This window comes from Leuresthes tenuis, unplaced genomic scaffold, assembly GCF_036924035.1.
Source record: "Leuresthes tenuis unplaced genomic scaffold, fLeuTen1.0.hap1 SCAF_12, whole genome shotgun sequence".
NCBI classification, from domain to species: domain Eukaryota; kingdom Metazoa; phylum Chordata; class Actinopteri; order Atheriniformes; family Atherinopsidae; genus Leuresthes; species Leuresthes tenuis.
The window spans coordinates 13,842,604-13,903,551 of record NW_027325366.1 but is presented as its reverse complement, the minus strand read 5'-3'; the positions used below and the strand labels follow the sequence as shown (position 1 = coordinate 13,903,551).

General features: G+C 39.8%; 2 protein-coding genes across 2 annotated transcripts; one reads left to right on the top strand and one right to left on the bottom strand.

The window, feature by feature from the left end:
• Positions 1–763: 763 nt before the first annotated feature.
• Positions 764–32,424, bottom strand: fhip1b (FHF complex subunit HOOK interacting protein 1B). Its single transcript, XM_072396553.1, has 12 exons — positions 32,092–32,424; positions 25,119–25,626; positions 19,015–19,419; positions 17,814–18,044; positions 16,027–16,272; positions 15,058–15,225; positions 14,532–14,611; positions 14,196–14,365; positions 12,163–13,554; positions 6,365–6,543; positions 5,257–5,419; positions 764–4,548 (listed from the first exon to the last, which is right to left on the bottom strand). The coding sequence occupies exons 2-12, from the start codon at positions 25,245–25,247 to the stop codon at positions 4,244–4,246; spliced, it is 3,468 nt and encodes a 1,155-aa protein (XP_072252654.1). The 5' UTR covers positions 25,248–25,626; positions 32,092–32,424; the 3' UTR covers positions 764–4,243.
• Positions 32,425–34,852: 2,428 nt separating this feature from the next.
• Positions 34,853–40,361, top strand: hpxa (hemopexin a). The gene is given in 13 exon segments (XM_072397682.1): positions 34,853–34,908; positions 35,322–35,338; positions 35,437–35,514; positions 35,727–35,797; positions 35,799–35,878; positions 35,911–36,053; positions 36,417–36,536; positions 36,539–36,616; positions 36,984–37,079; positions 38,065–38,215; positions 38,667–38,818; positions 40,133–40,234; positions 40,237–40,361. Coding segments are annotated over 13 exon segments (1,269 nt in total).
• Positions 40,362–60,948: the final 20,587 nt, after the last annotated feature.

Below are 60,948 nucleotides of genomic sequence, written 5' to 3'. Positions count from 1 at the left end.
CTATCACCTCTGGGCTTCTTCAAGATTCTGAAGCCAAGCCTATAAAAGGGACACTCCGAAAACCTTGCTAGTGTGCAGTTCCTGTTCAAAAACTGATTATTAATAAATCAAGGCTGACTTTATTCCTTCAATCAGCATCCCTACAAACTTATACAGTGGACACATCCCCCTTTATTTGTCCCTTTCTTGGCTTTTTCGTTTCTGGTGTTTACTCAATACTTTAAAATGAATGATTTGTAAGCGAAGTCCCATTTAGTCTAAGTGGTCAAAATTCAACACACGGAGGCATACATGACCTGTTAAGAGCACTCACAAGAAGACATAACATATTCCACAAAATGCCCCCCGGGGGAGGTAGATTTTCTTCTTTTTTTTTTTTAAATAGTTTTTTTGTAATTGTCAGACTACATACTGATGTATAGCTACATTCCCAGACATAAAATTTGACTTGATTAGAACTCTAATTTCAGTTGGTGTTTTAGCCTGATATAGTCGTCTATTCCTTACCTCTCGTCTTTGTAACAAGGTGGACAGTGCAAATTTAACCTATGATCGATAGAGCAACAATGGCACGATTTGAGTGAAACATGCCTGTTTGAATTCAAGTCCAATTCAGTTATTTTAGAAGAGAACAAAAAGGACACCAAGACAAATATAATATTGCTAAGCAAAGAATTTATAAATTAATAAAAACATTCCCTTTGTAGTGTTCTGACAGCTTTTCTCTCACTGTATTTTTGTGGGGGATGGGGGGGGGGGGGGGTTCTAATGATTTCAAAATATAGAAAAATATTTTTGACAACATTCATTGTTACATCATTTTAACAGGATGTTCACTCTATTCTGTTGGTTATTTCCTACACCTCTGCATTCTGACCCATTGATCTTTATTATTTTTTACAGTATTTACACAATAAATCAATTCACATCATCCTTCTACTTCAAAGCGGGAACATTGGAGCATGTTTTGCATAGATCACAGGGGAGAAATGTCAGAGGTGAAAAGTGAAACCTTTTGAAAGAAAGGATATTACAAACACTGAACAACCCTGGATGAGTGTTGCAAATAAACACATGGAAAACCAATGTCAAAACATGACACAATATAAACATGTTAAAATAAGCATGACATTTCAGATGCAATAGTCAACCATCAAACTCCATCAGAAATGAACCATCTAACCATATGTGCAATGGTAATCAAAGTGTCTCTGAAAATGGAGGCCTCAGCTGCTGTGGTGTGTTTGTAGGTACCCTTTGATATACACAGAAAAGAAAATGATATAAAAAAAGTTTATATCTCAGTCAAATTCAGTCCGTTGTAGTGTTTAAGTGGGTGTGATAAATAGGCAACAAAAAACAAACAAACTATGTTACACATAATGTACTGAGGCTTAGCTTTGGGTTTACAACTAATCACTATTTTTTGTCAGTTAAAATCAACATTTGATCAAATAAGACAGCTGCTGAGATGCCCAAGACACAATTAATCAGCAAAGACATTCACTACATAAAAATTCAAACAGCTTTTTAAATGTTTTAAGACCTAATTAGAAACTGTCTGTACAGTAACCACAAATAGCTAATTAAATTTATTAAATTTTTTTTTAACCACTGTGGGGAGGTTCTGTTTTCCCACACATTTTGCACAGGCTCTGCACTAAATTAAGCTCTGCTTACAATCTGGGAAGATGTCAGTCACTTTTGGAGGACAATCCCTCATTAAATGCCTCTTTCTAAATCTTTTCACGTCCGTCTCTTTGTATCTGTATAAATAAAATACAAGGTAGAATTTTGAAACAGCATACAGGTGTAAATTAGCTAAAAATCCCAAACCAAATAAACCAATTCAATACCAACTATTTAGTTCTTACTGTGCATTTCCCTTTTTAAAACTTAGGCCATAATAATAAAACTGGCACTTTAAAATGGAGTTATAAAAATACATTCTCCCAAAGACATGCAGCATGGACAAGCCTTCTTACAGTGATCCTATGATGTACCATTTACCTGCAATTGCTAGAAAAAACATGCATGTTTCAGGAGATGGTATTTAGTGTCCATGAATATATCACAGACAAACAAGAACACACACCAACTGCTGTGCCAACAATGAGTCCGATTCAGTGATACTACTGAGAAGCTCAACATTTATCATCCATCTGCAAAACAACGATTTATGAAAAGTCAATATTGACTGTAAAAGTGTTCAAATCTGGTGAGCACTAAGAATGAGGCCACCACAAAGACAGAGGACTGGGACAGATGGTAGAAGTTAAAATACTGGAGCAATTTCTCTACTAATTTAATCAGACGAGAGCAAACACTAACTATGAAACCTGCTCGTTGCCACACCTTTCTCCTATAGCATGAAAGCTAATTCAAGCTCAACACTACTGCAAAAACTGAATATTATCCAACTGTTATTTTATTATAAACTTTGCCTTAAATGGCATGCAGAGACATCTAATTGTCAGTATTTGGAAAAAGCAAAAACGGAGTTGATACGAAATGTGTCTAAAAGTTCTGTAGAAAACTGACATGAAGACGTACCACATGTATAAATGGAACAACAGTGGCTATGGCTTTGACAGGCTAAAGATTTTACCAGATGTCAGGCAGTCTCTCTGCTAATAAGAATCACGGGAGAATGGCTAGTATGTGCACACAAAAAAGAAAAAGAAGAAAAAAAAAAGTTATTTGTCAAAAGATGGGTCACAGGTTTTATGTTCTTTAAAAGCTCTCAATTCCCTGACAAATCAACAGAAAATATTAGAAATGTTTTAAGAAATTACAAAAGTAAAATTAAGAATGAACATTTCTTTCTTTTTTTTTTTTTTTTAAACAAATTGAAACGGTGAACATTTTGTCTTGGCAAAGAGCTTTTAACACTATGTGGTTACAGCTTCATTGAGTTTCAGAAGATACAAAACAATAAAATCAAATGCTGATCACAACTGACATCGTAGCCTCCACATCCTTGTGTGCAAATTTATACCTGGTACCAAACAATGAAATAAAATGGATGTTAGTATTAAGAAAATAGCAGCATGTTAACTTCTAAAATAAAATACTTTGTTCAGTTTGGCCAGTCTTACCCAGTGGAAACTAAAATCGAAAAATTTAACTTTTTAGCTCAAAAACTAAATTCTGAAATAAAAAGAAGACAGTGAATGCCTCAAGAGATTATTTTATAACAAAATCAAATTATTGGAAATAATTTCAATGCTTATTATTACCAATTTTTGGAGACTCTCCAGTCTTTAATAAAGACCAAAAGACACACACACAAAAGGTAAGAATTATACAGTACTGCCTTCAGTAATTTTCTATGGCCATAGGTATTCCTTATGGCCTTTAGAATTGGCATCAACTTTTGGAAAGGAGTCATTCATTACAAAAAACTCACATACACAATGACACACGTGCCGACTCCCACATGCTGCTGATATGTCAAGAAAATGGTGCAAATTCAAAAACCAAACATTTAAAACGTTAAAACAGCATTAACTACTCAATAGCAAATCTGCGGTGATAACTCCCACATTTGTTTACCAGTTTTTCCTTATTTGCAGATTAAATCAACTGTTGCAATATTCCAATGTTACTGAGAACATGTTTTTCCTCTGAACTTTCTCTATTGATTAACAGATGACAAGACACTCAGATGAAAGCTGTGTGTAGGTTGTTTTACAGAGATAGCCAAGGTAATTGGAACATTTTGGATATTATTGACTCTCCCATACTTTCAAGGTTTTCTGCTAAACCCCATTTGTTTGTCCTAATTTTGTTGAGGAAGCAACTTCTGTCACACCTTAAAGCATCCCCATCAATGAGGACAAAGAGAATCATGTAGAACCAACAGGTGCACCAACTTATTTTATGTGTGACTTTTACTGTCAAATTATACCATGACATAGTATGTATGTGTATATACAAGCTACCGAATCTCAAATGTTAACTGAGATTTTCTGTGTATAGAATGTAAATATAATACATGATATGCTCAATATCTTAAGTTTACAGATAAGGAAAATTCTTCCAGTTCTTTAAGTAAGTTTGGTACAAAAAAATGCAATTGTTTCCCCCCCCAATTATAATTTTCTGCATTATTGCAGACGATCAATTTCAGTGACAGAAGAGTCTCAGTGCTGTTTGTCTACTGCTGAAATCCAAAAATTTACAGTTTGAACAAAAAGAGATGGAGGCTTACAAATAAGTTTGAAGAGTCTGTATTTACTGTCTACTCTTCTGCCTCCTGGCTCAGAGGGAAGGGCAGAGTGACAGCGTGCTCTTGAGCCAGGGCAGCCAGCTCCTTGAGGAACTCACAGAAGATAACAGCACAGTAGACAGCATTCTTCACCCGCAGTGCCTCCGCTTGTTTCTCAATGCCATGCGTGCCGCTGCTGCTCCGAAACAGAGCACTGTGCAGTGACTGACCGCCATCCCGTACGTGTGCGAGTGCCAGCTGAGCTGCATGTCGAGCCCGGGTGGGACTGTTGGTGTGACGAAGGATCAGGTCCCCAAGAGAGGGCTTACGACTCTTCACTGGAAATTAAAAATATCAAAGATACGAAACTGGAGATTAATCTGAAGAAAATAACTTTTTTCTGGAATTTGATAAAAGGTGCTGAGTGAGTTCAGTTTTGAGAGATGAATTTTAGCATCTTTAAACATAGTGAGGAAATTAGTTCAAATAGAATAAATCATAAAGAATTTTGTTCAAGTTCCCAAGAGATGGCTAAAGTACAGTTACTTGCTCCCAGATATCCAAGTATCTCACATAAACCAAGATGCTAGGAATGATGTTATCTAAGACAAACTGATCTTCTGATTGGTGAATTCAACTGGCCTGAATAGGCAACGCCCAATTCTGTGCCCATTTCACCCAGTACAAGTACACACCCTGTGCGGGATGGGTCAACATCTGTCATTTCAGTAGAAATGATCAACTAAAATACCAATTCCAATACCTACAAAATGACCCTTTGATCACTGTTAGATCAGCTAAATTAAATTAATTCTTAAAATCTTTAAATAATCTTGCTAAAGTGTCATGCCAAATATTTATTTAATAGCTCTATAAGGAATTTTAGAACAAGATGTTAAACCAAAAAAACTAAAACATATCTTTAAGGTAGAATTCAAATAAAAACAGTATTAAACAATTGCATAATTTAACCTGATAACCAAAGAAACAAATGTCAAGAGAAAAGTAACGTCATAACATGGCTCTCATCTGCTTTTGATACCCACCAAGTGAATCTGAGCGCCTCAGTGTAGGAACTGCAGCAGGCGAGTCCGTCCAGTCCACTTTTCCTCGAGCCACCAGGTACTGCTGGGCTTTCTTCAGCATTGCAGGGAAGTCCTCGTGAGAGGCTGCAAATGCCTCGATGCGGTTCTTCACAGAACCTAAAACCTAAATTAGAATCAGGGAAAGAGGTATTTGGATTTTGATTAATCTTCAAAGTAAAAAAATATTGATAATCTAAAAAAGCCTTTTAAATTGATTATTTGGTCAGTGAATTTTATTTCTCTAAAACAGTCTGAAGCAATCCCATGAGGCAGCCAACTTTATGACACAATATTCAAGTACTGATGAGACTGCTGAGATTGTACTATTTTGCTTCTTATATGTTGCTATGATAGTTTCTATAACAACAGCACATCAACATCACATCTCTGCTTAAACTGCACTTTTATAAGTACATGAGTACCAAACACAGAGTGCTTGTCCATATATTTCCTGCGTATAGCTGTGTGTAATGCAGAAATAGTCAGTGTATGAGACCTGAACAAAACCCAGTCACGACGAGACCAATGTCTTTCTGAAAAGCTCTGGGATTTCTAGCTTCTTGTGCTTAGAGCAGCCGCATAAAATAGGCAAAATCTTTTTAAAAATAATTTTTTTTAAAAAGACACTAGATCCAGAGCTTTTTGTCAAGGCTCTCTCCTAATGGTGAACAATTAAAAACAAGGGGCTTGCACTCAGAAAATGCGCATTGAGGGCATGGGTCCCCACCTTCTTGTGGATGCATTTACTGTTTTAGCACTTGACTTAAGTCAAAGTGTTATTTTCCACTGTCCAGTTATCCATTTAAAGTGCCTTAAAATATGACTGAAATTGGAAACGCAGACCAATAATCATTGAGAGCCCGATGCTTTCAGAATTCAAGCTTGTACAAAAGCAAAGTGGGCCTAATGGAGACACTAAGCCCAAGAATGGGAACCTAAAATCTGTTTCAAGAATATATATAGAAACATCTTGCACCTCTTACAGAACAGTAGTGGACTGCAGTGCAAAGAAAAGCTTAGAGGGCCTTAATGAGCCATTATATATCAGGTTTTGTAGGATGCAGTGTACCTGGATGAGTGACTTCACACTGGGCTGGAAGACCATGTTGGTGTTGAGCAGGAAGGAGCGAAGGAGGGGCTGAGGATAACAGGCCAACTGGGCTACGATGCCAGTGAGCAGGATGTTGACGTACAGCGAGTTTTGGAGCATGTTCTCCAGTTTGGCAAACAGAACTACTATGAATGGACCTGCACAGAGTAGAACTGACAGATTACCAAACAGAAACATGAAATGTGTAACTTTAAAAACAAACTTAAGTCTGTTAACCTGAATAACCGAGTTTACATGTCGACTGTCTCACAGAGGACAAAACACTGTGCCTTGTAAACTTGGAAATAAATGGATTTTACAAATGCTGCTATTTTAGTATTGTTGCCACAGTGTAAAATGTGAAAAGAAACGAAAACATCTTAGCTAGCTAATTTATCTGAGGAGCATGGATCTATTTGTGGTACGCAAGGTGAGAGAAAAGAGTGAATCTGGAAAAAGAAAACGGAGGAAGTATGACAGTGATTATCTACAGTTTGGATTTTCATGGATTGGTACCGCAGCCACAGTGTGTTATTTGCAAAGAGGTACTCCTAATGACAGCATGAGACCATGCAAACTCCGGCGCCACATTGAAACAAAGCACCCAACTTTGGTGACCAAACCACTGGAGTTTTTTGACAGGAAGCTAAGTGAATTGAAGTCACAAAAGAAAGCAGTTGCGACATTAAGCACTGTGAATACCAGCGCAACCGAAGCATCATATCGGGTGGCGTTACGTATAGCGAAGGCAGGTAAACCCCACAACATTGGAGAGACCTTACTCCTCCCTGCAGCTAAAGATATGTGTGTTGCAATGATAGGAGAATCTGCGGCTGCCAAGCTAAATGCCATTCCCATGTCTGACAATACCATCTCAGACATGGCCTCTGATGTGAAAGAGCAGGTGCTGGATAATATGCGCAAGAGCCCTTTTTTCTCCATTCAGTTGGATGAGTCCACCGACGTGGCTAGTTGCGCTCAGTTAATGGTTTATGTGCGCTACATTAAAGAGCTCAGCGTCCAGGAAGAGTTTCTGTTTTGTCATCCTCCGCCAGCTCGCACTACAGCAGGAGAAATATTCAAGGCTTTGAATGATTTTGTTCAGGACAGTCACATTGATTGGGGCCGCTGTTGTGGAATATGTACTGACGGTGCGAGGGCAATGACAGGCCGTCACAGTGGTCTGGTGAAACAGGTGCAGGGGGTTGCCCCCGCCGCTGTTTGGAAGCACTGTATCGCTCATCGTCAGGCCTTGGCAGCCAAAAAGATGCCGCAGGAGCTGCGCAACGTCCTGGATGAGGCAGTAAAAATTGTGAACCAAATTAAATTGCGCGCCATGAATGCCCGTCTCTTCTCCATCCTCTGTACTGAGATGGGTGCTCACTTCTAGCAAGTGCTGCTGCACTCTGAGGTCAGGTGGCTGTCCTGCGGCAAGATCCTCACCTGTCTGTGGGATTTGCGTGAGGAAGTGCTCCTCTTCCTCGCTGAAATTCATTCCCCAGTAGTGAAACACATGGAGGACATGAACTGGGTTGCAAAGTTGGCCTATCTTTCTCACATGTTAGACCGCATAAACACGCTGAACACCTCTCTTCAGGGCAAAGAGTGCAATGCGTTTACGGCTCAGGATCAAGTTGCTGCATTTGGAAAAAAGCTAGATCTGTGGTGTGCTCGGATCGAACGGGGCTCGGTGGAAATGTTCCCGACACTGGAAGATGTTGTGGGGAGAGCAGGGCTGCAGTTGGACTCTACACAGCCGTTGATCGTTGCGCATTTGAGAGGCTTGAGTGAGCAGTTTGGAGATTATTTTGGAGAGGAGAGCTTGACAAATCAGTGGGTGAGAAATCCATTCTCTTTCCCAGTGACACCCCGGGATGGACTGAGCGTGCAAGAAGAGGAGGCTCTCATCAATCTGAACTCCAACATGGACTTGAAAACAAAGATGAGCGAAGTCTCACTTGTGCACTTCTGGCTGTCTGTGGAATCCGAGTTCCCGCACCTCTCCAAAATGGCTGTCAAAGTTCTCATTCCTTTCACCTCCACCTACCTGTGTGAGTGTGGATTTTCCACACTGACCATGATTAAAAGCAAGTACCGCTCAAGGCTGCAAGTGGAGGATGATTTACGTTTATTCCTCTCTGAAGTGCGTCTCCGCATCAACCGTCTTTGAGCATCAAAAAAACAGACCCATTGTTCCCACTGACGGAGGAGCAAAAGTTTGCCGTCAACATACAGAAAATGATACTGTTCAAAAGTGTGCTCCAAATGTTAGGAACAGATAGACATGTTTAAAATGTTTGAAAATATGTTAATAAGCTCCCGGAATATGGTCGCTGCAGGCCCCGAGCCTGGTGGACATCAGGCCCTCCTGCCCTGTGTTGGGTCCCAGGTAGCGGGGGTGCCTATTGCAGCCAGTCCATGGCTGCCCTCTCCGGGGGAGAATAGCTCCCCCGGTGTATATCCCCATACCCCTCTCCCTTTTGGCTCCTGTACACAGCACACACTCACACATGAAGGGCTTTGGGGGCGTGTGTGTTCTGTGGGGTGTAGTGGATGGGGCCACATAGGTGGTCCCCTTGGCTGCACTCTGCAGTTCCCCGACCCTGTTTTAATTACACCTTAGACATCACTACTTATCAAACACACACACACACATTAGGTCTTGGGGGGTGGTTGCACTGAGTGGCATCTGGTGGGCGGGGCTCTTTGGGTATGTAGGCTGCCCAGAGGGCCGCGCTCCTACAAGGTTCTACAAGGTTGGCTGCCCCTCAATTTTAATCGCTCACTATTAGATAATATTGAAGAGCCAGAAGGGTGAGCGGAGGGGTCTTCTCACACCCCTGCTTCCTGGTTGCTGCTCGGGCAGGAGGGGCCAGGAGGAATTAATTATTCTGCTGGTTCGGGGTCTGTGGTGGCTGGGGGGCTGCTGGCCCCCCCTGGTGTGCGTGCTGCGCTACACCCCAGCGGAGTCGAGGAAGGGAGGACGTGTGGATGTGTGGATGTATGGGACGTGAAAGTGTGTGTGGTGATGATTGGGCCTGGGTCTGGGACTTGCTGTCGCCTGGCCTGCCTGTGCTTCTCCCGATGGGGGGGTGGCGTTGCCTCTCCCTGCTGCTCGCGACTTCACCCACCTGTGGGCACGTCTTGACTCCCAGGGCACTTGGCCAGGGGCGCTGGGGCAGGCGCTTACCCACTGTGTGGCTGTCTGGGGCGCTTGGCCCTCCCGGGTATTGGGTGGGGCCTCTGCCGGGGGGTTTGGGGGCGCTCGGGCTTCTGGGGCCCGGGTCCGGTGCACGGCCCATGTCTGGGCGGCTGGGGCCTGGCGGGGTCGGTGGGCTGTTGCCCCTGGCTCCCGGGGGGCCTCTGCCCTATGCTTATGGGGGCTCTGTCCGGGGGCTTCCTCTGCAGTCTTCTGGGTGGATGCGTGGTTGTCCCTGCGGTGGGCTTCCTGCGTTCTGTGCTCCGTGGGGGCTGCTGGTGGCCTGGGTCTTGTGGCCCTCTCTGCCTGCTTCTGATTGCTTGGGGGGGCTGTGGATTGTGGCCCTGTACACGTATACACTCATAACTAAGCACGGTTATCATGTAGGTCCCACACACACACACACACACACATACATGCTCCTGGTGGCTCTAAGGCTGGATTCGCAACAGAGACCATGGATTGTTGTCTGTTTTGTTTTTTTACAGGTGTAGCAGCTGGTTGTCTGGTTTTTGTTTCTATTTTTGTTAAAAAAAAAAAAGAAAATATGTTAGTAATTTTTAAAAATCTTTTAAAGAATGTGATGGTAAGAACACACGTTTTTAGGTATCGATGAGACACATTTGAATAATTTTTTTGAAAGAATTGAACAGTTGAATGTTTCAAAAGATTAAAAATGATAAAATGTCAAAAATGATAAGATGGTAAGCATAGATGGAAATGTTAAAATGTTCCAAAAATGTTAAAATGAGTTTAAAATGTTAAAAAAAGGTGTTAACAGACAGATTAAAAAGAGATTTCTGTTATTTGTTTTAATATGAGAGATGTTTTCTCATTTATTGTTTAAATCTGTTTTATGCTCGAGTGAAACATGATAAAAAATAAAGAGGAGGGGCGGTGGGGGTGGCTTTATATACTCTCTATATAACAGACTTTAAAACCCCTGCTTTAAGGCATAAGGCATGCTTTAAGGCATTCTCACTATTGTTTTCCTGTTTCTCTTTATTATTGTGAGAATGCTTTAAGGCATTCTCAGTATTGTTTTCCTGTTTCTCTTTATTGTGAGAATGCTTTAAGGCATTCTCACTATTGTTTTTCTGTTTCTCATTATTATTTATTCTTTTCTTAAGACTAATTTAGGAATGCCAGACATTTTCAAGGGAAACCCAGATAACATTGGCCACTGATTTACATTTATTCGTTTTGGCTTTATGCCTTAGCCACCAAAATCCTACAAAGACACCCAAAGGAAATGTACACATCAATACTGCAACCATAACAGAAATCATACTGTCGACAATCTTTTTCCGATTTCTATCATTTTGGTATCAAAACATTCAGTTCTTTCAGGAGATTACGGCTTTTACTTTTGGTGTTTCTAATTTTTATACTTTTTTAAATATTTAACATTTTATTCAAATTCTATTGAAATTTCAGCTATTTCTCCGCTTTTCAACCTGACACTTACACCGAGTTCACCTATTTTGGTCTCAAATCGTTCAGCTCTTTCAGGAGATTACGGCTTTCACTTTTGGTGTTTCTAACTTTTATACTTTTTAAAAATAGTCAACATTTTATTCAAATTTTAGGCAAATTTCAACTCTTTCTCCTCTTATCAATCTAACTACTTCTACATACTTTCAGCTAAAAACACCATTCCAATTTTAAACGGGTCACAAGACATTCAGCTATTACCAAATGGTGCAGCTTTTTCAAATATTAAGCCAGTTTTGAAATATGACTGTTTCAAAAATATGAAAAAAAATTCTCCATTTTTTCGGCCCTTTCATCAAATCTTGTTTTTCCAATAGGTTTAAATCATTCCACTATTGTTATTTCAACTTCAAATTCCTTCAACCTAGACTTCAGCAACTAGTTTTTCAGCAATTGAAAGATTTTTTCACTTTTTTAGCATTGTCAGCTAGCCCCATTCAGCTGATCAGCATTCTCACTGCCATTTCACTGCCGTTGTATCATTTGGCACCTTCTCAGCCTTTTCTCCCTTTCCTTTCCTTGGGAATGGTTCCTTGACAGCCTCCCTTCCAATAAGACCATTTCTGATGAGACTTCAGTGGACAGTAGATGCATTAACTGAAGGACCAGATGCATCTCTCAAGTTCTGTGTCAGGTCTTTGCTGACACAGAACCTGACACAGGTTTTTCCTGTTTTTAAAGGACACTACTTTCAGATAATTTTTTTTAACCTGCCACTTCTACTTTTGTCTTCCACCCGTTCTGTTTTTTTTTTTTTTTAACGGTCACAATACTGAAATATGCCAGGTCAATTTAAATATTGAAAATGCAGCCAATGTCTAAAGACAAATTTTGAATGACTTTCAGGAAGCCTGTAGAATTATTGCTTAAAACCTCTTTAAAAGGTTAGTTTGGCTGCTTGGAAGCACAATAAAAACTCTTGGGATTACAGTCCAAGAATTGTAAAATATTCTAGGATTACTAATTCAGAAAAATCACTGAATAATAAATGCAAACACAACCCAAGTATAATCCTTAAAAAACAGTGCTTATCATCAAATATAAAATACAAGTTGGAAACACTCCAAAAACATGACACTCTCACCTGTGTATGGCTGGGAGACAGGCTGGTTAAGCAGCCTTGCAGGACTGCAGATGCCCATGAAAACTCCATCCCCCTTGACTTCACCTGTCAGTTTCACTTCAAGAGCTGTGGAGAGGTGTTTTTCTTCCTGGTGCTCAGTGGACAGAGGGTCTATGGCAGTTTTCTCCTGCTGACAGGCAGCTCTCCTGTGCTCCTTCACCCGGTCCTCCAGCTCACTCAGCTCCTGAGTGAAGGCCTCAATGCTGATGCCCTGACCATTGGTGTCTCCAGGCAGCTGCGGTTCCCCTGGTGCCTGTTCCAGCAGCTCTTCAATGAGACTTTCCACAGATTGCTGCATTTGGTTTGTTTCAGGAAGATCTGAGGCTGTGCTGTGTGGCTTTGAGGTGTCACTGGTCAGCAGTTTGGTATCATGAGCTGGCTGAGTGACGGAGCTCTGAGAGGGAATCTGGTTAGAGCAAAGAGATCTTGCATCACTGATGTCACTGCTACTGAAAACAGATTGTGGAACAGTGGCACAGCTTTGGGAGGGGCAGGAGACAAGAGATCCATTTTGATTTGCATTCTCATCCAAATACTGCTGCTCTCCCAAGTCTCTCTTAACCTTTTTAACCTCCAGTCCTCTGTCTCGACTGTCTGAGCACCTGTCCCCCTGCCCGATTGTGCCATTATACGTGGCCTGGTAGCTCATAGTGATGGCAGAGGTGGGGATGTGTGGACCTGGGGATGAGGTGGAGTGTGAAATTGATAAAGAGGTGGCTGACGAAGAGGAGGGGATGAGAGGAGGCACAGGTTTGGGGAAGAGCTCCTCGCTTTGCAGGCTGCGTTTCTTGGAGCGTGGTGTGAGGCTGATACAGTTATTTTTGCCAATTGTAACGTCCCACTCTCCGCTGTCCCGCTCAGAGCTGCTCCATTCAGACCTTGCTGCCGCCACGATGGCCACCCTCTGCTTGCCTTGAGGGGTGTTACTGCTACCTCCCGATTGGAAAGAGAAGTGCTCAGGGAACATAACCATGGAGGCATTGGAAGCAGGGGGAGGTGGTGGTGGAGGGGATGTGTTTGGGGAGGGGTTTTCTCCATCATATGGCGCCGACCAATCACGGCAGGCCCAGGAACACAGCTCAATGCCCCAACGGGCATCCTTGAGGTACTCCAGGTAACCTGTATCCCAGTCGAGACAATCTGAGTGGGTCTGATGCTGGTGCATTGGGCTGTCAGGGGTCAGAGGGTGGGAGCTGGATGGACCTGAATGAAGCTGCTCCATGCTAGTGGGGGTAGAGGCCCCACCTCCGCCTGATCCACCTCCACTGCTCTGTTGACGGATGAAGAAAGACAAGCGGGACGGGGTGCTGGGTCGGGGCGGAGCTGGAGACTCAGTGCTAGGACTGTTCAGTACTTTTAGATGACCATATAAAGACACAAATGGTAAAACCACTAGTTAATTAACATTAAACAAAATCTACTATCCTATAAACAGTAAAAGACACAGAACACAATTAACTTTAAAGGTCCTGTATGGTAAAAAATGTTTGTATAGTGTTTCGACACTGATGTAAAACACAAGCTATGAAAGTGGAATTTTTTTAGGCTATTGTTTTCCGTCAACTTCTTTACAAACCGACGGGAATCAACAGGCAAATCAACTGCGTAATCAACAGCGAAATGACTAAAGAATTCACAATCCCTGCCCCTCAGTGACAGGCAAAATGAGCCAATGTAAAATTCTCATCAGCAGTTCACTTAAGCAACATTAAAATGAGAGGATAATGTTCTGTCAGGTCAATATAATAAGGCCAAAAGTAGCTCATACAAGCATTATTTTGTTAACATTAGCCCCTAAAAACACAAAACACAGATCTTTTTCCTCAAAAATTTCTTTAAACTGTACAGGCAATTATCATTATTATTTTTCAAATAAATTTAGATCCAACCAGCCAATACAGTTGAAACAATGCAAAATGTATTACTGTTCATGTACAATTATTGTTTACAACCACAATATGAGGTTCCCCTTTTCTATAGTTATCTGTGCTCACCTTTTCCCCAGAACGGACTGTCATCATCCCGTTCAGCAGAAACCGCCATGCTCAGCCGGCAACACTCTGGGATCAGTGACAGGAACTTGTCTGCCGACTTTCCGTACAGGTCAGTCTCCCTGATAGCTCGACGCTGACTCAGCATTACATGAGTACAAGGCAGCAGATACCTGGGAACCAAATCACAAATGAGCTCATCTATATACACACATAGACTCATGGAAATCTTTTAGTTTTGTTGAAGTCAATATAACTTCAGATATTTCCATTTTTTGCACAGTTAATGAGCCAATTAGAAATGTAAAAAAAGCATTTGGAGAAACATTGCCGACATACCTGAGAATGAGCTGCAGCATGACATCTTCACAATTCAGGGACAGGAGAGTCCTGAACAGACTCAATGACACCATGCACAGCTGCAGCACACAAAGAGAAGGAAGTTAATCATGCCAATTTGCACAAAATATCACCATGGTCCTCGTTTTTTCCAACAAGCCACAAATGATCTAAATCTATACATTTAATGTGTTCTGCTTTTTCAGGTGTCTCGCAGTAAAGGAATAAACTTTTCCAGAGGACCAAAACGCTGTAATTAGTTACACACCTGTGTTAAATTATCTTGAGACAGCTACAATTACACAAACAAAAACACAGTAGTCAACAATTTCCTATTACACTAAAATCTTTAAAAGACATTGTCACTTTTTACAGAGAATGTATTACTGGCTTTATGCAGGTTTTCATGTTTTTTTCCAATAAGCCAAAGACTTCTGTATTCTGCTCTCACTTCCCACACAGCTGAGTTATAATATGAGGCCCTCAAGGCACTTTTGCAAACCCAAACATATACATATACACAGACCCTTGAATTGCTGCTGATGCGTGTGAGCAGGGTGTCCAGGATGGTGTCATTGTCATGGCGATGCAGCAGGATGAAGCGCAGGAAGGTTTTGAGGAGGGAGGTTTCCGTTACATAGCGCAAGAAAAGATCTAGGTAGGCAGTGCTGGCGATCATCTCGTCTACTGACGACTACAAATATACACAGACACGCACACACAAAGAAATAAGTATAAAATTTGCCAAAATAAACAACATGACAAATAGGACCTCAGTTAAAATCAAGATGAAGAGCAACATAGAGAAATAATTTTGATTATGAGAATTCTATAAAAAAAAGAAAAAAAAAAAAAAAGAAAAAAAAAGAAAAATGAATCCTCAATGTTCCATGTCTTAGCTTGAACTCAAGAAAGAATGCCATCACTTAACCCAAGGATGAGCTTGAACTAACTGGTGAAAAATGCCAGTTCTGTTGTAGGCAGAAGGCAAGACCCTCAGTGCTGTGGTGGAGCAACGGATGAGGAGGAAATTATATTCTGTTTTGGAGAATAATAAACATCCTCTCCACAGCATCCTGGCAGGACAGAGGAGCAGCTACAGTGAGAGGCTCATCTCACTGCGCCGCAGGACTAAGAGGTCCAGGAGGTCTTTTTAACAGTGACTGCTGACATGTTCTTCTCAAATGTATTTATTTAGTTATCGATTATCATTATTATTATTATTATTAGTAGTAGTGTTGTTGTTGTCTAATATACAATCTTTGTAAATATTTATATATATATTTTTTTAATATAATTTTTTGAGCTACTTGACAAATTTGAATGTCCCCCACTGGGGGATGAATAAAGTATTTTTCTATTCTATTCTATTGTTAACATTATGCTCCTATGTCAACAATTTGTGGTAATTTTATAACAGAACCCTGTGAGCCATTTCCAACAAAAAGTAGTTTCAGGTTAAAATTTGTCTGTCTGCGACTCATCCTGTTTCTACCTTGTGCAGGGCGGGACCCATGACTGGTACGAGGAAACCATTGTGAAGGTAGTCCAACAGCTGAGAGCGGACCATAGGATGCGCCACCTGAACCACAGCGTTGCAGAACTCAAGCGAGTTCATGAAGAGCACAAGTGAAGACACGCCCATCCAATCCTCACGCCGCAGGGCATGCCAGTCATCTCCTCGAACTTCAATCTTCCTGGGCAGAGAGGAGTAGAGGGCGCTGAGGCCTGTTGCCAGCACCTGAGGAGAGACACAGAGGCTTCAGAGACTGAACATCTCTAACTGGTCAGCAGTTGATTCACATATGACAGCTCTCGTGGACAACTGTGCATAAATCTAAGAATTTTTAATCATTTTCAACAGGTACAAAAAACATTTTGATATATTTGAGTTTTTTCATCAATAATTTTAGATAGAAAATATAGTCATTCATCCAACCAGGGATGAATATCATATCTTGGAAGTATATAATTCAAGATATATATATAAAATCCCTTACATACACACATGTATACAATATACACATATAAAGTTAGTATTTTTTTCTTTTGTTTGGTCTTTTTATACACAGAATAATGCAACAATTTTCATGAGAACAGTTGCCATGCCAACAAAAATCTTGATCCTTTCATCCTAATTTTTAAATAATACAATCCAACAATTCCAACATACATGTAATCACAATACCCCTTCTTTCTAACAGCTCACTTATCTATTGCTATCTTAAGAAGAGGTTTGTACAAGCAAAAAGGACTTTTCAACCAGTGGAAATGGAAAATGGAAAATGGAAAAACAATGATCCGTTAAACCCATAGAAGAAATACGAAAGATTCAAAGTTTATAAGAAATTTAGGGACAGGAGAAAAGAGATGTGAAAGATATACACTGCTTACACACAGAGAGGCTACAATCTACAACAGTCCAAAAACATCAGGCAAAACTGTGCACCTGTCGAGGTTCTGGACTACATGGGTAGGTTTCTGAAACAAGGAAGTTACATCAAAATCCCTGGCACAGACAAGCATGTTATTGTAAATGCACCCACAGATTGATGTCAAATAGGACACTTATTTTCTTAACTTTTACAGCATGTCTGGCATTGATCATTTAAAGGAGACTCCTTGACCCCCACCTTATTCTTTATTAAACATGACAACGTTTTCTTGGGTGAAGTGGTTCTTTTTTAGAAATATTCTTAAGGAGCCTTGAGTTGTGACAGATCTGATCAGATGTACATAAGGACAAATAGTCTGTCAGAGTGTGCAATTTCCTTCCCTTTTTGCTATCACACAGCATCACTAATGCATTAGAACTAGACAGAATGCACGTACACATCCTCTTTCTTAAGAGAAGGTTCCCTTTTCACATTAAATATATATCACATTGATTTAAGACCCAAAACTGGCTATAAGTTAAATAGGGAAACTATTCATTTTAAAAGGAAGCTAAGTAGTATTTACCCTAAGGATGGAAACATGAAAAAGACACCAATGATGTGAAACAGCCAAATTCAAATGACTGCGTCTTCAGTTTAACATCCTTGTGGCTTTTCTTTAGGACTGGTCAAAATTACGACTTTTGATTATGAAGTTTTCTCAGTAGTTTTGAACAGAATTAAGTTTTTGATTGGTTATGATTGAAATTACCCCTCAAAAAAACAAACAAAATAAATCATAACATAACAACTGGCTTGAAAGTCAAACTTTTTGTTTGTTTGGTTTTTTTTGGCTTAATACATTCATTAATTCAAGTCTATCATCTTCCCTAGCTGCACCACTCACTGGGCAGAAGTAAGAGTTCTCCGCGATGTATCGTGCCACAGCTTCATGGCTGGCTGATGCTGCCATTACAAGCAGCAGCGCGTCTCGGGCCTGCTGTCCTATGGCTCCATCCCGGTGGATGAATGGCACGAGGAGCGAGAAGATCAGCAGGTTGGTGGAGCCCTGTTGGGCCGGTGCGGCCCGGAACAACATCTCCAAAACCACAGGCTGCCGAGCCATGGACACACACACCTGATGGGAATTTAAAGGGTCTCAATAAAAGATAAAATACAACAGTAAAGACCAACAAACTGTAGACACGGGGATAAAAAATAAAAATAAATGATCCGCCATCAATACAAGGTACTACTTCAACTTGAAAATCTAAACATAATGGTAAACTGTCAAATACTACACTCCAAATGACATAAAAGACATTACATCAATTTTAAACAACAAATCAAAAATAAATAAGAATCAAAATTGGCAAATCATGGCCCATATTTCAGAGCTCAAGAGATCAATTTTCTACAAATTTTCCATAATATTTTTTTCAATTAATTTTTTTTAATTTGATTTTGATCTTAGGAGGTAAAAAGCACGAGTTGAAATGAGTGGAGTGAGTGGAGTGGAGTGACTCCGACCATCTTCTAAGTGGAAATGCTGCTATTTGGTCCGTCTGAAACACTAAGCCACTAAATGTGCTCGCATTTCACAAGCACTTACCCAATGCTTTCAACAGCCATATTGCTAAAGATAATCCCATTTTATCACTGACTAAATCAAATTTCTGTGGATACACTGTTGGCACTTTGAGGGAAAGCCATACACATGGGAAAGTCATATGTGCAAATGCAACATCATGAACTTAATCATAAAAAGAATGTAAGCTTCATGTCAAAATTCACTTTGGGTCAGTTGATGTTTTAGTTTGAGAGTTTGTTAAACCTTCTCATTTGCTTGTTGCAGGGAATTCTCATACAATGATATCAAAACAAGGTTTCTAGGACAGGAAATGGTAAACTGATTAAAACTGATATAAAGTTATTCTGTCACATTTCAGTAGAGAGCAGCAGCTTACTCTTCAATCTGAAGAAGCTCTGTCATTTATACTCCCCGTTTTCATTCAATATTTATTCCTTTTCAACCATCGAAAAAACAAAATTAAAAATATCAAAGTTAAAAAACAATTATGTGCAGAGAGCTGTTGGATTTTGTGTACCTGGTTGAGCAGCAGCACTAGGCTGTTCTCCAGGGCCGAGGGACAGCCAAGTTCTGGGTCGGCGCACGCTCCTAATAGCCTCAGCAGGGGATGGAGGATAGCTGTGTGCTGAAGCAAAGGCTGCTGGGATTGGCCAATGAGCATCTCAAACAGCTTGAGCAGAGCCCCCTGACTGTCTGGGTCCAGGCCACGATGGAGGTGCCACTGAACCAGCCGCTCCAGAATGTTCTCTGTGACCACCAGCTCCAGAATGGGGCCCATGGGTGCCACACCAGAGTCACCCTCTGGGTTTTCTGCAGGGCGCTCTTCAGCCAGTAGGCATAACATTTGGTCAGTGTTGTTTCTCACTGCTGTCAGGTCATCACTGGAGGATGAAGTCTCATGCTGCTCCAACACCCAAGAGACCTGAGTAAAGAAGCACAAGGGAGGGGAGGATTTAATGTGATGCTTCTTATGAGACACTAAAAGAACACAAATGTGACTGAGATTTATCATGACCTGCCACCAGTCAGGTGATGATAGCCCCAGTCTTCACCCCACACACCCAACAGGTGATGAAAGCGCAAAGCTCAGGAGAGGCAGCTAAGAAGAACGGTTGGCAGTATGGCGAGTAGGGCTGTAATCAACCAAATAAATTCTTGGTCGACTGAAACCCTGAAATTTCGACTAAAAATCTACTCATCAGGAGGCGGAGGGCAAATTCGAGTCTGACGGCTCTGACAGTGTTTTGTATCACGTGCATCTGCGCAATATAATAGCCCATGATTGTCGACAATACACTGACATCAGCACAAGAAGCCAGTTAAACACAAAAGGCAATTCAGGGAAAATTATCTTTATCAAACATCCCAGATCAAGACATGGGCAAACGTAATAAAGCTGTGCATTACAACATCCAGCGTGGTCTGGATCCTGCGGGCGGGTGCGGACGGGTGCCCCTGCAGTTATAAAACGAATAAACGATTATTAGACTAAAATATTGAAATATGTTTAATATGATATTAATAGCCTACAATATTGAAATATTACCATTTTTAGATGATACACCATTCGACTTTTTTCCTGTGCTGCAGCCATGCGTGTCGATTAAGTCGTCCCAGTAGAGGTGTGTGTAGAAATCCCTCCCTTAGCTCTCCTATAGCTGCAAGTAGCTACATAACAGTAGCTATGTGCTAACAGAGCAATAGTACGCGTTCGTTCATTCATTCATTCGTCTTAAAGTATTGTTGAAATAAAGACAGATAATGCCTTATTTAGAGGCTGCATCATCTTTGCCCTGTTCCCTCCGTAATATGGATCGCGAGTTATCTAAATAGCTTTCGAACTGTTCTCGGTGAGTAGATAAACGTATTTCATGCCAGAAATAAGGTCTAGGTTTAAAAATACCGGAGTTCCCCTTTAATGTGTGCGCACCTTTTTCAACACAGGACTGGCAACAAAACTCTTCTTAAAAGAGGGCTTGATACTGACGATCCCTGGGGAAAGGACAGACGATGGAAATGTAAGTGTGCTTTGTGTTTCTTTTGTCCGATTAGCACGAGCTAACTCTAACCTCTAGTTAGCATTACGTTGCATGTAGCTGTGTTGTCTCTATAAACGGTGCAGGAACAATAAAATGTTTTCTTACAGACCGACTTACAAACTACTTCTTCTGGGGCCTCTTCATTCTAAGGGTCTGACTCTGGCTCAAACATATGGTTGCAACGGTGTATGGGCAGCCATGACCAGCGCTCGTGCTCAACTGTTGTCATAGCAGCCTGACACCAAAGCGAGGTCGGTACATTGGGTGGAAGTCGGGCGGAAGAGGGGGGCGGAGTGAGCAGCAGCCGGCAGCAGCTCATTTTCATTTAAAGGGACAGACACGAAAACCGACCGCCTGAGCGCAGAGTGCTACAGACAGGGTACAGAGAGGGCTTGCTTTGCTTGATCCTTGAGGAATTTGACCAAATGATTTCACAAACATGTCATTAAGGTGCCTGGGACCTGTGTGAACTGGTGGAAAAGGGGTATAATTGTTCTCCATTAAAACAATTATATCTGTCCTCCTAAAACAGAGGACCTACATATTTAAGAAACCTCAAATTAAAGCAGAGAGACTGCACTTTAGGCCAACATTCAGTACATAGGTTGAACACATTTTTCTATGCAGCAAAATTACACAATGGCGTCAGTGTTCCAATACTTCCATACTTCATATTCCAAAGAATCATGATCAAATACAAATTTCTAAAAGCTGTTGACAGATATTATAAATGCAATCGGCACTTCAACACAATTATTCTTTATGATACATCTTAATAAAGCAACAGAGCTGTATGAAAAGAATAAAATCTATCATAAGAGAAAAAGTTTCACATCTTTTAAGAAGTCTACAAGTCAACACAATGATGAGTTTGCAGTTGTGCCAGCAGATTGAAGAGAAAGAGTTTGGTGACTAAAAATCAGTGGGTTTACATGATGAGATTAAGTCGATTATAGCTATAGTTGGATAATGCTCCTTATCTGAGCAAGGGGAATTATCCTTTGTTACATGGTGATGAATGTATCGAATCACTAGCACAAAGCATGCAATAACCACAGCAGATAAGTGGCGCTGTACCCATTTCAACTATCGCTAATAGAGCCACTTCCGGTTGACGTCTTCACCACCAACAACAACAAAACTAAGGCATTCGAGAAAGACGGCGAACGAAGGGCAAGATGCAGCTACGTCCCTCTACATTTGTGATGAGCATGGTTATGGCACAAATGCAATGCACAACAGCGTGTTCTCCATCACGTTGTTTGTTTCTTTCTGACGGCGACGACAACAACAGTAATATGGTCTCCTTCGACTTCCGTGTGACGATTACGGGAAAAAATCTTGAGCATGCGCAGAACGCTTGATCGTAACTACTTTCGTATCCAGGCACATTAAGTGGGCAATTGGATTGAGTTATCCCAGGGTCTTAATTCGGTCACAAGTAACCCGATCCGATTCAGTTTATTGTCGGATTAAGCTTGTTACATGAGCTGAATAACTCAATCTTGTTGTAATTTAGCCATTAATCCAATCCGATTGCCCGCATGTAACCGCACTGACTGAGAGGTAAATGTGAAATGTGAGCCGGCTTACACCCAATAACAACACCACCACAGGAACCAATTTGGTGAACGTTTCGCATGTAGCTGACACATGTTGCTGACACACGTAGCTGACACACGTAGCATGATGTGAGAAGATATAAGGATTTATCCGAAAGTTCTCACTATCAGAATAAGCCTTATTTCACATAATTTTTGGCACCACCTTCAATCGAAGGAAAAAGATAGAATCTTACAATTCTGGTATGTTAAATTAATAATCAATTATTAATTAATAATTAATAGTTAATAAATTCCAGTCTCATATTCGGTACTCGTTAATTCTCATTTTGTTGGACTCACAAATAAGTAAAGAACACATACATAAAAAACGGTTGATTTTATATATGAATCATTTCTTAAAATGACATGACCAAAGATATGAACCTTAAGACAACAGTAGAAATGCTTTGAATATGGATGATTATTTGAGAAACCTTAGTGAATTGAAAAGAACTAACAGCTTGGATTCATTTATCATTTTAAAAGTGAATTCTCCCGACACCCACCGCATACCGTCTGAAATGTAAGAACAGGGCAGATCTTACTGTTAAGTCAGCTCCGAACCACAGGTAATCGCCAGCGGGTCCAACTGGGTCTCTCTCTCTATTCCGCGTCTCGCGGCCTTCGTTGTGGGTGACCTTCGAGGACTTTAATTAAAGTGGCCTGGACCGGTCACTCTCCTGCGCCGGAGGTGCTTCTGGTGGCTCAGAAGACGAACGGGGTGGTATACAGGAATTCACCGCAAATAATGACAAAATTGTCCAAGGGTCAAGTTGGTTTTGGTTACTGACCAACTCTGATGAGGTGAACTTAAATTCACAAGATTGGCAAAAAGGTTGACAACCTTAAAGCTGGCTCTCTTGGTGATCAAAACTAGGTGAGGATGCGTGCAGCAGCAGAGTTTAAAAACGTGCTATAAAAAAGAGACAGGATGACGGCTGAACAAAAAAAGCAAAACGTATCTTTCTATTACATTCTTCTCTTTCTTTCTGTCTTTGTTCGGACCTTTTTCTTCCATCTCATCTTCCTCTCCTGACATTTTCAAAGACTCCCCGCAAGACTCTCATTCCCTCAATGTTAAAACTCTCTATTCTTCATGATTCAATCTTGATTCAATCTCTCTACTGACTTCATCTTCTTCTGTTCTACTCTGACTTTGCATTGCAGTTTCCGGAGTTTGATTTGGGAGGTGGGGCGTGACGTAGGCTTACGTTACCCTTTCAGCCAATGGTATGCCTGAAACGGTTGTGACGACTGCCTGGGCGTGTTTTGTAAGACCATCTATTCTGAGTTACGTTAAAGTTAAGTTATGACGTATGAATAACGAACCACACAATGTTATCTTCCTGTGTTAAACATGGAATACAAGAAGAAACAGCAGGAACATTGTTTAACAGTTGCATTACTTCATAGAAATGTCAAATGTCATATAAACGTTTATAAACGGACAGTGGCAGTGCAGATGTAAGGCAGAAAAAAGGTTGCACTTTTCAAGCTAGCTGGAAAGGTAAATACACATGGACTACTAAGTATTTTGTTTGGTTTGCACTGTTGGATTGTGGATTTTGTGTCCGGGATGGATTTTTGCATCACAAACTGTATGTGTTTGCGAAAGTGAGCATGTGCGGGCACGCGTGTCAAAATAGCAACGAGTCATGCAAGCACGGTGAGCAGAAACATAAATCGGTGCCCCTGCCCGACAGGGCTTGTTAACCGAAATGTTGGAAAGCGTGACTACATATGAAACTTCGTCGAAACGGCACGGAAAATTTGACTGCAGAGCTGAAAACAGTTGAGTTTGTCTGCTATAACAGAAATATCCATCCATTTTCTATACCGTCAATCCGTTAATCGGGTAGCGGGTGGGCTGGAGCCTATCCCAGCAGTCATCGGGCGAAAGGCGGGGTATAACAGAAATATATAATCCCTATATTGGTTGAAAAATACAAAAGACAAGGAACCTAGAAAAAATAATCGCTTCTTACATCGCAATATTTTAGAAAAAAAAAAATCAAAATTAGATTATTTTTCCAAATCATTCAACCCTACTGCATTGCGAAAGAACGTGAAGACAAAATAAATAATAGTTAATTTTGTTCTTTCATAGAAATGCACACCAAGCTCACAATATTCCTTTATTAGTCCCTCAGCAAGAACATTATCGTATTTCTATTAACTGCTTTTGAATAAATTATGTTGTGTCATTAGCATGTCCCACTGACTATGCTGCACAAAGCTGTAGTAAACAACTTACTGTAGCAGTGATGACCTGCTAAGAGCAGAAACCCTGTTACATTCATTTGATCAGTCCTGTGAGTAACAGGTTTATTAATTTAACAATATGTACATTAACTCATCTTCAAAAAAGTCAACATCAAGCAAGAATCTTTTCTTTATTTTTATAAATCTTGTTTCTTATATCAAATTAGTCTCAGCTGTCACAACCGCAGCTTCGACTGCTGACTCTCCACGCCAAGCAGCTGAGCCTTCAGCTTACACAGCAACTCTGCCTCACTTTCAAACCTCTAAAAGTGAGCTTTACTGTCACTCATTTTATCTATAGGTCTAAGAGACTTCATTTGACAAAATATTTCAGACATATAGAAATTAGTGCAGTCTTTGAATGTATGACTATAGAATTACAACAAAACAGGTATGTAATACAAATAGGATTTCTAAACAAGTTATTTAAAACTCATTTAACTATATGACAACAATATATCTTGAAGTAAAACACAGGTGATCATTCCATGTTTCATACATGCATACTAATTTCAAATAAGAAATTCTGTTAACTGTTCAAGAAATGTCCACCCACTGCCTGTGTGGCTATCCTGCACACTTTACAATAAGCTATGTATTGCAAAAAACATTATCCAGCAAAGCTTACATTCAGGTTGTGAAAAAATAAGAAAAAAAAAGGGTAAAGGTGTACACTGTGCGTCAAACCTCACTGAGCATGTGTGTCTCCAGCTCACCTGTCTCCAGTGGTTCTCAAACACCATGAGGCAGGTCTCTGGGTCAGCAGTGCATGGGCTGGAGGGGGCGGCACTCCGACTAGACCGACTCCCTGGACCCCGCGGGTTCAGCCTGCTCAACCAACTCATACTGAACCCAGTGGGAGGCAGGTGACAGGTCTCACAAACTCAAAGACCAAAGGAGGAAGACTAAGTACGTCTGAGTAGACAGGTTAACAGATGGGGAAAAAAAAAGAGAGAAATTAAAAAGGAAAAAGTAAAAGGTGTGGAATGGAAGTGGAGAGGATTGGGAGAACAGGGGAGGGAAAGTGTATGTAAATGGAAAAGAGGATAAGGAAAAGAAGGTTGGATGGAGAGGGTGTCAATGCCAGTCAGAATATGTTGGGGAGAAGTGCACGACTGATTTAGAAACTGTGTGACCCCCTCCTCCCTGTGGACCCTGTCATCCAGTCTGAAGCCAACACCACTCCATAGCCAGTGGGGACCCAGTGTGGACAGGCACTCTGCTCTGTGAAGACAAACAGGACATAAACATTAAAATGAAAACAAAATTAGAAGTCATTTGTGCTGAAGAAGTCCAGTGTTCTTCCACTCAACAAATATAAATAAGACTCCACAGTAACAGGGAAACCCTTCAGTCCTGTGGAAAACTACACACAGTCCACTTTTCTTTAACAATTTTATTTAGGTAGGTAGGTTAATCCCTTAATCCCTCACGCTCAGCACTGTTATATACAGAAATGTACAGAATAAACAAAAGTGGAAAACACCCAAAACCAGCACCCGTATAGAGATAAAGATAATAATATAATACTATACTAGTAATAGTAATGAAAATGGTAGTAATAATGATGATAATAGTGATGCTAATGAATAATATTACGTATATAAATTTAAGTATACAGTAAGAAGTAAGATTATTGCACACCACAGAGATTATTGCACGTTTTGACTGACTGCCACTTGTCCTACAGTCTCTCTGTCCTACTGTTACCCTTCCGGGTGTGTTCTGACCCCTATCATTACCCCAGTTTAGACTCCGTTTCTGATGATGACATTATGTAAATGTTTTTTTTGTTTTTTGTGTTGTTTTTTATCATTATTATTATTTTTTCCTCTAAGGCAAGGCAAGGCAAGTTTATTTGTATAGCACAATTCAACAACAAGGTGATTCAAAGTGCTTCACAGAGACATTAAAACAGAAGAAATAAAAAGCATGATTTAAAATTTAAACAAAAGAAGGAAATAAGAACAATAGATAAAATCAGAAAAAATTATATATATGAAAGATAAAATCAATAGTTAAAACATGATTCTGTTTTGAAACTCAAGCTTATTCAAATGCAGCTGAAAATAGGTGTGTCTTCAACCTGGACTTAAATACACTGAGTGTTTCAGCTGATCTGAGGCTTTCTGGGAGTTTGTTCCAGACATGTGGAGCATAGAAGCTGAATGCAGCTTCTCCATGTCTGGTTTTGACTCTGGGAACTGATAAAAAACCGGATCCAGATGACCTGAGGGGTCTGGAAGGTTCATAGTGGGTCAGGAGGTCACTGATGTATTTTGGTCCTTGACCATTCAGAGCTTTATAGACCAGCATCAGAACTTTAAAGTCTATCCTCTGATGGACAGGCAGCCAGTGTAAAGACTTCAGAGCTGGACTGATGTGCTCCACTTTTTTGGTCTTAGTGAGGACTCGAGCAGCTGAGTTCTGGATGAGCTGCAGTTGTCTAACTGACTTTTTAGGCAGACCTGTAAAGATGCTATTACAATAATCAAGCCTACTAAAGATGAATGCATGGACTAGTTTTTCCAGGTCCTGCTGAGACATCAGATCTTTTAGCCTTGATATAGTCTTAAGGTGATAGTAGGCTGACTTTGTTATTGCCTTAATGTGTTTGTCCAAATTTAGGTCTGAGTCCATCACTACACCCAGATTTCTGGCCTGGTTGGTAGTTTTTAGATTTATAGATTGAAGCTCTGTGGTGACTTTCAATCGTTTATCTTTGGCTCCAAAGATAATTACCTCAGTTTTGTTTTTGTTTAGCTGGAGGAAGTTGTGGCACATCCAGTCATTAATCTCCTCAATGCATTTTCCAAGGGCCTGTACAGGCCCTCTGTCTCCTGGTGACATTGTTATATACATCTGTGTGCCATCTGCATAGCTATGGTAGTTTATTTGGTTGTTTTTTATAATCTGTGCCAGTGGGAGCATGTAGATGTTAAACAGAAGAGGTCCCAGGATGGAACCTTGGGGAACTCCACGTGTGATTCTTGTCTGCTCAGATGTAAAGTTACCTATTGACACAAAGTACTTCCTGTTCTCTAAGTATGTTTTGAACCAGTTTTGAACCTGTCTATGATCTGTGTTGATTTTGACTGTATAATTATTGTTGGTGATTTTAACATCCATATGAACAATCCTCAGGACAGAGGAACAACTGCCATGATGATACATTTTGAAATCTGCGCGAATAAGTGTATCAGATACTTAAGTTGTCTACTTTTTTCCCCCTTCCCTTTCATTCTGTTAGTGATTAATTAAAAATCAAAAGCGAGAATTGTGATGGTAAATTTTATGTCTCAAAACTGCTTTGGCTTCCCTTTGTCTCTTCTCTTTCTTCAACACAATTCGCTGAGTGGTGTGGATTGACCTCTCCTGCAGAAGAAAATAAAAAGCTTTGCCGGCCGGCAGAAAAAGAAAGAAAGTAAGAAAGAAAGAAAATTTCTCATCAGAGCTATGAAGAAGGAAGCGCAACCACAATCATAAATGTAAGGAAACAATAAAGAGCTCTGCTTTAAATAGCTAAGTTTATCACAGATTATTTAAATACTTTTTAATTACAAGCTTTTCAAAAACAATCATTTAAATGTATCAAATTACTTTTTTGTATCATCAATAATCTGTAATAATAGTCTAAATGAGAAAAACAATTGTAAAAATATACAATAATTTAGATATTATGTGGTGAGTTTTTATGCATTAAGGCTCTGGATTGCTTTCATTTTGTTTACAGAAATTGTTTTGTTGTCATGGCATATGGGAATTGCCATTGGCAATTTTTCAGAGCCATATTTTAAGCCAAAAGACATGTTTGATTAAAAGGGTGGCATAGCATGCTCCTTTAATATGTTAGGTACAACTTAGTTTAACTAAAATGCATAAGGCTCAACGTTAATGTAAAAAAAAAAATATATATATATTTAATTGAGCTTGAAACAGAGACAGTATGATCTCACTTCCAAGGGCTTGAATAGAAAATCGTTCATAGGACCTCTCCATTGAGTCCAATAAGGTTAGGTAAGTTAAGATATGTGAGATAAGTAAATAGTTAAGTATGTTGACCAGCGTTGCACGATTTACAAGTAGATTCAATAAACACATTTGATAACACATGGCTCAACTTTCTTCAATCAATTAGTCCCCAATATGTCTTATATAGGTCTTATATTCTCAATCTGCAACTGTAAAAAATGAAAAAGACAAGTTAACGCTGTACACTTTTACCATAACAATTAACATGATTGCTGCTCACAGAAAATTCTTAATCTGTTACTTTGAAACAGCTCCACTTATAAAGACTTCATAAAGAAACGTCTGAAGCTGAATTAAAATGAAAATGCAGTTTCCTTAAGATTCACAGTTAATGCAATTACTTTACGTGCAGGTCAGCCAGCTGTGAGCTTCGATACATACGGAAATTTAGAGTGTGTTTTACTTTCAGGTCATACACACAGCATCATAAAAAACCATAAAGGAAGTTCAAAGTTCAACTAGAGATTCCACAAAAGGGGGCTGATTGTGCAAAGACATGGTAATCAATGACACCACACCTCAGTCTTGACTGTTACAATGTAAGGCAGCAAAGTCTAAAGGTCATACACTCAAAACGGACTGAACGTAGGAGAAAGCTCATTTACAAAGTTCCAGTGATTCTCTATGACAAGTAAAGTGACAGCTGCCACACCAGCTTTAACTTGAGAAGCAGAGCTCATCATTAACATTACTTGTATCTCCACTTGCATCTCACTCTGCTTTTGGATCTTGAATGTTAAATATGTCAAAATGTTTGTGTAGAGGCCTTTACTTAATTTATGTAACCACTTCTTTATAAAACAGCTACTTTCCAATGACAACCAGCTCCTCAAACCACCTTCAGTGCTTGTTTCTATTTCATAAAAAGGCATAAAAGAATGGACAATGTTGCCCTTCAAGAAGTAGTTAATTGGTCAAAAGAGACTGGCTCCTTTATTTAATTCACAGCTGTGTGCTTTAAAGCAGACTGCAAGAAAGTAGGAAAGAAAATGTTGTTTCAATAACTTAAGAATAATCTCAACTAGTCTGGAAAGATAGTTTAATAAAATATAGGAAAGCCCTTTGCAAAGCTAGAGCTGCTTACTTTTAATCACTGATAAGGAATAAGAACAATCCCAGGTTTCTTTTCAGCATTGTAACCAGGCTGACTAGTCCAGGCTCTGTTGAGCCATGTATGCCTTTAGCCCTCAGTAGTGATGGCTTCTTCACCAATACAATTGTTTCTTTCAAAGAGAAAATTAATGGAATCCTTCCAAATATTGTCACTGATTATCGAGTATAGCAGCTTTAAAAGTATCCAAAGAACCTGATTTGTATTTAGACTGTTTCTGTTCAGCTGAGCTCTCCAAGTTAACAATAGTTTATTCGAAACCGTTAACTTGGTTCCAGAAATAAACCTCTACTTAAAAAACCTTCTCTTGATTCAGGACTGTTAACCAATTATAAACATATATCCAATCTCCCTTCTATTTCTAAAATCCTTGAGAAAAAAATAGAAGTTCTGTTAGGATTCAGAGTGTATCATAGCACAGAAACAGCACTGGAGAAAGTTACCAATGATCTCCTCTTGGCCTTTGATAACAGACTTGTGTCTGTGCTTCTCCTGCTGGATCTGATAAGATAAATCACAGCATTCTATAACAAAGGGTTCAACATGTTATTGGGATTAAAGGAACTGCAATAGGCTGGTTTAAGTCATATTTATCTGATAGATTCCAGTTTGTTCATGTAAATGAAGAATCTTCCTCACATATAAGACTAAGTTATGGAGTTCCACAATTTCTGTGCTTGGACCAATTCTTTTCACTTTGTACATGCTTACATGCTTTGACAATAGTCTCACTGGACAACATGGCATACATTTTCATTGCCATACTGAGGACTCAACTATATCCATCTATGAAACCAAATGAAACCAATAGGTTGGTTAGAGTGTAAGCATGTCTTAAAGAAATAAAAGACCTGGATGACGTAGAACGTTCTGCTCCTTAATTCAAACAAAACTGAAGTTGTTGTCTTTGGACCCGAGTGTTTCAGGGAGAATCTGTGTAGTTATATACTTACTCTAGATGGCATTTCCTTAGCTTCTAGTACTGCAGTGAAGAACCTTGGAGTTATTTTGACAAGAATCTATCCTTTGATGTACATTTAAAACAGGTTTCTAGGACCAGCTTTTTTCACCTTCGCAATATTGCCAGAAATCAGGAGCATACTGCAGAAAAACATGTGCACGCATTTGTTACTTCAAGGTTGTACTACTGCAATTCTTTATTATTGGGCTGTCTAAAAATTCTCCGAAAAGCCTCCAGCTCATACAAAATGCTGTAGCCAGAGTTCTGATGAGAACTAACAGGAGATATATTTCTCCAGTTTTAGTTCCAGTTTTAGTTTTTCAGTTCCACTTCTCTTCTCCAAATTCAGAATTAGAATTAAATATTCTTCTCATCAGATATAAAGCTTTTAATCACCAAGCTCCATCATACCATAAAGATCTCATAGCGCAATATTTTTTTCTAACAGAGCACTTTGCTCTGAGACTGCAGGTCTGCTTGTGGTTCCTAGAGTTTGTAAAAGTAGAATCGGGGGGAGAGCCTTCAGTTATCACGACCCTCTCTTGTGGAACCACCTGTCAGTATAAGCCTGGGAAGCAGACACCCTCTATACTTTTAAGATTAGGCTTGAAACTTTCCTTTTTGCCAAAGCCTATAGTGAGGGGTGGCTAAGGTGACCCTGAAACATTCAATTGCAATTGATTGCATCATGATTGTATCACAATGATCAAAAATTAACGTCTTTGAGTCTGTCATTTTTTTTTTATTTTATTTTATTTATTTTTTTTAAATGGGATTTTCACCAACGGTTAACCAACTATCGGGTTATAAAATCTGTTGCAAGTTCATCATGCAAAAAATCTGAATTCAATGAATAACATCTTTCACCTTATAGACAAAGCTGATGAAAGGCTGTAGTAGGTCGACTATTACTATAGAGTTAGGTTAGTGAAAAAGGTCTGTTTGAACATTTGTTGTTTTTCATACCTGAGCTTTCGAATCTTAAAAATATTTCAGTGGACAACCAAAAAGCATTAATATCTAATGCAAATCCCTTCATATGTGTAAATTCTTGTCTATCATAATATAATAAATCAAAGCACTAACTGTATCTTTGATCAAGGGGATTTATCAATTTTCTTCTGTATGAAGATTACAGATATTTGAGTAAGTAAATACTTTGGCCAAAGAGTTTAGAGATAACAGCCAGCAGACTGTCTGTGTTTTTGGATCAACAATGAAACTGGACGCTAAAATTTACAGCTTGCATGCCAATTGCAGTATTTGGGTCACGTGTCAGAGAGTTCGCACACCTGAGTGCCTTTGTCCAACCATGCGATCTCACCATAAAATAGTGTATTTTAATAGTAACTACATTTCGCCTACGTTATGCCTGGTCCTGTAGTCATCGTCCAACATAACATCTCACGCTGTCAAGGCGAGGCAGCTAGCTGGGATCAGTCGGAAAACAACAATCAATGCATTTCAATGACGAAATTATGTAGCTGGCTAGTTGGTACAGCAAAAACATTTTTTTGGAATACAGTTAGTTTATCTAGATTGTAAACTGTGTATTTTAATATGATACAATGCCGATGTTACATACCTTAGATATTTACAGGAATTTCAACAGTTGTTGGGAGGTGCAGTTTTCCTCAATTAGCTCCTGCTAGCTTGCAGGTAGCTCATAAGTTAGCGACAGTATATTGCTAACGATTAACTGCTGATTAATTCCACAATGTCAGAGCAGCAAACGGTTGGGAGGCACAAATATAACGTACAGACAACTGGTGAACCAGACCACACCGACCCAGGCCAGCTAACACATTAACCACTCCTTCATCGGGGCAGCTATTCATCCTGCTAACTACAGATAAACATCCCAGTTGATAATTCCTCAGACCCTCAGTCCCTGTTCCGCAGCCATCTTACTTTTACTCCTCCCACACGACTTATATGACTCACAGCGACGCTGCGCACCGCTGCATAAATCCTGTAAAGTGGCAAAAATAAGCCTTAATTTCCTTGATTTATCCACTCTAAACAACACATTTAAAACAAACTGGATTAAACAATTCCTTAGAAATCAATCCTCCGTCTGGAACTTTATGCCCAACTAGAAAGAGCTGTTCATGCGAAACAGCAGTGAGAATGCTTATTCGCTGAATAGGGTATAGGTGACCATGCTAAAGAAGCTGAAAATTTAGCACAAAGTTATTAGCTGAAGCTTCAAAGCACTTGAAAGGTATTTTTGAAAGGACGTGGTCTTGGTTGAAGACCTGATTAAGAACAGAAGGAGAAGAATTCAGTTTATAGTTTTAAATTCTGTTTCAATCATAATAGAATGATGGCACCTAAAGTTGTTGAGAAGAAGAAGGAGTTGAAAAGATGGAAACAAATTAGCAGAAACCACTCAGTGGCTGAGCATCTGAGAGCAGCAGATCTCTGAATAGTGCCTCAACACGCTTATCAAACAAGCGCATGCAGGTGACAGGGTTGGATCGCAGAATCTCACACTTTACAGTCCAGTCAAGCGATTCAAAATCAACCTGTTCTCCTTGCTGTCTCTTTATTGCTTCAATCACTTCAGGCCATCTAAACTCAGCAGCTGAAAATGTGCAAAAGAACGTCAGAGTTTCCAACTGTCACATCACATGTGCTCAGTCCAGAATACACATTATTAAAGTCAGGAAGAACGTACACTCTGTAAACATAATCGCCTCAACTACTCATTTATTTCCCTATCCATTACGCTCATTAATGAGCGGCTAGGGGAGGAAGAAAAGGAAAGGGAGCTTAGGCCGAAGTAATGGCGTAGTAATGGTTTCTGAATGTATTTTCCGTTCCGTTTTTGTTGTCCTGTGTGTACTGAGTACTTGTTAGTCCTGGTTGAAGGAATTTGAAGGTGAAAAAGACAATAGTGGAACAATTTAAAGGTGCTGGAGTAACTGTCAGCAAAGAAAAGCTGAAGGGTTAAGAACAACAAAAGGGTTTCAAGCAGATAATAAGTGAAAAGTCTTGACATTTCTAAAGTGGGACATTTCTAAAACTAGAAATAGTGAAAGTTTAGCTGAAAGCAAGTCGCTGAAATCCTGGTTGAAGCAGTTTGAAGGTGAAAATAAAGTAGTGGAATAATTTAAACCTGTTGGCAAAAACTGCAGAAGTCTTAGTTGAAGAAGTTGAAAGGTTAAAAACAACAGAAAGATTTAAAGGATTTAGTTATGTTATGTTAAATATAGCTAAAAATGTGAATTTATGTGAAGTTATTTTAAATCATTTTAAAAGTATAAAAGTTAGAACCACCAAAAGTCAAAACTAATTCCAATTTAATTTAATAAGATAATTCCAAGAGCTATAGCAGTAATCTCCTAAAATAGCTGAACATTTTGATACCAAAGTTGTAGAAATCGGTGAAGAATATGCAGTAGTTAATGTCCAAAAAACTTCAGAAGTCTTAGTTGAAGAAGTTGAAAGGTTAAAAACAACAGAAAGATTTAAAGGATTTAAAATTTTTGTGGAAAAATGTGCAGTTAGTTATGTTAATTATTGCTAAAAATGTGAAATATTAGTAGAAAGTCATTACTTTTAAAGGGAGAAAATTTTGCACAAAAACCTTAATATTTTAAAAACTATAAACGTTAGAAACACCAAAAGTCATAGCCATCATGTCCAGAAAGAGCTGAACGTTTTGTGCGGAGGCAGCAGCTAGCGTAAGACCAAAACAGACAACATTAACACATTTGACAAAGGCCCTCTGTATGACAAGTCAAGCAAGTGATAGAAAGAGGTAACAGAAGCAGTTACCTTTTATCTTGCAAAAAATATGGTACCGTTCAAGACGGTAGAAAAGGAGGGGTTCAAACGTCTGCTTCAAGTAGTTGAGCCGCGGTACGAGCTGCCCAGCCGAAAATATTAAGATAAAATCGAAATTGTGATTTTATTTTTAAAAAATCGTGATATGATATTTTTGCCATATCGCCCACCCTTACTCCGCTGCTGACCGTAAATCACTCCAGAGGGTGGTGAAAACTGCCCAACGCATCACTGGTTCATCACTCCCCACCATTAAGGTTTTTTTAAATATTAGGGTATTGTGTCAATCAGGCCACAAGATATACATCTATTGATTAGATTTTCACGGTGGAATGAGAGCCTTCTGAATCTCTACATGGGATGAAACAGGACAGGACAGTCTTTGGGGTACAACTCTGGGCAATATCATGGGCATCTGTGATATCTCATTGCCTTCCCTCCTTCTCCTTCTCACCCAACATGATGCAGCCCACGTAAAGTGGGCTAGAATATAAACAGTTGCAGCAGCCCTGGTACCTTTTGCCCAGCTGTCTTGGACCACAGAACACCTCAACATGAAGCCGCTCGCCCACATCCTGTGTCTCTGCCTGGCCCTTCCTCTTACATTGGCGTTTTGCTTCTAACATGAAGGAACAACCAGAATGTTTATTTATTATTTATCAGAATTAATTTTTTTAGGTTTTCTGCCTTCTATATAGTTGCTTGCTGACTTTAGACATGTCTCTATTACGTCATCTAATGGAGCGAGTATGAAATATGGCAGTGATGCTTGCTTGTGAAGTCTAAAGTGCATATTTGAATAACTTCTATTACTGTATCATCAGACACTCGGATAATTTTTTTACATTGATTTTGTGTGAAAAAAACAAAAACTTTTTTTTAATTATTTGCTGGGTAAACTCCCTTTTCTGTCCTGCTCTACTGTTATGTTGAACATACCTAAACAATATTTACCACAAGATTTAGGTATATATTTCGAGACACAAGATCTGAAATGATAGCTAATTTTTTCTGTTGAAACAGGGATCAGCATGCATCAGGTGAGCTGGTGGAAGGCATAATTTTGACATTGAGATCTTTCAACATACAGGTTTTCACTTTATATAAAACTCTGGAATTTTCACATGATATTCTACAGCTATTCTTGAATGTTGTCAAGGCGTTGAGATGGACGCTGTTGCTGTGAATGAAGAAGTAATTCCTTACTTTTTCAAGGGTAAGTCCATATATTTAGTTTGTACTTTCCCTCTTGTATACTTTAATTAAAGGGTAAATTTGGGCTCATTCTGGACATTTAGGAATTAATTCCTATATCTTCTTTAAAAAAATAAATTATACAGTGAAGTAATTTAGACCTGTTGTTTCACTGCATGAAATTTCACTTCTCAAAATAAATATTCTGAGATTATGTGCAGTAATTCATCTCAGGCGACCATTTATTCAAGGGCTTCCATGGCAAAGCAGAGCTGTCAAATGAGTCTTTCGATGAGTTGGATGATACATCACCACCTGGGCCATGTAGATGCTGCTTCCCGCATGCACTACGAGGATGATCCCAGCCACCACGACCGAATGTTCTGGTACTCCTGATCATTCGGTGCAGGACAACAAGGTTCAGCTATCACAAACAGAAGCTGGAGGATGGCTATCACAAAGATATCTCTGAAGTCTTTCCTGGAATTCCCGACCATCTGGATGCTGCTGTGGAGTGTTCTAAGCCAGAGTGTGATGAAGCCTCTGTGATCTTCTTCAAGGGTGTCTGGGTTTTAGTAATTAGAATACAACCTAACCACTTCAAAATAGGTACAAATACCATATTTACACGCTGCCTCTTTCTTTTTAGTTTCCATAGATTCCAGAAATTTTCACTGTACGTGGTACAAATGTACATATTATTAAAACCACATTATTATGTGCTGTTAAGCCCTGCTTATCTGTTTTGCATATTTCTAAAGGACAAACTTTTTCTTTAATGACAAAATAAAATTTATTTTTATCTTGCCTTTCAACAAATCTGCACTTGAAGACATTCCAAGACCAACTTTGCTTGAAAAGCCTTCAAAGTTGGCCATTGTCACTTTACCACTTAAAACCATGTGTTCATGTCTTTTTCTGAAGGAGATGGCATCTACCACTTCAATGTTAAAACCAAGGCTGTAGATGAGAAGGAGTTCAAGTACATGTCAAACTGTACGTCTGCTTTCTGCTTTATGGAGCACTACTTCTGCTTCCACGGACACGCTCTCCAAAGACCGGTGAGGTGGATGGCAGATACTCTAAAGAAGCATGTAACTACTTCATGAGATGCTCCAAGTTCAGTAAGTCAAAAATCAGTGGTGGTAGTTTAACAACACAACACAAAACGGTGCAGTCATTCATATCTATGCATTGTTCACTCCTTCCACTATTCACCTTATTCACTAGAAATACTTTATTTATGTCTATATTTGAACGGCCAATGTTGCTAGCTGTCAAAAAAAAAGCCTATAAAATTCCCTCTGAATCTGTCATGATGCAGGTTTACATGTAGTTTCAAGGTAATCAGTGTCCCAGACTCTGATTTGGCAAACTCTATTCTCCCAGCTCACACTGATCATGTTTGAGTTTGTTTTTAAGCCCTGCAAAGCAAAGACAAATCTGCAAAAAATTTGTTTGACAGTGGCTTTGTGTTTGTTTGCTGTTCAGGTGAAGAGAGTGACCATGTAGAGAGAGAGTGCTTCAGCCGTGTGCACTTGGACGCCATGACATCTGACAATGCTAGAAATATGTACGCCTTCCGAGGTGAGATATGATGACAATAGAATACATTTAAATGAGTTGTACAGTTAAATATGGTTCCAGCCTTTATATCTGTGCTCCCATTGGAAATTTCTGTCAGTATTCTCATAGAACAAAAGAGATATAATGTGACAGTGTAGTGGTATGATTGCCACCTTTCTTGTGGGAGACCTGGGTTCAAATCCCCTGCATGCAAGGTACTACCTCCAGTAGGGGTCCTTACACAAGAACCCCTTACCCTATCTACTTACCTGTAAGCTGCTTTGGATAAAAGTGTCTGCCAAATGCATAAACATAAGATACACTCCTGGTGCTTATTATTTGTTGGTTAGTTCTATTCTTCTCACAGTGATGGTACTTCTGCTAGTTCTACGGACACTTTATATTTGTATATATAATATATTTGTAAATAATTTATAGTTGTACAAAACATTTATAGTTGTACAGTTACTTCTTAGTTTTTTAATAGTTTTTGTATAGATCCGAATGTATGAAAAATGAAAATGTCCAAATAAATCACCAAAATATATCAAACTTTGAATATAGGACTTTGTTGGAGAGAGTGGAAGTTATGCATGTAGTCAGTTTTAGTTGAAACATACAGTACCAGGAATAATAAAGTTGGTCACCAGCTTGTAAAAATGTATGTTGGCAAAATTGGGTCTTGTAACCAACAACTGACCTGTATTCTGAGTTAGATCATTAAGTTATTTTAATTTCAAAACATTAGATAGACAACTGTTTTATTGCAGCTATAAAGACTCTCTTCTTCAATATCTGAAACCCAGGTGTATCAAAGTGGCCTGTTAAACAGCTCTGTTCAGGAAAAGAGCATTATAGATTTGGTGTATGGATGACTGGATGTCTACAACCTGGTCTTTGTTGGCTTGATTCTTTAAGACAGATATATTTTTGTTATGTATGTTGGCTGTGTATTCTTACAGTGTTATCATTTGTAACATACGTAAGGTATTCCCTCATTTTTCAGGCCACCATTTCATCCGTATAGATGAGGGCAACGATGTACTGAAGGCTAACACCATCGAGAACGCCTTCAAGGAGCTGCATAGTGAGGAAGATGCTGTTTTCTCTTATGAGAATCATCTCTACATGATCAAGGTAAATTTAAGCAGCAACAGGCACATATCAATGCTATCATCACCTCTAACCTAAAAGCTAAAACACACTTTAATCTCTCTGTAATTCTCTGTAGCAGTTCATTGATTTCATAAATGCAACACATTATAGGTTTATTCTATACATACATAGCATAAAGGTAAAAAATGATATATGCAGTGTTATCATAGCTATGTATCGAATTTTCTTTTCTTTTCTGTGGGAAACGGGTCCAAATGGCTCTTTGAGTGTTTAAGATTGCCAACCCCTGGTCTGGTCTGTTTTTTGGAACAGAGATGGCGTGTGTAATAATAAAAAGAGGTGGAGTAATATGCCGGCTGAAAGCTCAATTGGCTTCGTACTCCACATACAACGCTCGCCAAATGCTGTTTGATATCTCCAGTGATTACGCCGGATACAACATCTGAGGCTCCATGGATTACTCCTACCGATGGTTGCTGCCGGCCGTACCAGACGCCGGGTACCCACGTCCCTGTCGCTGGCCTGTGAGATCCGTAGATGGGGCCGCACGCTTGAGAATCTCCGTCCAGTTAACAGGGCCTACCAACAGACGGATCAGCGTTTGGTTCGCATGGCTCTCATCAACACCAAATCCGCGCAATCAGGCAATGTTGCAGGCAGGCAGAATGCAGATTGAAGAAGGACAAACTGCATGTGTCTCTGGAAATGTTAAGGGACTGTCTCAATGATTATCAAAGAGCCGTACGTGAAGCAAAATCTCAGTACCTCTCTAATATTATTTCTAGAAGCAGTCATTGTCCTAAGGTGTTATTCGATACAATTAACGTTGTTAACCCATGTACTTCTGCTGTGACTGATGTATCGATAGCCACTTGTGAGAATGTTCTTCTTTATTTTGTTGTCAAAGTTGATTCTGTCAGAACAGACACTAATGTTATTTAGAGTACAAATAAGGATCTGCCTGTTGTCCCAACTCATTCTGCTATGTTTGATCAGTTTGAGCTGGTTTCCCTCTCTTGTCTCTGTGATGTAGTGAAATCTCTGAAACCTACAAATTGCCTATTGAATATTGTCCTTGCCAAAGTGTTAAAAGTGGTTTTTAATACTGTGGGGCTCAGTCTCCTGGTTTTTTTAAACTCATGCCTTAGATTAGGAACTGTCCCAGCTACCTTTAAACATGCTGTGGTCAGGCCCCTTCTTAAAAGGCCTAATCTTGACCCCTCAATGTTATCAAATTTTAGACCTGTTTCCAATCTGCCCTTTCTTTCTGAGGTTTTAGAAAAAGTTGTTTTTGTATAAATACAGTCCTTTCTTGAGGATAACTCTGTTCTTGAGAAGTTCCAATCTGGATTTAGGTCTCGTCACAGCACTGAGTCTGCACTGTTAGGGGAACTCTGGTATTTTTAAACCTAGACCTTATTTCTGGCATGAAATACGTTTATCTACTTATCCTTCGAAAGCTATTTAGAAAACTCGCGATTGGCGTATATCCATATAACAGAGTTAATGGGGCAGGGACGATGCGTCCTCTAAATAAGGCATTATCTGTCTTTATTTCACCAATACTTTAAGAAGAATGAATGAACGAACGTGTACTATAGCTCTGTTAGCACATAGCTACTGTTATGTGGCTACTTGCAGCTATAGGAGAGCTAACGGAGGGATTTCTACACACACCTCTACTTAAACCTAGACCTTATTTCTGGCATGAAATATAGTTTTGATTTAAAAATAAGTACCTTCAAAATGATTTTTTTTTCAATTTTCTCAATTTCATGTAAGATGTGTCATGTTCTTCCATAAAACAAAAATCACCAAACCAACACTTAATGAAAAAATATTTTTATTATGTTAACAAAAGTCCTGGTCAAAGCATCACTTTTGTTTTATATTCTAGAAATTTACACAAATTATACACTAATACCTGTCATGTGTTTTTCTGCCTGCGTCCCCCCCAGACCACCAGTTGTACGATGTGGATATGAAAGCCAGCCCTCGTGCTGCAACCAATCAGCCTCCAATTCCCCTCTTTAAAAAGGTTGACGCAGCCATGTGCGGTCCTGAGGAGTTAAAGTGATCGAAGGTAACCACTTTTACCACTTTGAGAGCCCCACCGTGCTTGCTAACGCCAAGTCTTTGCCTGAGCAGCACAGAGAGTCTCTGGAGCTCTTTGGCTGTGATAACTAAGTGGCTTGCCTGACAAGACAGAGTGGATGGTGCAGAACATCACATACAACAGAGTAAAACATGGAAAAGCAAGCTCTCTATTAGGCAGAAGGCACCACACAAGGTCAGCAAGCTTTTAACTACATGCTCTGACAGGTGACAGTTTCTCCTTGTTGTCTTACCTAAAAAAAACACCTCTGTAATATTTGTGTCTTTTAGAACAGATAAATCTGGTATTACAGAGAGCCATCTCTATGGTCTTCTGTGAAAAGTGTGTGATGAAGAAGCTCAGAAGTATTGCATATTCTTCTGTGATTAATTTGTACAATGCTGCGGTGAATAAAGAGATGTGGCAACTAATGTCATACACTGTATGACATACAGTATTGATTTTGTGGTACAAGATTGGGCTCTTAAAAAGGGCTTTTCAGTACTTATATCTTTCTGTAACTTGTCAAATATTTCCTTAGAAGCTTCGCAAACACAATCATGGCATCTGATACACCTTTAGGTGAAATTTAGACTAAAATATAGGTATTTCTTCACGTAATTTGTATGTCTAAAGGTTCATATGAGCAACAGCAATATGCATTTTCGTATTGGACACATTACATATCTATTTGAAAAAATGCCTGTAGAATATTTCAAAGTTTTCTTCCTGTTCCTTTACTTAATTGCTGTGCATTGACGTACTAAGATCAACTGGTCAGTTGCCATTAAATGTATTGGCTTATCACATACTTCTAAAAGGAATAATTATATGTTAAAAGTTTGTGTGGTGCACTTCAGATTAAAGGTCAGGCTTGTATGCTGTTTACATCTGAAGATTTTCATGCAATCTTTGTGGAAACACAAGATCCATCTTTTCACCAGTAGAGGGTGGAAGAGCTCCATTTCTGGAACCAACTATAATTGCAAAACTATTGTCTCTCTTCTCTCTGTAATTCTCCTTTCTATAATTCAAATAGGGTGGCCCCATTTGGCCAATGCACATGTGATATCATGAGAGAATACACAGAGAATAAGATTTGATTTTACAACAGGACGCATCAGTGCTGGCTTGAAATGACTCTCTTTATGAGAACTCCCACAGACCCACAGCAGTTGACACACAACATTTAGTTAACAGAGACCTGTTGTTTTCTATCTGGTAAATAAATCCTGAAAAGCTAAAATATTCAGAGCATATCTGAAGAAAATGCTGAAAAAAATCTTCTTCAATCACCAACCATTGGGAACATCTCTCCAAACATGTTGCAAGGAAAGCGTTCAAGTTTGAAGCCAAGAAATCTAATTAGTTCAAACTGAAAATAATGACTAAAGTTTTCAATTTTCTGTTTCAACCAAGGGCATTTTAACAGCAAAAAAATAAAATAATCGAACCTCTGGTCTTTATTTTTGAGGCTTTATGGCTGACTTGAATTCTAAATTCTAAATTCTAAATTCTAAATTCTAAATTTCCAGGATGCTTAGTAATGCAAAGTCTAATAAACTCTTATGGGCAATGGAAATATTCAGTGAAGTTTGAGGTTGCATCACACAGCTGAAGTAATGAAGTAATGGGATGATGTCAGCGTCATGACTGGGGCTGAAGTCTCTGGTAACAGCACGCTTCATTGGATCACACAATCCCTTACTTCACTCCATTGCCCGCTGTGATGACAATAGCAGGAGAAACACTGAGACCGTTCACCAGCTACATTGACGCTACAATCATCTGCTGAGGCTGCCAGGCCAATAACAAGCATAAATCAAAACTGGGTAATGTGTCTAATGAGAAGAGCACTGTTTAACCGAGAAAAGAGAAGACCAGTGGTTTAATCAGTAATTAGATTAGAATATTGAAATGAGTCAGGAATGGGCAGGACAGAAGAGGAGGGGCAAAATAGCTAATTTAAGTGCAGGTATATGCCCTAGGATGTCCATGGGTTGGTTGTCGTTTTCTTTGAAAATATTGTGTATCTGCAACATGACATTATTTGCTCATTTTGACAATTTACATGCTCATTAAAATACACACCATTGTCTATTCAGAACACAATAGATCATTCAATGTCAGTACTAAGAAATAAGGATTAAAAAAAAATTTCAAAGTATATTTTTGATAATTAAAATTTCACCTCAGTAAAAGTTTCCAAATCAGTTTCAGTTATTATTATCATCTGTTAACAGAGTGATAGAGATGGTTCAGACACGCTTACTTCCACAAATCTTTCATGAGACAGAGTAAAGTCACTGAAAAAGGTGACTATCAAATGATAGAGCAACCCGATTATGCATTCAAAATGAAAGTGATGAGTGTTTTCACATTCAAAATGAGCCAAATACCCAGTAATGACGTTATAGCAGGAGTGCCCAACCAGTCAGTAGACTGCGGACTGATCCCAAGTCGACCATGAGGGATGTAGTTTGCGATGTTGAAACTGGACTGGTAGATCTTGAAAGGTTGGCTACTTGAAAAGTAGATCTTGGGTCAGAAAAGGCTGCTCATGTAAAGCAGGGTTGCCCAACCTCTCAAGATCTACCAGGCCAGTGTCAACATCGCAAACCCATACACATCGTTTCCAGCCTGTAGTAACTAACGTCACAACAGTTTTTCTTGTTGTCACACAACCGTTAGACATCACATTACAAACCCTCCCTCTCTCAAACACACATCCGTGCTCTCTGCTCCACAGACACAAGCATGCTCGCACGCACGCGCGTGCGCACACACACACCAATCTTTCCTGAAGGAAATCACTTCTTACTCTAGTAGGAGACCTGGCACTGGGAGTAGGAGGCTAGCTTCTAGTAGGCAGGAGTGTAGGAGCTGGTTGCAAGGCGTAGGCAGGCTGCAAGGTGGTCATCAGTCATTGTTGATCTGTACTTGGACTTGATGATTTTCATGTGCGAGAAAGTAGACTCGCACAAATAAGTTGATCCAAAAAGAGCTGTCAGGTTCAAGGCACATCTTCTGAGATTGGGATACTTCTCCACCAGTAGTTTCCAGAACACCACATGCTCTCCAGGTTGAGCGCATGTTGATCTGGCTTTGATCTCAATGTCATTTTGCAATGTCAGAATCTCATCCTCAAGAGCAGAGCTTTCCAGGTCGAAAAATTATTTGGCAGCAATACCATCAACATCAATACTTGCACCAAATGGATAACACATATAGCTGGCTAAAGGCTCAATGGATGCAAAATCAGTAAAATGCCTCTCAAACTATGATGAGATGCTCTGAACATGCTCCTCATAACATGCACTGTCAAGCTGTGGCACAACTTTTTTTTTTTACTATTTTTTTAATCTTTTGCTGCTACTGCTGTAACATAATTTTTTCCCACTGTGGGTCGAATAGAGGTATTCTTATTCTTAATATTTGGAAACTGCTGATATGTAAGGAGCTGTATTTTAGAGCCAGTAACCAGGGGCCTCATGTACAAAGACTTGCGTGGATTTCCTACTAAAACATGTTGTACGCTCAAACCAAAATGCCCTCCAACGTACAAAAATATCCGGATGTATCAATGTGTGCGCACGCATGAATCCAAGCACATTTCTTTAGTACATCCCAATCAACGTGGAATTGAGCGCACATGTCGGAGTACCCGACTCCTCCCTGTCCACGCCCCTACTTAAATATGCAAATCATATTTAAATTAGCCCTCCACCTGCGATTCCTCTCTCTGCACGATCAGAAAATAAAGAAAAAAGATTGAGTAAGACGGAAAAAGAATAACTTAACGGAAATCGAGATGGCGGTGCTACTCTCTGAAGTGGAGGCCCGCAAAAAATGTGCTCTTTGGCACTATGATGCTGTGAAGACGGGATAGAAATTGGGGGCGCACACGCTCAATGCACGTCACGGGGAATAATATTAGGACAATTACACGTATAAAGTTACTCACCAAGAAGCCACCCATCACGCACAGTGCCAGCTTGTAGTCTGTTCCCAACAATTCTGTTACTGAATGTATGAATCGTGCATTGAACCAGGCCACCCCCACAAAGCATTTGCGCATCACATACAATCTGTACATTGATGGAATGAAAATGTTTCCTGTTGATATACAAATTCATCATGTGATGGGCTTTTATAGCACTGTGTGTGTAGTCGATAGCTCCGATTACGTTAGGAAAACCGGCTCTCGCTTCAAATTGCGCTTCAATGTTGGCCTGTTCAACTGCATTGTGGGAATGTGATATACCTGCTGGGTGCAGATAATTCCTCCCACTCAGCTGGCATGACTCGGCTCAGGCTCGACTGGCACAGTCCCAATCGGTTGGCCAGCTCCCTCTGGAATGCCCCGGTTGCTTAAACCCCAGTGTGCACATCACCTGTGGCACAAGCAGCGCCTGGCTCCACGCTGTGTTGCGCTCCAACGCCGGCCGCAGCTCTGCGCACAGTTCCAGGAGGATTGCTCTCAAAATGGCTGATGAGCCAGTTGTCATAGTGTGCCAGCAAATCCTCTCAGTCTCTTAAAACACGCTATTTTCTAATTGCACTTCTTCTAATACCGCTAAAGCTGCCATTGTTTTTAATGGTATGCACTGCAACACTTTGCGCATGCTTTTATATCCACTTGTGTAATTGTAGACACGTGTATTAATTGTTCATGTGTCTCAGATGTGCACATCACTCAGTCTGAGGACAAATTGTGTTCACATTTATTTATTATAACAGTTTCCCAACATCACCTCTAAGTGTCGCCAAAGAAACAACAGCGGTAGAAAAGTGCGTACGACAGCCCTGCAATTTGCGTGAGGCACCGCACATTTCCACGGTCATTTCGCACTTGATACATCTGATCGTTGACGTGAAAAAGTGTGTACGCCACTTTTTTGTGCGTAAGTACCCTTTGTACATGAGGCCCCTGGTTGTTTTCGATTCTGCTTCTAGCAGGGGAGACTGAATAACAACAACAAAGTCCTATGACTGTATGAGGATGTAATAAAAATTTAACCAAAGTCACTTATACTGAAACTCTTACAACACAGAAAAAAGCGATAGCGCCAATGGAGACAATGTAAATGAGGGTTGAATGAGTGTATGTGTATACACTGAAAGTTGAAGCTTTTGAAAGGAGAAAGTAGCTGCAAGCAGGACACTGCTTACTTATTAGAATTAATATCAAAACCTGATTAGTTACACCCTGTAACATTTTGTGTATGTTACAGTCCTTACAGTCAATGATAGTCACCTCTGATTCCTCTGAATGACAATGTTTTACCTGTCATCAGTGACTTAAACTTTAAATCTTTGGTCGCAGTGGTGAAGTGTTGTGCATTAAAACATTCACACAATCACAAGTACACCTCCTGTGTACCCACACTGGTACACAGGATAAACAGCCGTTGGACTGTCCGGCTATGGGCAGGTAGAGTATGCTCATGTATGAGTGTGTGTGTCTGTGTATATGCGCATGTTTGTGAGTTGTCTCCTTGGCTGGTTGCAATGCTTAATTAACTGGACTGGGAGGGTTGATGGACATCTGCTCTCAGCCTGCCGTTTAGGATAGCTTGACCCCCACAAAGTCTGTGTGTGTATGTCTATGTGTGTGTGTAGAACAAGCAGGTATGGACATTGGCCAAGACTGTGCCAAATAAACGCTGGATCTCAAGACCAGATGGCGCCACTAGCGTCCCCTCTGTAGACTGGTGACCGCTAAAAGCACTACCTCAGATATAACCCAGGTGCCCTGTATCAAACTGTCAGAGAGAGGAGCAAAGTGGCCTGGTAAATACACATAGAAAAGGCAAAAAATATAGACATGCATTACTTATTAGAATTCATATCAAAACCTGACTAGTTACACCCTGTAACACCACAAGAAAATGAAGTGTAGAGAAGCTCACGATCATTTCACCCCCTATGTGGTCAGGCAGATTGACTTAACTGAAATAAACAATGAACTGATGGACAGTTTCTTTGTTACTGCTGTTTTTGCAAATTCTAAATTAATTATGCAAATTGAAAATAATAAGTATCCTGCTTGCAGTTGCTATTACAACATTTTAAAGAGAAGAATGAAATGATCATCATAGGAATGTCATGCTCATGATCTAGGGCCAGGCTGAGAATTATAAACTTTACATAATTTCACACTAATGATAACCAAACCAAGTGCACTGACAATTCACAAGCAGCAGTTCATTCATCAGCTTGGCTGGTTTAGTTATCATTCAGACTATTTTAAAAACTGCAAACACCACTGACATTGATGACACTTTCTCTAAAAGATCAGTTTCTTAATCGCCTGGAGCATTAGAAACTTTTCTTGGATCCTGCCAGGGCTTTTTTCCATCATTTGCTCTCCCATATGTCTGACTGCTCTCATCTACTCTGTCTCTTTAATTATGATTGCTCTCCTCTGCATCTCTGGCTAAAAAAAGATAATTGCTGCTTTACATAAAACACATCTCTACTGGTTTGCTCTGGAGTGACATAGACCTCAGGTTTAATGCTGCAGGTTCAAATGAAAGTATTAATATCACTGTTTAAAAAAGTACAAGTAAAGGTCCCGCATTTCCACATCATAAAAGTGTAGCACTGCTACCAATAAAACATGTTTATAATAAGCATATTCTCCACCATAAACTGATTCTAAAAAGACGAATGTCAAGCTTCAAGTTCTTACATGAAGCAAATGTAGAAGTAGCATGCACCTGCATTATGTCTAATGGCCAGCAGTGGTAACTACTGTGGCTGACAAATACATCAGTTTGTGGGAAAGCTTTTTGTGGAGGAGCCAACAAAGATAAAGGCGACACTATAGTGGCTACGGCCCTCTATTTTCTTGTCTTTATTCTCAAACCAGAAATAATTTTTGTTGTTGTTGTTGTCTGCATTTTATCAGTGGCTACGGCCCTCTATTTTCTTGTCTTTATTCTCAAACCTGAAATAATTTTTGTTATTGTTGTTGTCTGCATTTTATCAATGCCAACAATGCAGCTTGTAAAGAAAGGTAGCCAATGACTTGCCAGTTTAAATTCAGCCTCAGTTATCTAGAATTCAGAAATTTAGTAAAAACTGCACATGATGACGACGGTTATTAACGATCAAGAAAAATCTGAAGCTTGCTCCAAAACTATAATTACCCCACCACTTTCCTCTTTTATCTGCCTCTTCTCTAAATGTTTCCTCCGCATTTCTGTCTGTCTCAGTCTGCTTCTCTCTGCAGTTGACATAGGGCCTGATCTTTGCGCCATTCCTATTTTTGTTGCCTTGCTGTTAGACAGCAAGGCAGCAAAAATATAATTTCCACTATCTCCTTATCCTATCTCATCACTTTTCTCCTCTCCTGTATGTCTAACCTTCTACCCCCTCCACAGTGTCTTGTGGATTGCATTGTGCAAAGCTGTCAATCCCTGGCTGGCCCTGCCAAGCAGCCCGTCCTGGCCAGAGGGGAGGCAGGGGCAAATGGTTGGGGCGTCGTTGTGGGTCCGGCAGACCTTCCACCACTGAGTAGTGGACCCCCTCAACAGATTGAGCCTCCAGCTGGCCAGCACGGGGCTGCCATGGCCCCATGCTGAGAGCACACATGCCACAAAGCACAAATTCCCACTTGCATACAAACATGCGCATATACACTAACGTGCATGTATAAGACACATGCTTGCCTGAATACAGATACAACAATGCTGTCTCCCAGAAATGATGCTTCCATACAACCAGAATTTAACAGTAAATGTGTATTTTTATTAGAGACTTTGGCAGATACTGTATATTATTACTGGATCGTTACAGGGCTTTGTATGCCAGCCAACCACTCCAACAACCTCCTACTGACCTTCACTCATTGAAGGGAAAACAGTGTGAGACAGCAATTGCCAGCATCTAACTGTAACTGTGAAAAGAATTAGGCTATGTAGGAGCATTTTATTTCTCATTTCCTAAAAATGCTATGCTAAACACAGGTAGCTTGACCATAGAAATAATTTAGTGTGATTACATTTAATTTTCAATTTAGTAAATTAGTTCCACATTTATGCTTTCACCATTTATTTTATTAACAGAAACATTACAATCAAAAATTTTCTGATATAGCTTTTTATGTCTCTTGAATATAAATTATGCTTAAAATAGGTTCTCAGTAATGACAATACAAAATAAATATAATTTCATATCAAATTTATAATGAATTAGAATTATTATATAATGAGGTTCAGTCAAAAACATCCTTATCATATAATTTTTTTTCTACAAACTGCAGCCTTGTAAAACTATGGAGGCCTGGTTTGACCATAAACAAACAATATTAACAATAATAATAATACTAGTAAAAGTATGATGCCGAGTTTTACTACATTGTGTGCTATTGCATCCACACAAGATTCAATTTACCGTAAATTCCGGACTATAGAATGCACCTGAATATAAGCCGCACCCTCTAATTTTAAAAAGAAAATCCATTTTGTACTTGTATAGGCCGCACCGGATTACAAGACGCGGGTGTCCACATTGTAATATGAGATATTTACACAGAAAGATTTTTTAACTTTTAATCAAATGCGTATGGTAACATAAAGAAATACATAGCCTACTGCAAATGCTTTTTTTTCCTGAACAGTGCCTGTAACACCAATAGTTTTAACTTAAATACCTATCGGTAATGTACAAATATGTGGTGTAAATGCTTTTTTTTCCAAAAAAGTGCCTGTAACATGGCTAATTAAAAAAAAAAAAAGACAGTAGCCTACCAGGAAAAGTCATTGATTGCCTTCTTCATCTTCCTCCTTCGCACAAAAACCATCAATCATCTTCTTCAGTGTCCGAATTGAACAGCCTCAGAACTTCGTCACTCACTTCAGTTTCTTCGTTGTCGTTCTTACAATCTCATCTCAGATTAATCGCCTTTAATTAAAAAGCTGCATCATATGCATTTCTTTGTTTGTTTTCCATGTTGAGGGTGAGTACAAATAACCGATATACAATAATTTAGTAGTGTAAGTGTATTTGATTTACTGTACAATTTCATTGGACCACTGTGAACTATATGTTAATTTTATTGGTCTAACGTTACGAGGCAAAATGTTTTTGGCGGCATGAAAAAAACCCAAAAACATATCATAAGCCGTGGTGCTCAAAGCCTTGGAAAAAAATAGCGGCTTATTGTCCGGAATTTACGGTATTCACATTTATTAATTCACATGAGTAAAACCTTTTGCATGTTTAAGGTAATTTATTTGTATGTTTTAGCTCATCTCATCAGAAATTTTAGTTAGCAGTTTGCATGATTTCCTCCATTTGTGCTCAAGAGATAATGTATTGATTTCGAGTCATAGCATCATACCAGCCTTTCTCCTAGAAGCTACAGTGTGCAGTAAAGTGAACTTGCGTATTTTCAACACATCAGCTGAAACTGAGGGAAACAGAGAGAGAGAGAGACAGAGAGAGAGAGAGAGAGAGAGAGACAGAGAGAGAGCCAGGCATGGTCACATACAATTTAGGATCACCAATTTATCTAACAAACTTTATGGTTTTGCCATTAATTTCTATTGATAATGGATTTTATATACACTAAACAATGATTTCATCCAATTTGGCCATTTCGGAAAAAAAAAATTGTGACTGAAAAAGTGGAAAGAACTTGAAGTTGCAAGGATGGTAGAAATTTACCCATATACCCATATACTTCACAAGCTTTTGTTTTTAACAGGAATGATCAAAGATTTCCCCACTATACACACTATGTGCTGGGTGTTCAGGTTTTGTTCAGAACAATCACATTTCTTTAAAACACCTGTAAAGATTGCAGATAGTTTCTGAGTATCTGATGGAATTTAATAGAATTTGAAATGATTATTTTCATGATATTTTGCACCAAATGTACATTTGAACACATGCAGTGGAGAGGATGTTTGCACTTATTTTTGCACAGTTCTTTCTTCCTCACTGTACTATTTATACATAATGCATTAAATAATGTGATTATCTATTCTTTTATTGTAATTTATTTTATTAACATGTATAGTCAACTGAGGGAAAACAGAAACAAATGAAGATCCCTCTGAGTCTATGTAAGTGGCTGAGTGTTGACCTCACCATAAGTGGGAATTATTTCCTTTTTACATGTCATATCTATAGGACTGAATTGTTAGAGCCAGCCATAGCACATCAGACAGCCAGTGTACCTGTCCCACAGTTTATTCCCAGTTTGCCCTTCCTGAGTTCACTGCCTCCTTCACCCTCAGACAGGTAAAATTCTCACCCTGTCTTTATTTGCTACACTTGCAGAGGGAACTTTCCTGCTCGCTAAGGTCTTCCAGGCCCCCCGACGCCTGGACAGAGGCCTCCAGGGGCCAGGGGAGCCAGGTTGCACACTGTCGGTCTGCAGTCTGTTTTCCAGTTGTGACAGCGAACACATCCTTATGATGACAATTAGTGGCTGTTAGAGAGCACAGATGAGCAGGGCAGGCAGAAGGGTGGAGGTGGGGGGAGGGAAAAAAAAGGGAGAGAAAGGAGGAGGGGCAGGTGGTGCAAAAACCAGGATGCAATTAACAAACATGGGAAAAATACCTGCTAATGAGGACAGGCAAAGCTCAAGGGAACTGGTGAGATGAGGTGGGGAGGGAGAGGAGGAGGGATTATGACTTTAATGCTACGTCAAGGGAGCATGGAGGAGGAGGAGGAAGGTGCCAGACCAAGTTACTTTGTGACAACATGCAGATGAAGTTGAAAGACTGAAAAAGGACAAACTCTTCTTGGTTTGTCACAGGTACATGTGATGTTTGGTGACTAGGACCTGAGTCCTCACACAATTTCTGAATGTGTGTGTGATGTAAACATCATCACTAAACATACATCACACCTGCACAACTTTTTAGAGAGTTGAGTTTTAGATTTACAAGATTTAGATATTCTACCATCCTTGAGTCATGGTTCCGATCATATCATGTGGATGCTATCCTATGCAAACCAACATCCAAGGAATATGTTGACATCTAACAATAATTGACTATTTAAGACACTACCAGTTCCTGAGTTGTAAACAAATGTACCCATTAAACATTTTCTGGTGATTTTGTCCCACTATTTCCAGACTTCATTGTTTACTGTGCGAGTTGTTGTTGAAAGCGAATGCAGTCTTTAAATCTGACGGATGTGTGTTAATACTCATGAAGCCGCAGTTGTCAACATTTCTAAATAATAATAATAATAATAATAATGATAATAAATTTGAATTATAACGCACTTTACATATCCAAAAAGATCTCAAAGTGCTACAGTGGGATAAAAACAACTAATAAGATAAAAGCAGGAACAATAAAATGCAAATAAAATACACAAATAAAAGTAGTGAGTCCATTAAATGCAAAAAGAAATAAAAACAGGAGAGAGCATTTAAAGGGAGATCATTAAAAACATTTGGTAAAAAGAAAGGTTTTCAGGCCTGTTTTAAAGTGTTCCACGATCTGTGGAGCCCTCAGATGTGGAGGCAGAGCGTTCCACAGCCGAGTGGCAACGCAGGAAAAGGCCCTGTCTCCCATGGTGCGGAAGCGAGTCCTTGGAATGTGATGAAGGTCGGTGTTGGATGAACGGAGAGAGCGTGAAGGACAGTGAAGTTTGAGATGGTCTTTTAAGTAAGATGACGCATTACCATGCAGGCAGTGGAAGCTGAGCAGAGAGATTTTGTTGTTGATCTGGGCAGAGACGGGAAGCCAGTGAAGAGATTGGAGAACGGGTGATATGTTCATGTTTACGCACTCTCATCAGGATCCTGGCAGCACAGTTCTGAACATACTGTAATCTCTGTATGTTCTTGCCAGAAATCCCAATATGAAGTGCGTTGCAATAGTCAAGTCTGGAGGCATGGACAAGCCTTTCTGCATCAGAAAGAGAGAGTAAGAACTGGAGTTTTGCGATATTTTGCAGGTGGAAAAATTTAGAATTTCGCAGATATACTTGATATGGCTTTCAAATGTGAGCTGTGGATCAAAAATAACACCAAGATTGGTGACCATACTGGAAAGAGAAATCTTCTAGCCAGAGAAGGTAATACTGAGATTTTTTTGTTGTTGAAGAAACAAGAAAATTTTTGAGAAAATTCCGCTGCATCCATGCCTTTATCTCCAAATATCTTTATCCAGACAAACTGTAACTGTGGAGAGAGAGGATAATTGGCAAGGTGAAGGGGCTGGCATTGATGAAGATGAAATGGGTGGGGTCTCAGACACATTGTTACCTAGTTTAAGGTACAGCTGAGTATCATCAGCATACCAATGAAAAGAGACCCTATAGCTGCTGACAATGCACCCAAGTGGTTAAATTCAATTCAGTTTTATTTATATAGCGCCAAATTACATCAAATGTTATCTTAAGGCACTTAAATAATATAGTTCAATTCAAGCCAATTGGAGTTCAATTCATTGTAATCATAATCCAATGAAATCCAATCAATTAATTTAAAAAGTGTTACCATGTACAGATTTAAAAAGAAGAGGTCCAAGAACTGATCCTTGGGGCACACCACAGGAGACAGGATGGCTCAGTGACCTGGCACGACCAATGGAGATAAATTCGGATCTGTCCATCAGGTATGATCGGAACTACTCCAGGGCCATGCCAGTGAGTCCTGCAAGGTGCTGTAGGCAGTGGAGAAGGATGTGGTGGTCTACAGTGTCAAAGGCTGCTGACAAATCAAGAAGGATGAGAAGTGAAGAAGAGCCACGGTCAGCAGTCATCAACAGGTCATTTGTGACCCGGATCCAAGGCTGTTTCAGTACTATGGGTAGCATGGAAACCACATTGAAATTTGTCCAGAATTCTATTGTCATAGAGGTGCTCTTGAATGTAAACTGAGTTTAATTTCTCCAGAACCTTGGCGAGAAAGGGAGAATTGGAAATGGGTCTGTCGTTTGCTAAGTCCTGGGGGTCCAGGGTAGATTTTTTAAGGAGTGGTTTGATTATGGCATATTTCAAACTGGGGGGAATGTGACCACATTGGCAGTGATGAGGGGACTGACGGAGGCAATATGGGCCTTAACCAGGGCTGGTCCTCAACTTCCTCCACACAGACCTCTGGAAAAGAGCAAAAGGGGGAGGGCTCCTGAGCTATGAATAGGTAGTTGGGTTAAGTGCTGGGGGGAGAGTGGTGAGGGCTGATCTGATTGTCTGGATCTTATTATGGAAGAAGGAAAGATATTTACTACAGAGGTCTTCGATAGGGTCAATGATTGATGCCGTTCATGACTGAAGGAGTTGGGTGATTGAGGGAAAGAATACTTTGGAGTTACCAGGGTTATCTGAGATAACTGATGAATAAAATAGTGATTGGACTCCTTGAGAAATCTTGCACATATTGTGTGGTGCTCCTGATAAGCTAGCTTGTGGACTGGCAGACCAGAGGCTAAAAAGCATCTCTCGAGTACTCGACCAGCTGCCTTAATTTTCCTCAGCTCAGGAGTAAACCGGGGGCTGAGCGTGAAAAGGTAACTGTTCTCTCTCTAACAGGAGCATGATGGTCCAAGATGCTGGCGAGGCTGGTGTTATTAAAGTCCACTGCATTAATGGACACTGGAAGGGAGAAAGGAATATGAATCTTAAGGTCAGCTGCTAAAAGTTCAGAATTGATCTTTTTCAGATTTCTAAAAGAAATCTTCCTTTTGTGGCACTGTCCAGAAAGGGAAGCTCCATGCAAACAACTGTGTGATCATAAACTCCCATGTCATAAGCAGAGAGCTGTTAAAGAGTTTGCGATGACTACATCCAGAGTGTGTCCACGAGAGTGTGTTGGCAGTTTGACATATTCCAAGTTTAAACAGTCCAGAAGATGAAGGAATTCAGCTGCTTGATGACTGGTGGGGGTATCAACATGGATTTTGAGATCCCCAAGTATGAGTGTGTTGGAGGTTGTGGAACAGAACAGTGACAGAGTCTCAGAGAAAAGGGAGAAATGGGGTTTGGGGGGCCTGTAGATGAGGAGCACTGTCATTGAATAAGGTGGTTTAGAGCAGAAAGCCAAGCACTCGAAGGAGCACAGCTCAGGCAGAGTCACAGGAGAAAGGTCCAAATGATCTTTAAAAATGACAGCTGAGCCGCCGTTGTCTCTGGAGATATTAAGAGGACAGGCCTCATTGAGAATACAAAAGCTGTTTGGCTGATGCCAGGTCTCTGTAAGGCACATAATATCCAGATCCTTATCCTGGATATGCTCTTGGGTGAGGCATGCTTTACTGGACAAAGATTGCACATTGAAGAGTTCGATTTTAAGACGAGACCCATACATGTGTCTTCAGGCCTGAGAAGTTTAGTCCACTCCGCATTTATTATCTGGCGCTCAGAGAGAAGCAGGATCCGCAAGAGCCGCATCACTCTGATGACGTGAACGCCGTGCGCCAGAGAGTCCGGCTGCCCAGATGACCGGCACATTTGACCCAGTCCGATGAAGAATAAAGTTTCTCCAGGAGCTTCTGTGGACATAGGGACGTCGTCGAAACAGGCCCAGCCTTTTGATGATGGAGATGTCCAGGGGACCCTCAGACACGTTGACGTTATTGAGGTTTAACAACTCCGCAGCAGAATGGCTTAGCCTCACGCTAGCCAAGGAGGGACATTTAGCATCACACAGTGGCACCTAGATGCTGGAGTAAAATGGCCCCCGAACGATTAAACCAATATCCAGGACCGCAGCAAGGTTTAAGGACAGCAGAATATGTGTCGCACACAATAAAAACAAAAAACCGCTGTCATTCAGGTGGCAAACACTTCACGCCAGCGTTCCTCTCTGTACCCCGTCTAAACATGTTTCACAGCAAAATGAACACAACAGAACCTGCCCGAGAATCATCATCTTGTCTTTACTTGGACATTGCAAGCGTTGTCATTTTATAGCATAATTTGCCAAAATGAAAACACGCTGAAAAGAAACCTACCTACAGCAAATATTACAGCTTTATTAATGAGATTTTACAGGCTTGTATCTAAGTGGTTTTATTTTTATCTCCAAAATGTTTTTGGTTACTTAATTTTCAGATTAAAGTCAAACAGGAATAAAAAGCTTTTCTTGAAGAACATCTGAGCATTAGAACTGCCAACCATGTATTTCATTCCAGTTTTAAAGGGGAACTCCGGTATTTTTAAACCTAGACCTTATTTCTGGCATGAAATATCTACTCACCGAGAGCAGTTTGTAGTCCCAAACCAGAAGAGTGCCTGTGTAGAAATCCCTCCATTCGCTCTCCTATAGCCGGAAGTAGCCACATAACAGCACCAATGAGCTAACAGAGTAATAGTACACGTTCGTTCATTCATTCTTCTTAAAGTATTGGTGAAATAAAGACAGATAATGCCTTATTTAGAGGCCGCATTGTCCCTGCCCCATTAACTCTGTTATATGGATATACGCCGATCGCGAGTTTTCTAAATAGCTTTCGAAGGACGCCGACTTTCGCCAAACTGTTCTCGGTGAGTAGATAAATTTATTTCATGCCAGAAATAAGGTCTAGGTTTAAAAAAACTGAGTTCTCCTTTAATGACAGTGACTTCACTGGACAGTGTTTTGTGGCATTTCTGTTCACCTTCACACATGACTGTACAGCTTTAAATAAATGTGAAATAACTCACAAGGAAAACATGAATTGATAATCAAACATGTGTTTTCTTACGATTTTCAGAACTTGTCAGTGTATAATGTCAGTGGAATAGTTTGAGTTCGACATCTTCTTGGATCCTGAAGACATTTCACCTCTCATCCAAAAGTCTTCTTCAGTTCTAAATTAGATGGTGGGGAGTATCTCCAGAACTAAAGAAGCCTTTTGGATGAGAGATGAAATGTCTTCAAGATCCAAGAAGAAGTCCAGGTGTCCTGGGATTACCATGACCTGGAGGACAGAGAATCTTCATCAACATATAATGCCAGTCTTCTCACATAAATCCCAAATTAATATCTCTGACTCTAATTTAAGCAAATCTCTGCTTACACACAACTTAATTTCTACTTCAAAAGATTGAGACAAAGAATACTTTTTAAACTGCAGTGTGTCATATGTGAAACTTGCATAGACACAAAATAAGTATAACTTCTGAGTAATCCAAAACAATGTAATTAAGTCTATGTAGAATTTTTACTTGCAAACATAAGATAATGGTAATTATCTGTGTATGGTGTAATGTGACAAGAACATAAGAATAAAGATAACAAAAAAACTGTCATTTCCTTTTTGTAAAACCAGGTCATACCAGCTGAAAATAGTAAATGAAACACTGAAAGACCATTTTGATTCAGAATTTGAATCCTAATTTTTTTTTAGGGGTATTCTGTTTAATTTCCTTCTAAATGACATTGCTTTGATTTCACCAGCTCTGATTAAAACAAAAGGTGGACTTGAGCTTGCTGCAACTGTGACTGACCTGGTTTGGCATCGCTAAAACCTGAAGTTCAGATTCCCTGTGATCCCACAAAACCATTGATCCCCTTCTTCTTCCCATGACCCACATAATGTATTTGCATGAGCCGCGCAGCATCACACGTTGCATTTATTGTCTCCCAGTCAACAATGTAAGGGTTAATGACTGTGTAACCCAAAAAGACCTATAGCGACAACAACAATAACAAAAACAACCCACAACCCCTCCTCCTAGAAAAAAAAAACCGTGACAATGATGTCATCCAGGAAGCACAAGTCCTTCATTGTTGCTGGCTGACATGCCGTATTGTGTCTGGCAGATTAGATTGCCTCATAGCAGCTGAGAAGTGTTGGCAAGGGAAACAGAACTGACTGTCATCAGCTGTGGGAGATACAGTGTGATGCAAATAGCATTACATCACATAGGATTGTCCAGGCAATCGCTGCCGCACCGCTCAGCTCTGTTTGGTGACTTTTGGCTAGCTGTAAGAGAGGCTATGGGATAATCTGAGGACTAAGTGCAAACCCTTTGGTGTTTTTTTATTCTTTAGACAAGCTTAAATATATATTTCCAAGACAACATAAATATAACTCAATTTAGAGTTAAAAGTTATCCCAGTTAGGGAGTGTTTAAGGGAAACATTGGATTGGAAACTTCAAAGGCCTTCAGGTGTTTCACATTCAAATCAAGATTAGATATTTTCCAATAAGACTCAATCTCAGGTAAGAAGATTGAACATGAGCCTTGGAATACTATTAGTCAAGGGCTTCAATGTGTTTGCCAATCTGTTTTAGTATTTACAGAAATTTAGCAGGTTCTCAAAGGGTTCCTTTTTGGGTAAACCACCGAACTTGTAAATTCTCTGTATAGATTTTTGAGTGGTTAAGATTTTAAAAGGTCTTTTCCAGCTAGTGATCTCCTGCCTAGTTCTGTTACAGCAATTGTTAACTCAAGTTGGTGGCTGCCTGTTGCATATTAAACAGCATTGTTTGTCCCGAGGGCTGCATGATGGTGTGGTGGCTAGCACCGTCGCCTCACAGCCAGAAGGTTCTAGGTCCGAGTGGGGAGTGTATGCGTGGGTTCACTCCAGGTACTCGGGCTTCCTCCCACTCCAAAAACATGCATGTTAGGTTAATTGGCATCTCTAAAATTGTCCTTCGGAGTGAGTATGCGTGTGGTTGTTTGTCTCGTTTGTCTCTGTGTGAACCTGTGATGAACTGGCGATCTGTCCAAGGTGTGCCCCGCCCCTCGCCCGATGACTGCTAGGATAGGGTTTTCCCTGCCTCTTGCCTAACAGCTCGGAACATTCACCAATGGAACATTTGAACACTTAAGGTTCCTTATTCAAAACAAAAAGGAAGTCTGACACTGATCCACTTCAAAGAGGAGCAGCCAAACTTTGAACCAAAATTCAGTTATCAATCAGTGGGGCCTCCCAAACTCACACTTGTACATTAAACATCAAAGAGTGTGCCTTGAGATGACATTTGTTGTGTTTTGGAGCTACATAAATAAAGTGAATTGAATTTAATTGAAGGTTCAGCCTTTACTATTTAAGAATTATACCAAAACAGCCACAAAACTGTGTTTGACTATTGTCCACTATGAATAAAAGAAAATTTAATCTTAATTATAACTCAATTATAAACAAAACAGAACAGAACAAAACAGACTTGCAGAAATCTGGCTGCAGCAGGAGGATCATGTTAGCATTAATGAATCAACTCCTTCTGACTATTTAAATGTTCGCATTCCTTGAACCACAGGCAGAGGAGGAGGAGTGGCAGCTATCTTCAGATCAGCGTTACCAATCAGTCCTAGACCCAAGATTAGATTTAGCTCCTTTGAATCTCTAACTCTCAGTTTTTCCCACCCAAAGTGGAAATCACAAAAACTTCTTGTGTTTGTTGTTGCGTATCGTCCACCAGGCCCTTATTCTCACTTTCTGTCTGAATTCTCAGTTTTTATCTCAGTTAGTGCTGAGTACAGATAAAGTCATTGTAGTGGGTGACTTTAATATTCATGTAGATGTTTAAAATGACAGCCTAAATATTAACTTTGAAAATATTAAATTCTATGTTAGATTCTATTGGATTTTCTCAAAGTTTTCACAGACCTACTCACTCCCTTAATCATACCCTTGATCTTGTGCTTACTTATGGCATTGAGGGTGAACAGTTAACGGTGTTCCCTCAAAATCCTGTCTTGTCTGACCATTTTTTGATCACATTTGAATTTACATTACTTGACTATACGGCTTCTGAGAAGAATTTTACATACAGAACGTGTCTATCAGAGATTGCTGTAACCAGTTTTAAACAGTTGATTTCATCATCGTTTAGTTCACTGCCATGTGCAGATATGACAGAGGACGGCTACCTAAATTTTACTCCAGCAATACTTGACACTCTTGTTGACAACCCTAGTTTCAATGCGTACAACACTGGACAATGTTGCCCCTCTGAAAAGGAAGGTAATCAGTCAGAAGAGGTTGGCTCCTTGGTATAATTCACAGCTGCGTGCTTTAAAGCAGACTGCAAGAAAGCTGGAGAGACAGTGGCGTTCCTCTTATTTGGAAGAGTCTCAATTAGTCTGGAAAGATAGTTTAATAACGTATAAGAAAGCCCTTCATAAAGCTAGAACTGCTTATTATTCAACATTGATAGAAGAGACTAAGAATAATCCCAGGTTTCTTTTCAGCACTGTAGCCAGGCTAACAAAGAGTCCGAGCTCTGTTGAGCCATGTATTCCTTTAACTCTCAGCAGTGATGATTTCATGAAATTCTTTGTCAATAAAATTGTTTCTATCAGAGAGAAGATTAATGTAATCCTTCCCACTATCATCACTGATGTATCATCAAGTACAGCAGCTTTAGAAGTATTATTAGAACCTGATTTGTATTTAGATGGTTTCTATCCAGTTGATCTGTCTGAGCTAACAATGCAATAGTCTCTTCTAAACCATCAACTTGTATTTTAGACCCAATCCCAACTAGACTGTTCAAGGAGGTTTTCCCCTTAATTGACACTTCCATATTGGATTTGGATTTGTCTTTGTTGACAGGATATGTACCACAGAGTTTTAAGGTTGCTGTAATTAAACCTTTACTTAAAAAAACTACTCTTGATTCAGAAGTGTTGGCTAATTATCAACCTATATCCAATCTCCATTTTTTGGTTCTTGAAAGAAAAAGTTTACATAGAAATAATCTGTCAGGATTCAGAGTACATCATAGCACAGAAACAGCACTGGTGAAGGTTACCAATTATCCCCTCTTAGCCCCTGATAGCGAACTTGTGTCTGTGCTTGTCCTGTTGGATCTTAGTGCTGCATTTGATAGAGTCGATCACAGCATTCTGTTACAGAGACTTGAACATGTTATTGGGATTAAAGGAACTGCATTAGGCTGGTTTAAGTCATATTTATCTGATAGATTCCAGTTTGTTCTTGTAAATGAAGAATCTTCCACACACACCAGAGTAAGTTATGGAGTTCCTCAGGGTTCTGTGCTTGGACCAATTATTTTTACTTTATACATGCTTCCATTAGGTAACATTATTAGACAGCATGGCATAAATTTCCATTGCTATGCTGATGATACTCAGCTGTACTTATCTATGAAACCAGATGAAACCAAAAGATTGGTCAGACTACAAGCATGTCTTAAAGACAAAGACGTGGATGACTCAGAACTGTCTGCTTCTAAAATCAGGCAAAACTGAAGTCATTATCTTTGGACCTGAGCGCTTCAGGGAGAAATTTTCTAGTTATGTAGTTACTCTAGATGTTTTTTTACTTGGCTTCTAGTTCTACAGTGAGGAACCATGGAGTTATTTTTTTATCAGAATTTATTTGACGCACATTTAAAACAGGTTTCCAGGACAGCTTTCTTTCACCTTCGTAATATTACCAAAATCAGGAACATCCTGTCTCAGAGTGATGCAGAAAAACTAGTCCATGCATTTGTTACTTCAAGATTGGACTATTGTAATTCTTTATTATTGAGCTGTCCCACATATTCACTGAAAAGCCTCCAGCTGATCCAAAATGCTGCTGCCAGAATTCTGATGAGAACTAACAGGAGAGATCATGTTTCTCCAGTTTTAGCTTCTCTTCACGTGCTCCCTCTTAAATTCAGAATAGAATTTAAGATTCTTCTCCTCACATATAAAACTCTTAATGACCGAGTTCCATCGTATCTTAAAGGTCTCATTGTAAGGTATTTTCCTAACAGAGCACTTCGCTCCCAAACTGCAGGTTTACTTGTGGTTCCC

What these genes read in the sequence shown, in the direction of transcription:
- fhip1b (XM_072396553.1), bottom strand. Translation starts at nt 25,247, where the DNA reads ATGAGTTGGTTGAGCAGGCTGAACCCGCGGGGTCCAGGGAGTCGGTCT. An exon ending in GTGTGAAGTCACTCATCCAG is followed by an intron (nt 5,420 to 6,364) that starts GTACACTGCATC and finishes ATTCTAATTTAG; the next exon opens with GTTTTAGGTTCTGTGAAGAA. An exon ending in GAGGCGCTCAGATTCACTTG is followed by an intron (nt 4,549 to 5,256) that starts GTGGGTATCAAA and finishes TTTAATTTCCAG; the next exon opens with TGAAGAGTCGTAAGCCCTCT.